The 72,089-nt window shown below is 43.1% G+C and overlaps 1 long non-coding RNA gene across 1 annotated transcript; it reads left to right on the top strand.

Annotated features, from left to right (window-relative positions):
• The first annotated feature begins 13,623 nt into the window (after window positions 1-13,623).
• Window positions 13,624-66,532, top strand: LOC129008210 (uncharacterized). Its single transcript, XR_010127733.1, has 3 exons — window positions 13,624-13,886; window positions 48,328-48,422; window positions 66,460-66,532. It is a non-coding gene; the product is annotated as an uncharacterized LOC129008210 (long non-coding RNA).
• The last annotated feature ends 5,557 nt before the right edge of the window (window positions 66,533-72,089 follow it).

Genomic DNA, 72,089 nt, shown 5'->3' with positions numbered 1-72,089 from the left:
CTTCTCCAGCAGTCCTTAACTAATGAGTAATGAGGATTGATGTAAAAGTAGCGCAGGCGGTTGGCCTCTCAGGTGGGATAACTCTGCAGCAGGTGTTCTACACAGGCTCCCAGAGTTCCCCAGCAGGAATAATGTCAGTTATCTACAGTGGTTATCTACTTGGTAACACATTTTATTAGCCTCTTCCTTTCCTTGTCTTACTTCCTCAGTCTTTTATTAGTGTTTCCTGGGATTACTTCCCAAATAAACTACTTGTTCTAAATTTTTGTCCCAAAATATGATGCAGATGAAATAGCCACTCTAAATCAGTGGATAGAAGAACCTTTAAATTAGAGAGGAGTGGGGAGGGGCCAAAGCATCTTGTTGGAAAAAGGAAGGACCAGGAGGAAGCCCATGTTAAAAATGTCTCACAATGTCTGATATTCTAAAGAAGGCTGGGATGAGTAGAGAATTTACTAGCTTTATACACTGAGGAATATTGTGCATTTTGAATAAATATTTGATTACTGCAAAATATTGTGCATTTTGATTACAAATCTTTCTAATATAATTCTGTTGCAGGAGTTCTTGCAAGATATGTGCTGGGCAAAAATCACCACTTGGTTTAGTGTAATGTATGTTTCCAGGTAAAAACTGTATCCTCCACAAAGCAGTATAATTCACAACTTCTTCATCTAAGCTCCTTGGAGACCAGCAACAGATGACACAGACAGGACAGGTAGATGGTGTTCTTGTGATTTTAACAATGTTTAAAACTAGGATGAGCTCAACCAATAAATAAAGTTGGAGGTCTCCTGAAAGATCCAAGCCTTGCTGCCCTTGCAGTAGTAAAAATGCTGTGGACCCTGGGCAAATCCTCACAAATGGCAGAAACATACAGAGAAAACCAAGATGGACCCAGAATTCTGGAGCCAAAGGGGCAGCAAGCGGGTAAGCAGAATTAGTGGCTGTGGCTGGTCAGATGCCCCTCCTGTCTCACTGGTCTGTGACCCTGTCTTCCCTGTGTAAACGCTGAGTCCTGAAGGCCAGGCCGAGGTGCCATCCTTGCAATCAGCGAGCTCATTACCTTGGGAAATGGTTTCTTCTCCTTTCAGCTCCTTTACAGATTTCATTTGCATTTCCCCAGACCTGTTTTCATTTCCATCAGCCTGGGCTGGCAGTCAGTGTGGGCTGGGGCTGGAGCTGCCTCAAAGTCAAGTTCCCCCCGCTTGATGTTGCCTCTGGTTGGGCCTGTTTGGGCTTGCTTTGGCAGCACAATCCCGAGTGTCATTCAGGCAATTAAATAAGGTATTTTATTTTATTCAAGGGGGCTGTATCATGCCTATTTCAGGAGCTATTTGATGGGAACTGGGGCAAAAAAATGTCCCTTGAAAATGGCATCCCATCTGCAGCCCGATGCGAAAGGATCACAGAATTAGCTTTTCTTTAACACTATTATATTCTTTCAATAGAGTGTAAAGTTTTAGGAGATGAACTTTCATGCTCCATGTCACGAGAGCAGATTGGTTTTGCATGTGTGACAGAGCAGGCCCTGAGACTCCAGCCGTGGGGGGACGATGCAGAAACACAGAATTCTTAAGTGAGTCAAATGTGTTTCCAAGGCCTGTGTCTGCTTAAAAACTTTTCGTGTCTTCCCTGTATTTGTTTTCCCTAACTTGTTCACTTTCTTTTCATACCAACCTGTGGAGTAACATTGAGCAACTGTTTCCTGTTCTTGTCTAGAAATTCACTTCTTCATTAAAATCCAGGTAGGACTGTAAGTCTGTGTATGTTGTGTGCCAACTCCACGTGTGGGTCATTCTAAGTCATTTTGTCTTGCCTTGAGTTTCCTTGGAAATGATTCTTGTGTTGGCTTAGGCCCATTTACTGGGAGACTGAGGTCCCAGGACTCCCTGTGCTTAATTTCACAGTGACCAGTCTGTGAGTTCATGGTCCCAGCAACTACGAAGTCATGGTTAGAACACAAGAGGCATTTATATTTCTTCCTGGCTCCCCTTTGCCTTTCATCTTTCCTGAGATACTAAATTACTTTTTAAACTACAACTGAAGGAGTTTTGATAGAGACAGTAGTTGGAACATGGAAAAAGCCAGAGTACAATATCTGGAATGGTTATTTGTTCAACCTTCTGAAAAGTGGAACATCAAACAATAATTTATTCATAAAACAAAAACCATAAAATTTTCTTTCAAAACCAAATATCAGACTTTTAAAAAGCCAATCAAACAAAAAATTTCATCAGTATACAGGGTGAACAATATTAAACCATCATCTTAGGTATCAAGAGTGACAAAGAGAAAATATTCTAACCAATCTTGAAAACAGAAATTCTGGTACTATTTGAAATCACTTAGTTATCACGCATAAAAAAGTAGAAAGGGCTTGTTTTCTTTCTTTTCCAAAAAATTACATAGCATATCCTGTTATGGCTAACATTTTGTTGGCCTTTAAGTTCTAATAGATTCATATTTGTATGAAGCAAACCTCTCAAACAAGCAATTCGTGGTGAAACACAGTCTAGGTATGAATGTAGCCCTACTATTCAGCAAGCCTTTACTCTAGAAAGGAGCATTGTTGGAGAACCTCTGGGCACCCAGAATTCAGCAGGATAAACGGGGAAGTGAAAAGACCTCAGACAAGATCTAAAAAGATTTTTAAACATAGGAAAAGGCCAGAAAATGGTAAACTAAGACAATAATTTCTTTTTCCTTTATGCTTTTCTCTAGTTTTTCTTAGTGTAGCAAGAATGTAATTCAATTATTGGACATTTCAATGTGTGCATCCAATTAACTCCACTACTTCACTGTCTCTAGTGGGTTAGATGCTCTGGGGACTGGTTTGTGTGTTCTAGGCACCTGAGAGTCCTTCCCATCCCCTGATGCCTTGGATACACCACCAAAACTGACCTAACTGATCACACTTAGGAAGTGTCAATCCATCAATAAGAAATATTGTTGAGATTTCATTCAAGGAAAAGCGTTGCTAGAGATAGACAATGTTACTGTGTTCTAAGGGATCGTAATCAACTTGAGGAGATAAGACATCACCATTTGGAAAGTTAAATATGAAAAAAATAATCATAATGAGTTACACCATAAAGTACCAGAGAGGGGTGGATAGAACATTCCCCCTCTCCTCATCAGCCAAAGTGACTAACCATAGGAATCAACATTGCAATGTCAAAGGTGTGAAAGCCAGATGGCCCACATCCTTCAGAAGGCCCATCTTCAAGTCCAAATTTTCTGCTGCCCCATCACTTACTGGCAGCTAGCTAATTGTCTCTTCTGGGGTAGGTTTATTAATATTTTTGAGCTTGTGTCTCTTTAGGTACAAAATGAATTTATTTTACTCATCACCTAGAAATATTGAAAATTACTAAAATAATATATGTAAAATCCCTGGTATTAAGTATGACATATAATACATATTCAAGCAGTGTCATTCACCTTCTTACATCTGCGCATATGTTGTCTTCCAAGCTTCAGGACCACAGAGACTTTATGTAGAATTAAAAGTCCTAAGAAACAACAGGCCAGAATCCAGCTACCAGAAATTTTGTAATTCCTCCTAGTCCTGAGATGGAAAATTCTGACTTTTAAAAAAATCCACATTCCATCCAAGTAAAACTAACCTTCACCGACTCCTACCTTACACTTATTATTTTCACACCTTTAGCTGAGTTCAGGCCAAGAAGAAGTACATGTGACCTGACAGCTGAAGTAGGGACACAGGCACTATCCTGGGTATCTACCCCTAACAGACCATAGGATAGAGCAGCTCTGGGAAATGTGCTGCTCCCAGTAAGAGGACGGCAATCCGCTCTTAGTTCTTGCCAGAGAAGTAGGCTCACTATAACACTTCCCTGGCCTGTCTCAGCCTCCAGTATTGGATTTGCCTCCTGGACAATTCTAGCTTGACCTTTGCAAACTAGTACTGCCCACAGACCTATTCATGACCTTCTTCTATAGCCACCCTCTTCCCTGCATTCCAGTCGGCAGTCTTCCTTAGTTTTGACTCTCCTGTCTGACTACATTCCTCTCTGAAGGTTTTCCGAGCTCCAACTGAACCCCAGCTAATGGACCACAGTCACCACTGACCGATGTGTCATGGTGACAGCATTGTAATTGTATAGGTTGGAATGAGTCACCAGCCCTCCTTGATGATACCTCTATTTACTCCTGTCCATATATGAAAACAAGCCACTGTCATAGGTTGAGTGCAGGGCATTGGAAATGTTGGTACCCTACAGGATGAATAGGGAAAGCAAGTCAGTAGGTAGCTGGTGAATCAGATGCACCACTTTTCTGTGTGGAAACTCCCCCAAACATTTCCCATGGCACTTGAGAGAAAAACCAAATTTCTTCCCATGGCCTGCATGACCTGCCTTAGCTGACCCCTCCAAACTGATCTAACACACTTTTTTCTGCACTTCATTGGCTTCAGCCATGCTGCCCTTCTTTCTGTCCCTCTAACTGCTTTTGTCTCACTTGCAGATCAGGGCTTTCACTTCTTGTTGCTTTCCCTGAAATTCGCTTCTCCTAGGCCCTCTCATAGTTGAGTTGTTCTTGTCACTCAAGTTTTGGCTCAAATGTCATGCCTCTTCAAATGGCCAGAGAACTTTTCTGATCATTTTATTAAATGTTACCTACCTACTCCATCACTTTCTAAACCCTTAACCAGTTCCGTTTTCATCATAGCACTTATCCCTCTGATGTGATCTTATTTACAGTGATATACTTATTTCATATTTGTGTCCTCCACTAGAATGTCATCACACTGAAGGCTGGAACTTGTATGTATTATTTACTTTTGTGGTGCCAGGGACTGGACAAGTGAATGGCACACAGAGGGTCACCAAAACAGTATCTGGATAGACAACTCACAGTTTGAGAAGCACAGCTGGCCGCTTTAGGTACTGGCTGACACAAAAGGGTGAATCGAACAACTAAAATAGCAGCAAAGATTTCAAATGAAGTGATGGAGAGTTAGACAGGCAAAGGTTATCCAAGGAATTTTATCCTTTGGCAACAAGATTTCAGCGCCTTGGATTAGTCTTGGGGTCTTGAATGGACCGTGCGGGGCAACAAGACTCTCACTCTGAAATAAGGATGACAGTGGTCTCAGCCCACAGGAGGACTGGTATTTAGCAAGGGAGTCAATCAGAACAAAGATGAAAGAACCAAGGTTGAATCATAGAATAAACAGGGCCATCTAAAAGAGGAAAAGAAAGATTTGTCTTAGGCAAGACAACTAACCAACAACTGATGTGAAAGTACAGGTTTCCAGATTTGGTGGCAAGTGGCAATGGTATGAGGGTGAGCAATGTGGAATCTCATCAGTCTTAACTCTGAAAAGAGAGTGACTTAATTCTCAACCTTATCCAAAGGGGTTCCAGGTTAAAGTTGGGTATGAGGGATCAGGAAACCTCATGCTAGTGAGAAGCTAGGGAGAACAGATCCACACAGAGATAGGAGCTGACAGTTTCTCCCAGCAGCCAGCCTTTGCAAGAGTTAATTAGCTCCCTCACAGCTCTCAGAGGCAGCCGAAGATGAATAGTGTGCGCTGTGATTACTCTGCCTTTTAAACCATCCTGTGTCTCCACGTTACAGGCAACACTTTCTGGAGTAAGTAAATCATGCCCAGCATTCATCTCACACATACAGACAAATATGAAATCAACATTTCTCCATGGTAAACAAGATCCCGCTCTTCATCTGCTGCTGGTGGGCATCCAGAATGTCACTACTTTTCTCTAAGAGAATGAATGTCTCAGAAGAAGAACCTGTTTTCTGGGGACTCAGTTTAGAAATGGTTAGGGGCAACCATCTAAAACAGAAACAGACCATTGTGAAATTGGATCAGCTATGCCAATTTTGCATAGTTTTAACTAGTTCAGGTGCAATTCTCTCCATAACAGTACCTGCAGTGAATCTTTATTCAAGCTTTACAGGAACAGTTTTAACCTAATAGGCTTAAAATGATGAAAAATATTGAAATAGTAACCAGTGTTGGCTAGGGCATGAGTAAACAGGCATTCTCATGTACTTTGGTACCAAATTCAACCTGGTACAACAAACTTTCTAGAAAGTAGTTTGCTAGAATAATCCTCATAACAAAATGTCATCTCATTGATGTTTTAATTATGTTTCCTTGATAGCTAGTGAGGTTTAGCATGTTTTAACTGCTAAAACCTTATATATAGTAGTCTACGAATTGCCTGATCTATCCTTGGATCATTTCCTATTGGAATATCCTTTTTATCTTACTGGTTTGTGTGAGCCCTTAAAAGATTAAGGAAACTAAACCTTTGTTTGTAATATTTCTTACAAAAAATTTTTATAGTTTGCCTTTTAATGTTGTTTATGGTATTCAGACGGATAAGTGGATCAAGGCTTGTTTTTGCCATTCACAAATTATAGGATTTTATATAGTCAAAGGCATTATTAATTTTTTCCTTTAAGCCATTGGGTCTGTACATTTTAAGTTCTTCACCATCACAGGATTACATAAATACTTATTTATATATTCTGGCATTGTAAGAGTTTCTTTTTTTTGGTTCAAAATTTTGAGATATCCAAAATTTATTTTTGTAGCTGTTATGGGTACAAAGCTTGAATGTGTTTTTTTTTTAAAGGCCTGTACACTTGCTACCAGTCATATTTTATTGAATAATCCACTTAATAAATAGGTGATTCTTTCCCTAATATTTTAACTGCCACAATTAATGTATACCAAATTATTACACATACTTAGCTCAGTTTCTGGACTATTTTTTAGCTTTATAAATCTGACTACTTTGGTGCTACACCACAGTGATAATTTAATTTCAAATAGGAAAAGTCAATCTCGTTGCTCATTTTTCTTAGTCTTTTCATGACTATTCTAACACAATTATTCTTCTAAATGAACTTTGGAGTCATTTGGTCAAGTTCCAAACAAAAATCTCATCAAATTTTAATTGGGATTGTATTAAATGTATAAATTAATTTGAGGAGAAATGACATCTTTAAAATATTGAAGCCTCTAATCTAGAGACTTGTAATGCCTCCTGATTTATTAACATCGTTTATGTCCCTAAGTCAAGTTTGTGATATTTCTAAGATAGATAGATATTTCTTGTTAAGATTAGTTCTTATTATACTTTCATTGCTATTGTTAATGTGATTATATTTTCTTTATGTATTTTTTATTATTATTTTGCCTCCTCCCCCCTCTTTATATAATTCTAAGTAGCTATCTCTACTGTATAGAGAAGCTACTGATTTTTATATTAATTTGATAACTGGATACTTTAGTAAATGCCTTTATTAGTTGTATTGTTTTTCGAATGATTCTCCTGTTTTTTCTAGACAATCTTAATCCTCAATAAACAATGTTAATTTTATCTCCTTCATAATACTTGTAGGACTTATTTTACTTAAATAATTGTTTTGACACATATGTCTAATACAGGAAACCTCTAGGAGCAGGAGAATTTTTGAAAAACTCATATTAAAGTGGTTCTAATAAAATATAAAATCATTGCTTTTTTTTTTTTTTTTTTTGAGACAGAGTCTCGCTCTGTCTCCCAGGCTGGAGTGCAGTGGCGAAATCTCCGCTCACTGCAAACTCTGCCTCCTGGGTTCGCGCCATTCTGCCTCAGCCTCCCGAGTAGCTGGGACCACAGGCGCCCGCCACCACGCCCAGCTAATTTTTTGTGTTTTTAGTAGAGACAGGGTTTCACTGTGTTAGCCAGGATGGTCTCGATCTCCTGACCTCTTGATCTGCCTGCCTCAGCCTCCCAAAGTGCTAGGATTACAGGCGTGAGCCACCGCGCCCGGCCAAAATCATTGCTTTTTTAAAAGTAAATATTATTTGTAACAGATTCAGCTGCCGATTAAATTGTCCCTTTCTCCCACTCTAATTATCAGGGATTTACTTCATACTGAATTTTATTCTTAAATTATTTTAAAATTGTAACAACGAGGAGGAAAGAAAGAAATTGAGATTAAAGTGGTTCAAATCGTAGACTCTGAAGCCAAATAGCCTAGGTTCCAAGCCTGCCTTTGTTACGTATTAGTCATTATTATTTTAGGCTAATTATTTCACTTGTATGTGGTTCTCAAATATGTAAAACGGAAGTAATAATACACAAAGAGCCTCCCTAATCTGAGAATCTGAAATCTGAAATGCTCCAGAATCTGAAATTTTTTGAGTGCCAACATGATGCTACCAGTGGAAAATTCCACATCTTATCCTATATGATGAGTGTGCAAAAATATTGAAAATATTGTATAAAATTACCTTCATGATATGTGAATAAGATATACATAAAATGGAAATGAATTTCGTGTTTAGACTTGGGTCCCATCCTCAAGATGTCTTATTATATATATGCAAATATTAAAAAATCTGAAATCTAAAACACTCCTGAGGTCCAGCACTTTGGTTTTTTTATGTTTGTTTTTTGAGAGGGAGTCTTGCTCCTCTGTCACCTAGCCTGGGGTGCAGTGGCGTGATCTCAGCTCACTGCAACCTCCGCCTCCTGGGTTCGAGCAATTCTCCTGCCTCAGCCTCCCGAGTAGCTGAGATTACAGGCACCTGCCAAATTTTTGTATTTTAGTAGAGACAGGGTTTCACCATGTTGGCCAGGCTGATCTCAAACTCCTGACCTCAAGTGATCTGCCTGCTTTGGCCTCCCAAAGTGCTGGGATTACAGGCATGAGTCACCACACCCCACCAGTACTTCGGCTAAGGAATACTCAATTTATAGTACCTACTGGTCTTCATCTGCTAAGTCTGCTATAACAAAATACCATAGACCAGGTGGCTTAAAGGACAGACATTTATTTCTCACAGGTGTGGAGGCCAGGAAGTTTGAGATCAGAGTGCCAGCATGGTAGGTTTCTGGGGAGGGCTCTCCTCTTAGCTTGCAGAAGGCTGACTTCTCCCTGTGTGATCTCTCGCTTTCTCTTTGTCTTCTTATAAAGGCACAGATTCCATCATGAGAGTCCCACTCTAGCAACCTAATTTAAACCTAATTACTTCCCCAAAACCTAATCCTCAAATACTATCACACTGGGGGTTAGGGCTTCAGCATACAAATTTTGGGGGAACACAAACATTCAACCCATAATATTACCTAACACAGTTGTTGTAAGGGATTACTTTTTTTTAATGGATGATTTTCCTCTCTCTGCAACCTCACAGAGCAGAAGAGATGAGGGATCTCTTCGGGATTCTTTTATATGAGCACTAATCTCACTCATGAGGGCCCCACCCTCATGACCTAATTACCTCTCAGAGGCCCTGTATCCAAACACCCTCACATTGGGGATTAGGTTTCAACATCTGAATTTGGTTGGGGAGCACACAAATAGTCTATAGCACCGTATTTTATTATTTTTTAATGCCAATGCATTCATTTTGTTAGTGTGCTGTAGGATTTCTCATCTGTAGCCATAAATATAATTGTACTCCAGAGTTCTGTTGTTTTATATTTGTGTTACACGTACTGTTTTTGTTCAATTTTATTGTCAAGTTTATGTTAGCTTCATAAAATGAATTGAGAGGTTTTCTGTCTTTTTCAGTGCTTTGGAGAAAAGTAATACATTTCCAATCATCTATGCTCAGTGTGAAAATATATTTAGAACACATAAATATTTGATTCTTTTACGTTTGATAGACCCCACCTGAGAAATTATTGGCTCCTGGAGTCTCGGTTTCTACTATAGTAATTTAATCTACTCTATTTATTTTAATAAACCATTTTTTTTAATGAAGTTTTGCTCTATCACCCAGACTGGAGTGCAACGGGGCAATCTCAGCTCACTACAACCTCCGCCTCCTGGGTTCAAGTGATTCTCCTACCTCAGCCTCCCAAGTAGCTGGGATTACAGGCATGAGCCACCACAGCCAGCTAATTTTGTATTTTTCGTAGAGACAGGGTTTCACTATGTTGATCAGTCTGGTCTCAAACTCGTAACCTCAGGTGATCCACCAGCCTCGGCCTCCCAAAGTTCTGGGATTACAGGCATGAAGCCACTGCACCCGGCCCAATAAACTTATTTTAAGAACATTTTTACATTTACAGAAAAATTGCTAAGATAGTACAGAGAGTTCCCATACACCCCACACCCAGTTTCCACTACTATTAACCCCTTATATTTGTATGGTACACTTGTTACTATTAATTAACTAATATTTTACATTATTATAAACTCCATTTTTAAGTCCATATTCATTCACATTTCCCTGATTTTTACCTGGTATTGTCTCAATGTCTCCCAAAACCTATGTGTTGTAACTTAATTGCCAATGTGATCCTGTTAAGAGGTGGGTCTTTTAGGAAATGATTAGACCATGAGGGCTCCATCTTCATGGATGGAATTTGTATCCTTATAAAAGAGCAAGAGAGAGTGAGTTTGGGCCCTGTTTTCCCTTCTGCCTTCAGCCATGTGAGGCCACACTGCTCATCCCCTCCCAATGATACAGTAACAAGATGCCATATTAGAAGAGACAGGGTCTTCACCAGACACTGGGCCTGCCAGCACGTTGATCTTAGACTTCTCAGCCACCAGAACCGTGAGAAATAAATTTCTGTTCTCTATAAATTCCTCTGTCTGTGGTATTTTGTTACAGTGGCACAAGTGAACTAATGTCTTTTTTCTCTTCCAGAATATTTTCCAGGATATCACATTAAATTTGCTCACTATATCTCCTTAGGCTCCTCTTGGCTGTGACAGTATCTCAGATTTTCCTTACTTTTGATGACCTTGACAGTTGTGAGCTCTCATCAGGCATTTTGTAGAATGTCCCTCTATGGAGATTTGTCAGAGGTTTTTCTGATGATTAGACTTGGGTCATGGGTTTTAGGAGGAAGACCCTAGAGGTAAAAGCACAATTTTGATCACATCATATCAAGGGTATATACAATATCAACATGCTTTATAATTGCTGTTATTAACTGTGATCATATGGCTGAGGAAATAATCTTATCAGGAGAGTACAATGCTATGTACAGTTTATTTTGCCCTCGGTCTTATAGACTCCACTTATTTCCAAAACTAGTTAGATCAGCACTTTTTTTTTTCCTATCTCCTTCAATGCAGTTGTTTCATATATTTGTAAAACAGATTTTTTTCATAACATTCTGTGTTCTGTCCTGGGTTTTCAGACCTCCTAAGTAATTTTTTTAAATGTGCATACATTAAGATTTACTCTTTGTGCTATCAAATTCTAGGGTTTTGGCAAATGCGTAGTTTCTGACATCCACAATTGCAGTATCATATAGAATAGTTTCACAGTCCTAAAACATCTCCTCTGCTTCTTCTATTTAACCTTACCCTTTTATCCTTCCCTATGGCAAACTGAACTTTTGACAGATGCTATAGTTTTTCCTTTTCTAGACTGTCACATAATTGGAGTAATACAATACATAGCCTTTTCAGACTGGCTTCTTTTCACTTAGCTATATATATTTAGCATTCAGGTCTTCTCATGGCTTGATAGTTCATTTCATTTTATTGTTGAATAATAATCTATCGTATGTACCAGTTTGTTTATTCATTCACCAATTGAAGGACATTCTGGTTACTTCCAGCTTTTGTTGATCATGAATAAAGCTGTTATAAACATTTGCGTTTAGATTTTGTGAGGACATAAGTTTTTAAATTAAGTAAATACCTAGCAGTGAGGTTATTGGATAGTGTTATAAAGCTATATTTTGATTTATAAGTACAGCCAAACTGTCTTTCAAATTGAGTGTATCATTTCGCATTCTCACAAGCAATGAATAAGAGTTCCTGTTGTTCCATATCCTAGCTAGCAATTGGTATTGTCAGTACTTTGGGATTTTAGCCATTCTAATACAATTGTAGTAGTATCTCATTGTTGTTTTAATTTGCAATTTCCTCATGACAAATGATGTTGAACATCTTTTCACATGTTTGTTTGCCATCTGTATATCTTCTTTTGTGAGGCTTCTGCTGGCGGTGAATTTGCTCAGTTTTTCTTTGCCTGACACAGTTTTATTTCCCTTTTGACAGTTAGTTTTACTAACTACAGAATTCTATACTGATGGTTTTCCTTTCAACATTTTAAATATTTTACTCCATTCTCTTCTCGATTCCATGGTTTTTTTTTTTTTTTTTCTTTTCTGTTTTTGTTTTTGTATTGAGACAGTCTTGCTTATATTGCCCAGGCTGGAGTGCAGTGGCATGATCTCAGCTCACTGCAACCACTGCCTTCTGGGTTCAAGTGATTCTCCCACCTCAGCCCCCTGAGCAGCTGGGATTACAGGCGTGCGCCACCATGCCTGGCTAATTTTTGTATTTTTAGTAGAGATAAGGTTTTACCGTGTTGGCCAGGCTGGTCTCAAACTCCTGACCTTATGTGATCTGCTCGCCTTGGTCTCCCAAACTGCTGGGATTACAGGCGTGAACCACCGTGTCCGGCCTTGATTGCATGGTTTCTGACAAGAACTTTATGATCATTCTTACCTTGTTCTTCCATAGGTAAGGTAGGTTTTTTTCCCTCTGGTTTCTTATAAATATTTTTTTTCTTGCCTTTGTTTTTGTGTAGGTTGAATATACTATGTCCTGGTGTCAATTTTGGGGGATTTAGCCTGTTTGGTGTTCCCTGAGCTTTTTGTATTTTTGGTTTGGTTTATTGATTAATTTTTGAAGCTACCAAGTCATTACTTTAAATATATCTTCTTTGATTTCTCTTTTTTTTTCTGGTATTCCAATTATGTGTATGTTATCCTTTTTGAAATTGTCTCACAGTTCTTGGATATTCTCTTCTTTTTCATTCTTTTTTCTCTTTATACTTCAGTTTGGGAAGTTTCTATTGACATATCTTCAAGATCACTGGTTCTTTCAACAATGTCCAGTCTACTGATGAAGTATGACAATGTAATGATGATCAAAGGCAGCATTCATTTCCATTAAAGTGTTTTTTATTTCTAGAAATTTTTAAAATTCTTCCTTAGAATTTTCACTTCTCTGCTTACATTACCCATCTGTTTTGTATGTTGCTGCTTTTTCCATTATGGTCCTAATGCATTTATCATAGTTATTTTACATTTCCTGTCTGATAATTCCAACATCTGTGTTATATCTGAATCTGGTTGATGATGCTTGCTTTATCTCTTAGACTGTGATTTTTCTTGCTTTTTGGCTCGTTTTGTAATTTTTTACTGAAAGTCAGGCATATTATATGTTAGAAGCTGAGGTAAATCGGCCTCAGTTTAAGCATTTGCGCTAATCTGGCTGGGAATTAGGCTGTGTTTAATGTAGTTACTAGAGGCTTCAAATTTCTTTTATGTCCTTGTTTATGTCTCTCCCATTGTCTTTGGGTTTCCCTGTGAACACTTCCTCAATTGAGTCAGTTGTGTACAACCCTTTTAGCTATAATCCATTGTTATTACACTGGAGCCTTGTTGGAGTGGTCATACAGTTTAGGGGGAAGGGGAAGGTTTCTATTATCAAATCTCAGTATGTTGGTGGACCTGTGTTCCTAGCAGTGGCCTTCATAAGTGTTTCTTAGATTTTTCTCCCCACTTATGTGAGACAGGAAGCCTAGAAGTGGGAGAAATGCCTTTCCCCAGGTTTGATAAAAGGCAAATTCCTTCCCCCTGGAGAGGAGGCCTTTGTTAAGGAGAATTCACTGTGTGTTTCACAGTGGTTACTCTTCCCTCCCTGTGCCAGAGCCAGGAGATCTTTTTGGTTCATCCTGAGAATCTTGTGGAGTTGCTGGAAGTAAGACTCAGAAGCACATCGGACCCCTAAGACTGTGACCCCCAGGAGTTTCTCATTCTCTTATTAGTTCACATTCACCTCCAGAAATTCATCAAAATTATCATTTTCCTGTTTTTCCCAGTTGTTGAATCCAGCAGCTTCTGCTTCAGGTAAGCTGATCTCAGCTTTGATTCTCTGGATTTACCTGTCTCACCAAATTTTGAGGCAGTAGTGTCCCCTGCAACTTTATTCCCTGATTTATCTGAGAAAAGCTGTTGATTTTCAGTTTGTTCAACTTTTTTCTCATAAGGGTGGAGGGTAGCATCTTCCAAGCTCTTTACACATTAGAGCTAAAACCAAAGTCTCTATTCTGTTTTTTTAACTTCCTCTTGGTTCAATCTTGTATCTAAATGTTTTTCCATGGAGATGTACAGGGTATTATTAGTTCTTTAAAACTCTTTTGTATATTTAGTTTTACCCCCTCTTCTCATGCCTACTGTTGCACATTTTTATTTTCTATCTTTTTTCCTCCTGATTTGCATTGCCAGAAGGATGTCAATATTACTGAATGAAAAAAAATCTGTTAAATTTGTCAACTCTGTTTTATTTCCTATTTATTTAATTTCTTATTTTCTATACCTTCAGCTTTTCTTAGGTTTTATTTGCTACTTATATGTTTTTTCTACTTAAGTTGGATGCGTATCTTGTTTTATTTCTTCCACCATTATTTAACAATATACTAATAATACTCCTCTCTCTATTACTGCTCTTCCTATTTTCATACTTTTGCGGTAATTTTATTGTTTTTTAAATAGTTTGTAATTTCAGTTTTAATTAACTCTTTGACATAGAAGTTACATTGGAGAAGAGATTTTTGTTTTCCATTTTCAAGTGAATTTAAGTTTTTCCTCTTTGCCTTTTATGTTAATGTCTACTTTTATTGCACTGCATTGTTAGAATGTAGAATGTACGGTTTCAAATGTGAAGAATTTTTTCACTATTTTTTATGGCCTAGGATATAAATATTTTTGTGAAAATGTCATGAACTTTGGAAAGTAATGTGTTTTCTGTTTGTAGTGTATGCAATTCTCCATTTGATCATTTAAGGCAAATTTTCAACTGATTTTTCACTTTTTTCACTTGCTATTTGTGTCGTGAAAAATAAGATGTGTCTTTAAATCTGTCAATACAATTGTACTTTCATCAATTTCTCTAACAGCTTTTTAAAGTATTTTAATGCTTTGTTATTTAATAGATTAGCATTAGTAATTATAATTTTATTTTAGGTAATCTTGTCTAATCAATATTAAGTAACATTCCACTTCCTTTGTGTGCTGTTCCACGAATTTTAATTTGAGTTCTGATAGTACTATAGGCATTTCTGCCTCTCTTTTTTTTGGCATTTCCCTAATAAATCTGTATTCCTGTGAACCTTTCTAGATCAACTTAGTTTTAAAACATTTGCTATAAACAGTATGTAGATAACTTTTTGTTTTGCATATTATATGCTTTTTAAAAATATTATATTAATTAGAAAAATATCTACTCTCTTTTATACTGATGATTACATGGTTTGTTCTTAAAACATATTAAACTTTAATTTCTCTGTTACAGTGAAACATATAAGCATTATCTATCCAGTCCCCTACCCGGTCATCCTCACCCAAAAACCCTAGTAACCATGAGGAGAGGGATCGACACATAAGTAAATAACTATTTGCTTAACCATTGAAACATACATGTTTTTTCTTGCTATTTCTCCTTTATACCACACGTTTGTGACAGATTATGGGTTTTTTAATTTAAATGCTAAAATTGTAATCCATAATACATTATATTTCTACTCCTTTAAGAATTTTTTTAATTAGCATTAGGCTTTATATTTACCTTTTACAAATATTAAGATGCTAACATTTATATTTGAAACACTACCATCGTTATCATTCATTTCCTTCTTATTACATTTTTCCTATAAATAAGAGCTTCATTTTTCTTAATTTCTCAGACAGGCAGAGAATTGCTTGAGGTTTAGTTCTTTTAGTTTTTTTTTTTTTTTTTCTTAATAAAGACATGCAGTAGTTTTACTTTCTAAGTCATTTTTCCAGCCTTTTTGTATTGACAGTTTTTCCAGGTTCAGAAATTTTTGATCACAATAATTTCCTTTGAAAATTCTATAGACATTGCTCCATTGTCTTCTGGCATTTAGAATTGTAGAACAAGAGACCGCTGCCAACTTATTTTTATTTTTACATAAAAATTTTATTTTCCCCTCCTTAATTATTTAAATAACTTTTCAATTAGGTATTTTTTTTCACCTTATGCATAATGATAATTTGAAAAGCCAAATAGTTCTAGAAGACTTGTAACTTAATATAAACCCTCTCCCATTTACTGCTCCACAAAGGCAACTACTTTCAAATTTTTTAGCTGATTTTGAAAAATGTACTTCTGTAACTCTAAATAGCAGGCTTATACTGCTATTTGAATTCTCAACACAATTTAACCAGTCCTTACTTTAGCTTCTTAACACCATCCACCCAGCCCCCATACGTGTGGGAGCTACTGATTCCTGAGAGTTTGAGTTCTGTGAGGGGAATGTGTTCTTCTTGGCTTTTCCTGCCGGCAGCTTAGAATCCTGCTTTTGTCAGTCAGCTGTGTCAGTTACACTTCATCTACTGCTCAGCTTCCCAATTTTTTTTTTGGCTACTGACGTTCTATTTTTCTTTGCCATTTTCAATTATTGTCTTCAAACATTTTTTTTTACTATCATTTTAGTGAGATTTTAAGGGAAAGTGAAACTAAAGACATGTGTTCAATTACCCATTTTTAGCCAGAAATTCTCAGATGTTTTTGATCCTTGAAATTCAAATATGTTACTAGATATATCTAGGAGCATATTTTCTTTTATCAGCTTTACCTCGCTGCTCAATCAGGGATTTGGTTCTACAAATCTTAATTTTTCCTTTGTACAAGGAAGTCTGTTTATATTTTGTATTATTCTTCCACATGCTTCATTTCACTTTCTGAAATTCTACTATAAATGAATTATATCTTCTGGATCTATTCTTCACTTTTATCATATTTTTGTTCATCATTTTCATCTACACAAATTTCCTCTGAATTCTGGCATAATTTATCTAAATCAACTATTCACTACTTCGTTATGTTTTCTGTAAATATTTCATAACCATATTTTTTATCTAGAATTTTTTTCTGATCTCAGAAGTTCTTTTATTATTATTATTATTTTATTTTTTGAGACAGTCATGCTCTGTCACCTAGGCTCGAATGCAGTGGTGCAATCATATAGCTCACTGCGGCCTTGAAATCCTGAGCATAAACAATCCTTCTGCCTCAGCCCCCTGAGTAGCTGGAACTACACAGGCATTCACCATCAGGCCTGAGTAATTAAAACAAAAATTTTTTTAGTAATGTATCTCACCTTATTGCCCAGGCTGGTCTCAATTTCCTGGGGTCAAGTGATCCTCCTGCCTTGGCCTTTCAAAGTGCTGGGATTACAGGTGTGAGCCACCCCACCAGTCCAGATGTGCCTTTTTGATAGATGCATTGTCCTTTTAAACCTTAATAAGAGCATGGATTATAACATTTTCAAATTCCTTCTTTGTTAACAAAAATGTATCTATTTAATAGGGAAATATTATTCTAATTCTTAGGAACAATCTCCTTATATTTGGACCGGTAAATTTTTATATGCATTGATATTTCTTTAATTTATTAATTTTTGAAGAATTGAGGTGTATTTGGGAAGAGTACACTATTTGGAAGTCACTTGGAATGAGTAAAATGCAGAGAATCTTGGGGCACTACATTATAGCTGAGAGCAAAGCCATGATGGGGGAACAGGATGGAAGAATAAAAGTGGCCAAAATTATACCACACCTTTCAGCAGAAAACCACTCTAGCCTAGCCCTGGACCTGGCTGCTCTTGAACATGGCTGATCATTATGGTCTACTTATTTGAACCCCTTCCCTCCCTCATGGCTTAGCTCTAGGTCCTGTCCTTTGACATGTTCTCTAAAAGTTTGACTCTTTCCAGGATTAATGCAAATTCTCAGTTTTCTGTTAGTTTTTACAAGACAACTGCTATGGTTTGAATGTGTCTCAAAATTCTGATGTTGACAATGTGATGGGATTAAGAGATGGGGCATTTAACAGGTCATTAGACCATGAAGGCTTCTCCCTTCTGAATGGGATTTAGGCCCTTATAGAAGAGGTTTTACAAAGCCAGTGTTAGGCTATTGCCCTTCCACCTTCCACCATGTGAGAACAAAATGTTTCTCCCCTCCAAAGAAGTCATCATCAGAGTGCCATTTTGGAAGTTGAGAGGTTCCCTCACCAAACGCTGAACCTGCCCACCCTTTTATCTTGGACTTCCCAGCCTCCTCAACTGTGAGAAATACGTTTCTATTCTTTATAAATTATCTTGTCTCAGGTATTTTTTTATACCAGCGTGAATAGACTATGACCACAACTCAAGGCAACAACTGTCTCCAATGTCATTACTGACACTTGCATTGCTATTAGTTCTAACAAATACTATAGCATTTTAATTAGCATATGGGTAGGCCAGTTCAATCTTCCAGTTTAATTCTAGAGAGAGAATATCTCATCATCTGAAACAGGCGGTTACTGACCTTCCTAAAAACAAAAATGTTAAATGTAAAAAAGGCATATTAGTCTAAAGATTCTTTAATGAAAGTAATATTGAGACTTGTTGTTTACTGTTGTTCAGAAACTCACCAACTTTGTGTCTCTCTCTGAAGATCACATAGCCCAAATCCACAAACTCTTTTCTTAAACACTTGGGACTAGATGTATTCAGAATTACACTTTAAAAAAAATTATCTAAGAACATTGATAATGGACATGTAGTATGTGTTACATGATCAAATGCATAAAAATGTATGAATGCTGACTAAATGGAATAAAGATGATCAGCCTCTCCCAGGTCATGTAATTGCTCAATATGTTTACCTTGCCCACTGCCTAGACAGAGCCAATTTATCGAGACAGGAGAATTGCAATAGAGAAAGAGTAATTCACACAGAGCTGGCTGTGCAGGAGCCTGAGATTTCATTATTACTCAAATCAGTCTCTGTGAGCATTATGTGATAGGAGTTTTTAAGAATAATTTGGTGGGTGTGGGGCAGCCAGTGAGTCAGGAGTGCTGATTGGTCAGGTTGGAGATGAAATCATAAGGAGTTGAAGTTGTCTTGTGCTGAGTCAGTTCCTGGGTGAAGGCCACAAGATCAGATGAGCCAGTTTATCAATCTCGGTGGTGCCAGTTGATCCATCAAGTGCAGGGTCTGCAAAATATCTCAAGCAGTGATCTTAGACTTTACAATAGTGATGTTATTTCCCAGAGCAATTTGGGAAGGGTCAGAATCTTGTAGCCTCCAAGTGCATGACTCTTAAATCATAATTTCTGATCTTTTCGATAATCTGTTAGTCCTACAAAGGCAGTCTAGTCCCTAGACAAGAAGTGGATTTGCTTGGGAAAGGCCTTTGTTTTAAACTATAAACTAAGTTCCTCCCAAAGTTAGTTCAGCCTACACCCAGGAATAAACAAGGACAGCTTAGAGGTTAGAAGCAAGGTGGAGTTGGTTAGGTCAGGTCTCTTTCACTGTTTCAGTTACAATTTTACAACGGTGGTTTCAGTCAGGTCAGGTTTTGCATCAAAGGAGCTATGAAAAAACTTGGTCAAGAGAATATGGGCCTTCCCTTACTTTGTTCAGTTTTTTTCCATTAGTTAAAATATGGTAACAAAATCTGACACAGGTTGTAGAAATTTCAGAAAGGAGATAGCAGAGTCTCTTAACAAAAAGTTGAGGTTAAAATTATATTTCCTAAAAGATAATATAGGAGAAAATAGAGATGATATTGGGCTTAGTGATGACTTTTTACATACAATACCAAAGACAGGATCAATGAAAATAACCCATAAGCTGAACTTTATAAAAGTAAAAACTTCTGGTTTGTAAAAGATACCGTCGAGAGAATGAGAAGACAAGCCACAAACTGGAAGAAAATATTTGCAAAAAACATATCTGATAAAGGAGTGCTATCCAAAATATGCAGAAGAACTCTTAAAACTCAACAATAAAAAAAATCAACAACCTGATTAAAACTGGGCCAAAGACCTCAATAGATCCCTCACCAACAAAGATGTCCAGATGGCAAATAAGCATGTGAAAACATGCTCCATATCATATGTTATTAGGGAAATGAAATTAGAACAACAATGAAATACTGCTACATACCGAGGAGAATGGCCATAATCCAGAACACTGACAACATCAAATGCTGGCAAGAATGTGGAGCAACAGGAACTCTAATTTGCTGTTGCTGGGACTGCATAACTGTACAGCCACTTTGAAAAATAATTAGGCAGTTTCTTATAAAACAAAACATATTTTGACCATATGATCCAGCAATTGCTGTCCTTGGTAGTTAGCCAAAAAGGGAAAAATTTATATTCTACACAAAACCCATACATGCATGTTTAGAGTAGCTTTATTCATAATTGCCAAAACTTGGAAGTAACCAACCTGTCCTTCAGTAGGTGAATGGATGAACTGTGGTATACCTAGATGATGGACTATTATTCAGTATTAAAAAGAAATAAGCTATAAAACTATGCAAAGACATGGAGGAAACTGAAATGCGTATTAGTAAGTGAAAGAAGTCAATCTGAAAAGACTATATATTGTGTGAATCCAACTATAGGACATTCTGAAAAAGGCACAACTATAGAGACAGTAAAAAGATCAGTGGTTGCCAAGAGTTAGGAGGAAGGAAAAGATTAAGTAGGTGGATCACAGACCTTTTAGGGAAGTGAAACTATTTTGTATGATACTATAATGGTGGATACATATCATTATACACTTGCCAAAACCCACGGAATGTCCAACAACAAAAGTGAACCTTAATGTCAACTGTGAACTCTGGATGACAGTGACGTGTCAATGTAGGTTCATCAATTGTAACAAATCTACCATTCTGGTGGGAGATGTTGGTAGTGGGGAGGATATGCATATGTGACAGCAGGAGGTATACAGGAACTACAAACTTTCTGCTCAATTTTGCTGTGAACTTAGAATTGCCCTAACAAAAATTAATCAAAAAACTCATATCTATAGATTAAGAAACATATATGTATGTTTTTATATATATTATGTTTCCTAATATGTATCTATTAGAAAATATTGTCCTATTTGTTTGAATTGACTGTTTAGTTCCAGAAACAGTTTGGAATGATATTGTCCATTATATACCAAGGATATGGGACATCCTGATTGTTATTGGAAGGGCTTTGATCTTCTTGGATTAACAAATGTGTTACTAAGTAAGATGGGGCATGGAGGAGGCTACGCTTTGAGTCTGCAGAGACTTTTTTACTGCTTTACCTTGTCTCTTCTTCAACACTTCCAAAATAATCCTCATTGTTAACAGTTCTAGCTATTAGGCCTGCATGAAAGCTTGGTTCAATTTGCATTATAATTCATTGCCATCCCTGGGGAATGTTTTCCAACAATCCTCATTAAAGCTGTTATTTACAGGTCAGATGGTGGAGAAATGATTACACGTATTTAAGAACCCCAAATGCAGATTGTCAAATTATCCGTGTAGCTGGAAGAGGCGGAAAGTTGGGAACAAAGGAAGAAAGGAAAGAGAGAGAGAGAGAGAGAAAGAAAGAAAGAGAAAGAAAGAAAGAGAAAGAAAGAGAGACAAAGAAAGAAAGAGACAAAGAAAGAAGAAAGAGAGAGAGGGAGAGAAAGAGAGAAAGAAAGAAAAGAAAGAAAGAAAAAGAAGAAAGAAAGAGGAAGGAAGGAAGGAAAGAGAAGGAAGAAAGGGAGGGAGGGAGAGAAGAAGAGAGGGAGAATTCACAATCTCATTTATTCCTTTCTACAAACAAGTAAACAGAGTCCTGGAAAGTTGAAGTTTAAGTTCTGTGGTTTGGGTTGTGAGCTCAGGGACCAAGTCTTGAGCCTATAGCTTGCTCTCTATCTCTACTCTTCCTTTACAGATATTTCCTTATTTTCTTTTGAGAGGTTAGCAGAGGTAGGGCAATGGAAGGACTTTCTCTTGAGATGTCTCACTGACTCCTGTTCAAATAAAGTTTCAGGAAACAGAGGAGTGGCTTGGGGCTTCAGCTTGCATAAATGAGTTGTTTGAATCTCAGCTCTAACATTTCAATCATGTCACCTGACTGCAGGGATCCTCAATAGTTCCTACCATGTCCAATACTAACACCTCAGAATTAGGAGTCCTCAGGAACCATTACTGCAGGAAGAGACAAGAAGGAAGACCTTGGTATTCATCTATGTCCTCTTGCAGTCCATCTTGGTCCAAGGGACAGCAAAAAAACTCTGGCTGTAGGGATGGGCTGGGCATGTCCCGTGGCTGTGTGGCTGTGTGCAACAACCAGTCTTTGCTCAGCTTTCTTATTCCTGTCCTGTGCTTGCTCCTGTCTCAAGTTCAAATCCCAGCCCCTGGACCTCTGGACACAGACTCTGCACACAGACCCTGGTTTGTGGTGTTTGGTCTCAGCTCTTCCCTGTAGGCTCTGCCTTAGAACATTGAACTCCTCCCTCTCAGGAAGTCCTTTGCACCCCATTCCTGCCTATGGGAGCCAGAGGCAGAGCTGGCAAGGAGCAGAAAAGACAAGTGCTTCCTGGAGCACATTCTCCAAAGGCAGAATCTCAGAAGACCTCATGGTTGAGGAAAAGTGTTAACGGGCCTTCCCCTCCCCTCACTGCACCCACCAGGATGGAAAGCCTGATGGTGCTTCCCACCCGGAGCCTGGTGCTCCTGTGACCTGCCTCTGCCAGTGACAGGGAAATCCAGACCTTTTCCTCCAAGTAGCACCTGCTGTCAGAAGCGGGAGGGGAGGGCAGAGGACAGGACGCTCTTCCTTCTATGGCTACAAAACAAAGTCGGATGGCTTCCCCCTTCCCCGAGAGAGAGCACAACTGTAAGTGGCACCCTTACACCTGCCTGTATTTTAATGAATATTATCCCACCGTCTATCAACAGCAAGTCAACATGCTTCACACCAGGGGAGAAAAACAATCCTTGCCTTGTCAGCCCTGCCTCTCCCGGAGCAGCTGAGGGTCTCAACGCCCCCTGACTCTCTGCCACCTCTTTTTCCCTGGGGGCTGTTGACAGGGTGCAGTGCAGCATGGAAATGGCTTTGGCCTCAGAAAGTGGCAGAATGAGAACGTGGCAGAATGGCTTGGGATTGACCATGGGCAGGCACAGGCACTCTGTCCCAACTGTCTCAGGACTTTCCAGTCCTCAGAGCAATGCTCTGTGATGGGTATTTCTATCCCCATCTTAACAGAAGGGCCACCGGGGGTTGGAGACATGCAGGGACTCCCTGAGGCCACACTGCTAACATGGGGCAAGGTTAGGCATATGAATGCAGATCTGACCCATGGATCCCTCAGGGTCTTTCTGCCTTGCTTTCCCACAGCCTCTTCGTGAGGATGCTGGTCAGCCCACTGGACTTTAGATGTTGAGAGGTGGCAGCTTGCTGGCAGCCCTCGCAGCCCTCACTCGCTCTCAGTGCCTCCTCGGCCTGGGCGCCCATTCTGGCCGCACTTGAGGAGCCCTTCAGCCCGCCACTGCGCTGTGGGGGCCCCTCTCTGGGCTGGTTGAGGCCGGAGCCGGCTCCCTCAGCTTGCCGGGAGGTGTGGAGGGAGAGGCGCGGGCAGGAACCCAGGCTGCATGTGGCACTTGCGGGCCAGCTAGAGTTCCAGATGGGCCTGGGCTTGGTGGCCCCGCACTTGGAGTGGAGCGGCCCCGGGCAGTGAGGGGCTTAGCACCCGGGCCAGCAGCTGCGGAGGGTGCGCAGGGTCCTCCAGCAGTGCTGGCCCACCTGCGCTGTGCTCGATTTCTCGCCAGGCCTTAGCTGCCTCCCCGCGGGGCAGGGCTGGGGACCTGCAACCCGCCATGCCTGAGCCTCCCTCCACCACCCCACTCCCCACCCCCCCGGCTGGGCTCCTGCGAGGCCTGAGCCTCCCCGACTACCACTGCCCCCTGTTCCACGGTGCCTGGTTCCATCGACCGCCCAGGGGCTGAGGAGTGTGGGTGCACGGCATGGGACTGGCAGACAGCTCTACCTGCGGCCCTGGTGTCGATCCACTGGGTGAAGCCAGCTAGGCTCCTGAGTCTAGTGGGGACTTGGAGAACCTTTATTTCTAGCTAAAGGATTGTAAACACACCAATCAGCACCCTGTGTCTAGCTCCCCGTTTGTGGACGCACCAACCAGATTCTGTATCTAGCTAATTTGGTGGGGACTTGGAGAATCTTTAAAATGTCTAGCTAAGGGATTGTGAATGCACCAATCAGCACTCTGTATCTAGCTCAAGGTTCGTAAATGCACCAATCAGCACTCTGTCTAGCTCAGGGTTTGTAAATACACCAATCAGCACTCTGTATCTAGCTAATCTAGTGGGGACGGTGAGAACTTTTGTGTCTAGCTCAGGGATTGCGAACGCACCAATCAGCACCCTGTCAAAACGGACCAATCAGCTCTCTGTAAAACAGACCAGTTGGCTCTCTGTAAAATGGACCAATCAGCAGGATGTGGGTGGGGCCAGATAAGAGAATAAAAGCAGGCTGCCGGAGCCAGTAGTGGCAACCGGCTTGGTTCTGCTTCCACACTGTGGAAGCTTTGTTGTTTCTCTCTTTGCAGTAAATCTTACTGCTGCTCACTCTTTGGGTCCACAAGGCCTTTATGAGCTGTAACGCTCACCGGTAAGGTCTGCAGTTTCACTCCTTAAGCCAACGAGACCATGAACCCACCGGGAGGAAGGAACAACTCCAGACGCGCTGCCTTAAGAGCTGTAACACTCACCGCGAAGGTCTGCAGCTTCACTCCTGAAGCCAGCGAGACCACGAACCCACCAGAATGAAGAAACTCCGAACACATCCGAACATCAGAAGGAACAAACTCCGGACACGCTGCCTTTAAGAACTGTAACGCTCTCTGCGAGGGTCCGCGGCTTCATTCTTGAAGTCAGTGAGACCGAGAACCCACCAGTTCCGGACACAATGTTACCCCAGATAATCAGCGCCACTTTCTGAAGCTTGAGATGCAGGAGAAGAGGAGTGCTATCCATTAAATGGAGACAGGAAGTAGAAAAAGGTAAGACCTCTGAGAAGTATCCCTCGTGTGGGAGCATGTTCGTACCTATAAGGCTGTGTGTGCTCACACACCCATGGCATCTGTGGGAGTCGGAGCTCTATGTGACTGCAACCGAGAGCGTGTTGATTGGCGTTTGTCTGTGCATGATGGAACGGTGTGCCTTGTGAGCATACATGGGCATGCTTCATTCCAGCCTGCAGATAAGTGCTACAGAGAGATGGCAGAGATGCTCCCAGGCTCCCCTAGTGTCTTGTGAGCACTCATGGGCATGCTCCATTCTAGCCTGTAGACAGGTGCTATAGAGAGGTGGCAGATATGCTTCCAAGCTCCCCTAGGCCTAAATGTGTCAACCTCTCTGAGCCACTTTCCTCATCTGTTAAAGGGGAATGAGGTGATTCAGTGATACGGTGTGTGAAAAATCCAGTATGGTGCTTGGCAAATGGTAAGCACACAATCAATTGTAGATACAAACCAACTCCAAATTCACTTAATTACCTTGTCACCTATCTTTTCCACGAGAATAAAGACTTTGTCAAATGCTTGAAGTCCAGATTTGCTTGCTTTCCAGTGTTTCCACAGTCTCCCAGCCTGGAAAGCAGTGAAAGAAGTGTTTGGTCCTTTGTAGCTAATTCTTGGCAAACCCTCGCCAGGTCTTAGGGATCACTTTCTCCCTCCCAGGTGCTCACAAAGACTGTGCCTTTAAAAGGAGAGCAGGAAATAAATACTGACACATGTGAAATGCTTCCTATTCCTGTAAGAAAGAACCCCACTCCTTCTGGCTCCTCACAAGGATGTTAAAAGATGCCCTTTCCTGGGCCTACTTTTCTCCCCTGCTTCTCTTCATGAGCCCCTAGGTTCTGGAAAATCTCCATCTGCCTTTAAAGCTGGTTTCTATCATCTCTATTAAAGAAAACCCCACTCAGCTGGGTCCTCAGCTACTTAGTAACAATTGTCCAATTTCCAGCCTCACTTCCTTTTATCATAGAATTGCCAGAGCAGGTGGTCCTCCTCGGCTCCTCTCCTCCTCGCAGGATAATGCTTTCCTTTGTGCTCTGCCTGGCAGGAGAGGCCCTTGTGGGGTGCTGCTGCCTGAGGACTCCAGGGATTGAGTCTTTGCCAGCCCTCGGATTTCTCTCCTGGGTGATTCCAGTGGAGGTGCTGGGCTCCTCCCAAAGGACATAAGCCAGGGAAGTGGATCTAAATGCAGCCCCAGATGAGACAGAAGCCGGAGAATGGCAACAGGGAGGGTAGGGGGAGAACCAGATGATAAGCCAAGACATCAAGAGTCAGGGAAAGGGGGATTCAGCTGTGTCCTGGAGAATATCCCTAGGTTTCTTGATCTAGGTAACAATGGGCATCTCCCTGTTCAGACTTCTTGAACTGTCCTCTTCAAAGAATTAGATCGTAACTCTTACTGCCCATTACCTTTGTAGACAGAATTCTGGTTTCCTAAATTTTACAATACTCTCTGTCTCTTTTTTTTTTTCTTTCCTGTATTCCTATTGATCTAGCTTCCTTGGAAATAGGGAATAAAAATTCAAGTTCAAGGGAATAAAAATTCTTCCTTGAGTAGGGAGATTATCACAATGCCCCTTGGCAGTGCTAAGACAGCTCTGTGCTAGAGCCCAGGATCTGAAAGGACAGAGGCTGTCTAAATGGTGTAGGAAAATGGAATAGAACAGGGGCAGAAATTTCATTACAGATAATGGAAACAAGAACGGGCTTCTCTGATATGGATCGTGGTGGTGTGAATGATGGTGGGAGTGGGGCTGGAACAGTGGCTGTCGGGGATACTGACAATGGTGGAGACAATGAAGGTGGTGTCAATGGTGGTACTGGGGAGAGAAGTGGTGGCAATAGTGATAAATAATACTGAGGTTACTGAGGATGGTGAGGGCGCTGTAGAGCTATCGTCTGGAATATTCTTCACACTTCATTTCTAGGCAAGTCCTACCCATCTCACTGCATCATGGAAAGAAGCGGGATTTGGAAGCCAGAATTCCTACTGCTCTTGCAACCTTGTAAATCTTACCTTTTTTGGTCTTCAATTTTCTTATCTATAAAATGTGGGGATTGGAGAAGGTGAATTCAAATAGTCCTGCCACTTCTTAAATTATAGCATTTCAGGATTTCAGGCTTAGCTCTAGCCCTACTTTCTCCCAGACACTCTAGGCCACAAATTTCCTGTTTCTCTGTGTTTGGAGGATGCTTGATGTCTAAACCATCCTCTTGGTCATTAGCATTGACTATTATGCTTATTGTAGTGTCTTGGACTTGGGATTGGGTTCCCATATGAACTATTTTTGGTTCAGCAGCTGGAACAATATCACACATTATAGACATTCAGTACATGGTTGATGATTCCTAGGAATGAAGAATTACTCAACTAACAATTGCTGAACATTTCTGCATTCAGAGCTCTGAGCCAGGTCCTGATATAAAGGCACATTTTCTGACTGTGAGGCCTTGCTAGTGGAAGCAGTTTACCTCCCAGTGTGAACCATTAAGTAAAGGACAATATGACAAGTTTTCATAATCTACATATGAACAAAGTGAAGTTGCTGAGGAGGGGACCTGTGTAAAGTATAAGATAGGATGCAGTGTTTTAAAGGGAATCTTGAAAGATGATTCTTGTCTTTCCATTGACAAGAAGAAAAAGGCATTCAGGCAAAGAGAATTGAAACACCATGTGTAAAGGATGAAAGTACATACCTAGGGAATAGTGGTTTGGCATGAAGGCTGATGCCTGACTGTGAAGAGAGATGAGCTTTATCATCTGGCCTCTATGGAAAAGTTTTAGGCAGGAGTTTCCAGCATTTTCAGAAAAGCCCTATGATGGCAGGGTAGGAAATGGACTGCAATCCAGAAAGATGCAGGCAGGAAGGTATGGCAGGAAAATCTTACAGACTTCGGCTTTATAATGAGACCTGACAGAGGTAGGACATAAGACTGATGGGGCAGAGAGCAATACTCATGGGGGCCTCAGGAGGAGGAATCTATAACTTGCAATGACTTACTGGATCTACAGGGTGAGAGGTAGGGAGAAATCTGGAGTGGTTTTAAAATTTCTTGCTAGGGTAACAGGTCCTATTAGAAAGGATGTAGGGAGGAGAGTTGATGATGATGAGTGGATGAAGATGAGACTATTGTCTTTGCGTCTTTGGTATCAGTGTGGTGCATAAGTGAAGTGGACATTTGGAAAATGAACCTCTGTCTCTCCCTGTCCCTCCCTTGCCCACATCTCAGTGGCTCATAAGATTCTACTGACCAGAGCTCTGCAGAGTCCAGGATGCAGGCTGTGAAGGAGAAAGCAAAGGGGGCCTCACAAGTCAGAGTCATTGGTTTCATTTCCCAACATCCAAATGCCTCTCTCCAATAAGACCTATAACCAATTTCCCAGAGAAGGCCCCCGAAGAGGCCTGAGCTTGATGGAGTTGGGTAGTGGGCTTTTTTTTTTTTTTTGGCTTTTTTTTTTTGGACTAAAAGCAATTTCCATTTTATGCCTTTTGTCTCTTCATCCAAGCAAATGCCGGTGGGATCTGGCAACCTGAGTTCAATAGCCAGTCCTTTTGGTCTTTCAAAGGCTATGAATGTAATAAGAGCACTCAACCCTTCTGAAGATATGCAAATCCGTGCATTTAAAAGATTTACATTCATCCTTCACAGGCCCTGAAATATAAATATGAAATACCCAGAACCTTGTCACTTCAGTAATAATTAAGCTGATGGCCTATTATGTTCGATTGCAAATCAATATAGTATCTTTTGGTGCCACTTGAGTTCTTGAGGGTTGGCGCGGGGCCAGCTCCAGTTATACAATTGAATTGCTGCAGCTGCCTGGGAAACTTCGCTGCCGTTCCCATTCACGAAGAATAGGCGGGTAACAATGGTGACCAGCCTCCCTACAGTAATTGTGTACGAGGACACATTTCCAATGGGGTTTTTGTTCAGCAGGTGCTGTTATTTTAGTTTAATTTGAATTCTGAAATATGGAGGAGAGAAGGAGACCAATCTTAACAGCATCTAACCTACAGCTGTTCGAAAGAGGCCAGCAAACAGCATATGTTGCTTAGATGGAAATCATAATTGCTCATTCTCCCTGGGATGTTGGCCCACCAACGTGGAGCCACTGAAATTAGCCGGCATTTTTCCGGCATTTTCCTCAGTGGTGAGGCCTCTGCAGAGCTCAGGAGGAACTATTCTAGAGTGGCTCGCTCCCTGGGAGGCTTTGGTGGTGGTGGCTGCTGCGTCTCCTTTTTCTTCTCCTTCCCTCTTTCTCCTTCATAGTAGGCTGAGGTGAATTCCAAACACTACACAAAACACATCCAGGGTTGGCTTCCTCATTGAAGGCCGCCATGGGGATGCACAAGGAAACAGGCAGTGGCGAGGTCTGGTGGAGCCCCAGGGCCAGACTCTCTCTGAGAGCAGCGACCAACACCCCTGGGTCAGGGTCAGGGCAAGAGGAAAACTCAAATAGTAAGAAGAATAGCATCAACACAGACACCCTGATCTGGGTAAGAAATAACATCCACAAGGCACGCTCCCATCCACAAAACACTTTCACATGCTCTGTGTTTTTCTTTACATCCTCACAACACTCCCTGGAAGGAGGTGATAGTGTTCAGTTTCATAGAGAAGGAGGCTGAGATGCAGGGTTGTCAGAAGACATATCCAAAGCTAAAGCCTGCTGGGTTAGAATAAGTCCTCGAATGTAAAATTCCATGCCCTTCCGTATACCACTGTCTCCTTTTTTGTTCCAGTGACTTCCATCAGCTCCCAGATTGGCAGGAGGTCCTGAGAGATCTACTTCCATCAGCCTCTGAGTCTATGGTAATGAACTAAGCCCGTGACAAAGACCAAATTCTTGTGGTCTCTGTATTGGAAACCCATGTTTACATGATTTGGGGCTGGACTTAGGAAAACTCAGAGGTGTGGCATACTGAATGCCTAGCTTCCGTTCTTTTCTTCCTCCCTTTCTTTCTTTGTTTTTTCCTTCCCTTTCTCCCTCCTTCCATCCCTTTCCTTCTCTTTCTTTCCTTCCTTCCTCCCTTTCTCCCTTTCTTTCTTCCTTCCTTCCGCATTTACAGAGCCCCTACTATTAGGCAGGCATTGGACTAGAAGCTGTGGGGCATGCAAATATGAATAAGGTAAGTTACTGGCCTTCAACAAGCCTAGTCCAGAAGAGATACGCCCTCAAAAATAGAAGAAACAACATGATTGTTGCCGTATGATTGGGATTTACAAAGTGCTTGGGTCCTGGCATAGACAATGGCTTCACGGGGAGGTGCATATGGAGGTAGATCATGAAGGATGTGTAAAATGCTTGTAGGCGGAGAAAAGGGGACAAGGATCCAGACCTGGCTTAAGTCACTGGTGTCACCCTGTCATAGGCCCTTTTTTTTTGAGACGGAGTTTCGCACTGTCACCCAGGCTGGAGTGCAGTGGCGCGATCTCGGCTCACTGCAAGCTCCACCTCCCAGGTTCATGCCATTCTCCTGCCTCAGACTCCCGAGTAGCTGGGGCCACAGGCGCCCACCACCACGCCCGGCTAATTTTTTTGTATTTTTAGTAGAGGCAGGGTTTCACCATGTTAGTCAGGATGGTCTCGATCTCCTGACCTCGTGATCCACCCGCCTCAGCTTTACAAAGTGCTGAGATTACAGGCGTGAGCCACCGTTGCCTGGCCTGTCATGGGCCCATTGTTAATAGGAAATGGGGGTTACAGGATTGAGGAGAGGACTGTTGTAGCTTGGCGCCCTCAGTAGCATTATGTTAAGGAGTAGCAGTGCTGGAATGGACATTTGATGTGAGACATGGCATTAAGAAGATGAAGGGGGTATGTGGCAGGAGTCTGGCCTGAATGTCTGTTGTTAGTCCCTCCTGGCCTGAGATGCCAAGAACTTGCTGGCTTCTCCTGATGTGGCTAGAGCAGTGCCTTAGCTCAGATGCTGCTGCCATTAGAACTCTGGGCACCTCCCAGAACTCAGTGATCTGAGGTTCATAGTGGGCCTCTGCTCTCTATCAGAAATTTTGCCCTGCCTTTTTTGTCAGAGGCTGTTACTTCCTCAACCTAACCTTTGTGTTCCCTATTGGGGAGTGTTCCTGCTGAGAGGTATAGAGTAAGGATGTCCAATCTTTTGGCTTCCTTGAACCACATTGAAAGAAGAAAAATTGTCTTGGGCCACACATAAAATACACTAACACTAACGATAGCTGATGAGCTAAAAAAAAAAATCACCAAAAAATCTCATAATGCATTAAGAAAGTTTACCAATTTGTGTTGGGCTGCATTCAAAGCTGTCCTGGGCCCACAGGCTGCAGGTTGGACAAACTTGGTGTAGAGCCATCCTTGAAGCCTTGAAGCTATACAAGGGTAAGAGTCAGCTCGCAACACCTGCATGTCTCATAAACCTGCGTCACTGGATTTCAGAGTGTTTACCAATCCCATGATTAGGAGCTGGCTTTGGAATCACACACATGTGGGTGCTAGAAATGGATCTAGAGGGGAAGTATAAGATGGTGGTTATGGTCATGGACTTGGAAGTCAGACTGCCTGGGGCTGGAGCCTAATTTTGTCACTTCTAGATGTTTAACTGTCACTTTATTGTCTCATCTGTAAATGGGAGACAATAATCTCTAATTGAAAGGGTTAGTGTGATGTTTAAATCAATTAATGGATTTAAAATATTAGTAGAGGGCTTGACACTTACAGCCCACTAAGTTTTAGCTGCTCATAGAGGTAGCAGTAGTAGCAGTAGTAATATGACAGTAGTAATGATGATGTAGTAATCACAGTGGCAATGGTAGTGTAGTAATAATAGTGATACTGGTAATATAGCGTAGGGTGTGATGGTGGTAGTGATAGTATTAGCAGTGGTAATGGTAGTAATGGAAGTAACATTGAAATGCTCCACCACTTATATATCTTGGGAAAGTTTCTATACCTCATCTTACCCAAAAACTGAGGCAAATGGTATTTCTTTCACAGCAGTGATGATGTTAACAAACAATCAAATTCCACAGATATTTGCTGAGCACTTGAAACACACGACAAATTACCTATAACTGAGTCTGTCACATGGAATTTCACCAAAAGTTAGATAAGTTGAAATTTGAAACCCTCATGGGTTAAGTAACCAAGGGTTTTTCTTCATGGTTCTTTCTTTGCAGACAAAGCAATGACCTTGTAGAGGAAGAAAGCGAGACTATAGTGTTAACTGTACAGGGTAAACCAATGGCCAGGACCACATGATTTCTTTTGCCATTGGCTCCCTGTGGCCTAGCACCATGCCCGGCATAACAAGTGCTTAAGTAAGTAATATGTTTACTTATTGAATATTTGTTGAATGCAGAATAAAGGAGTGATGTAAGTAAAAACCATGGGAATCCTAGAAGGCTGTCCCCCACAAAAGAAGGTGATGACACTTTGGCTTTTAGTCAAAAATGTCCTTTTGGTTAGGACAGGAAGGAAAGAAACTCCACACTGGAAGGGGCCTGAGGGTTGCTTTGGATGGAATTGCTTTGCGGCTTCCTTTGTGAATGTGGGAGAATCTGCTATGTAACAGCTCCTCTGTCTCCATGCTTTTACTCTAAGCAAGCCAGACAAACTCAGGATATCCGTGGGTGGGAATTTATTTTGGCAGCTCAAGTGGTGTAGGAAAGCCAAGAGCCTGGGGCTATTCAGTTGAACAACACATGTTAATCTCACTCTATTTTGCATAATCTCAGCAAACATTTTGATGTCAGGAAAGTGTAATCCAAGAACAAGCAGCTTCTATGAGAGGCTTGTTCTTGGCATGGATCAGTAGTACAGGAGGATAGAAGTGAGGTCTGCAGACAAAACCATTTGTCCAGTATAGGCATGATCACATGCAGAAGCCCATTCTATCCACCAAATTATGATGTTATGGTGTGGAGGATGGGACCCCCAACCTACTAGTGACTGGGGTACAGAGTGACTGCTTTGCCTCTGTAGATTTGAGAGCATGGTTGCTATAGTCGGAATATGTCTTCCAAAACTCATGTGTTGGATGTTTAATCCCAAATGCAACTGTTTTGGGAGGTAGGGCCTTTTGGGAGGTATTTAGGTCACAAGGGCACAGCCCTTCATGAACAGATTAATGCCACTATAAAAAAGGCTTATGGAAGTGGGTTTGCTCTCTTCTGCTCTACTGCCATGTGAGGATGCAGCAAGCAGGTCAACACCAGATGCTGGCACCCTGACCTTGAACTTCCCAGCCTCCAGGGTGAGAAATAAATTTCTGGTCTTTATAAATTATCCAGTCTCAGGTATTCTGTTATAGCAGCACAAAATGGATAGTGGGCATTGGAATTCGTTGCAAAAAGAAAAAAAGGAAAAAGCTGATGTGACTGGTAAGAAAATGGTGAAGATGTCATGGAGGAATACATTCCCTGCTACGCCCTGATGGGGTGGGGTCATAAAGATGTGGTTTCTGAGAGCAAACTGTCTACAGTGGGAACAAACAGCCAACTCAAGTCCCTGGCCATAGCTCAAAAACCTCAAGGTGACAAAGGTGGATCTTAGGAGGTATTGGCCCTCTGCTGATTGCTGTCTCTTGTGCATTCCCATCCTCTACACCATCATCTCCTCTTCACAGGTAACAAATCATGAAAGAATCTGTAATTCTGGCCGAGGTGGGTTTACTGGCCAGTAGACATATATGTGTATATATCTCCCAGTTATGGCATTTTCACATTAAAATGATTTTAAGTGTCACCTAACAACTCCCTTTATTCTAGTCCCCACCCCCACACACAAATTCCATTGCCCCCACCAGATACTGATTCCATTTGATAGGTGGGAAAACCCAGTTGCATGGAGGGGGAAGTGCTTTTTCCAATGGATTCACAGCAACTTAGCGTTAGACAGTGCTGGGCTATGACTTACATCTGTCCGCTCCAGATTCTCTGCTCTTTATGCTCTACACGCTGCCTCCCACACTCAGACTCTCTTATTTCTTGATATTTAGGAAGCATGGCACTTCCAAATCATCTGTATTTTCTCCTGGATGATTTTTACTTGTATCTAGTGGGCTGAGAGTAATGTTAGTCTAGGAGAGAAATCATCACAGGCCCAAGATAAAGGGGATGTTGTTACCATGGACTCCAAGGAAATTAGGCAATAGGATTAAAATGTGTGTGTGTGTGTTTGTGTGTGTGTGTGTGTGTGTGTGTGTGTAGATATACATATAAGGAATAAGTATATATAAATAAATATGTAAAAGTACATATAAATATATAAAATGTATGTAAGAAATTAAAGATATAGATATGATATATAATGTCTTAATATATGTAATACATTAACTTCTTGTTTATTTGGTATGGGTTTATGAGTGTAGCATGAAAAGCTTGCAATTAAATCCTGATTCTACCACTCATACGGTTAATGACTTTTGTATAGTCAGTTTCTCCCAACTTTAATTTCCTCATGTTTAAATGAAGGATATATATAATACCTATTTACCAGGGTTGTGGTAAGGGTCATATAGAATCATGTACTGTTTCAGGAATGCTTTTGACTTTAGTGACAGAAATATTCACCCATACATACATACATACACACATACAGATTTAATGTTCTCACACACAAAGATATCTGGAGGCAAGTAACTGCTAGTGTTAACTTAGCAGTTCAATTCAATGTGGGTTGATGCCTTTGTAATTCTCTTCTCCTCTCCTTTATGGTTGTATTATGGCTGCTGCAGCTCTTTCCATCACATCTGTAATCCAGCAGGAAGTGGCAAGGGGAAGCAAAAATGTCTCTGCCAGAAAATCAAAAGCTTTCTCAGCAGACTTCCAATTATCCTTTCCAGAGCTGTGTCATATGGACACCTTTGGCTGGAAGTTGGCAAAGAAAAAGAAGTTGGGAAATGGTCCATCTATTACGTCTGCCAGCAAAAAGCCTTTCCATAGGGCACAATTGTATTCGTATGGAATGAATGCTCTCATTTCTCTTCTTTCAAGAGATTCATGTAAGTGTGCCAGGAACTCTAGAATAAAGGAAAGATGATGGGGCTGGTGAAATGACAAAAAGCAGGCTGAGTTTCTGGTCATTTCCTGGAAAATGATTATTTGTTGCCAGGCTTGCTTATGCAGGTGACCTCAGTGGTCTGGAAGTCAGCACTACCTGGTGAGTAAGGGGAGAGAGGACTATTGAGGACTAGACAGGAGAAAGACATCCCACCCCACCCTACCCCCACCCACCCTGGCTGGGCTGCTGGACACTTCCATCTGGATATCAGCCCTCAGTCTGGTCGCACTCAACATGTCCACAAGCAAATTGGCATTTGGGGGACATTAAACCATCTTTACCATTGGATTTTACTGTCCATCAGGGGCTGCAACAGCTTCTTTCTTGTTGAGGCTCTAAGGTTCAGAGCCCTCTTTTGACTGTGAGGACTGGATCTTAGCAGGCAACTGGCTGTATCACCCAGAAACAAGGCAGTGCTGGTGACAGGGACAGTCAGACAAGATGGAGGGCAGCAAACTGGAGGGGAGCCCTGTCACTTTAGAGGAGGCAGAGTAGAACACAGAACCTCTGTCATGGGGGTATCATCTGGATAAAAGCAAAATGGGCTCTCATCTCTGTTGCCTCCCCTCTCTACTCCATTTCTGGTCAGGCCAAAGATCTATTGCTTGATCTTCTCCAGTCTCTTTCTTTTTCTCAGCCCTTGCCCCTCTTACATGGATTACAGGGTGATATGGTTTGGATTTGTGTCCCTGCCCACATCTCGTGTTGAACTGTAATCCCCAATGTTGGAGGAGGGCCCTGGTGGGAGGTGATTGGATCATGGGGGCAGATTTCTCCCTTGCTGTTCTGGTGATGGTGAGTTTTCATGACATCTGGTTGTTTAAAAGTGTATAGCACCTCCTGCTTTATGCTCTTCTTCCTGCTCTGGCCATGTAAGATGTGCCTCCCTCCTCTTTGCCTTCTGCCATGAGTGTAAGTTTCCTGAGGCCTCCCCAGCCATGCTTCCTGTACAGCCTACAGAACCGTGAGCCAATTAAACCTCTTTTCTTTATAAATTACCCAGTCTCAGGTAGTTCTTTATAGCAGTGCAAGAATGGACTAATACACAGGCATAGCCAGGCTGGGGATCCTTGACCACAGTCTATCCTCTTCCAACCAGGTGATATCCTGATGGTGTGGAAGGAGCACTCACCTTGTTGTAGTCAGGATAGCTGAGTTCTAAGCCTGACTCCTCTCCACTTTCCAGCCATGTGACTGTACTGCTTTCATTCTCACTTAACACATTGGTAAATAATATCATCATTAGAGAGTTGCTGCCAGGGCTGAGCTAGGCAATGTTTGTGAAAAGGGCCTCATGGGCTTCAAGGACTAATTTGATGGGAATTTGACTAAGGAAGGGACAAAAGGAATAGGTGGGCTTTGGTTGTCTCACCTAAGCTTCGACAAGAACAGCTCTTCTCTTTTTTACATGTTGGGCTTCTGGATAAATATCATGTGGAAAAAAAGTTTTTCTGAATAAATAATAAGGAAACCACCAATTTATGTTAAGTGCATAGCATATATTAGGCTCTTAATAAATACTGCTCACTTCCTTTCCCCAACCTCTTCTTCGAAAAATGGCAACTGCCATTTCCAATGGCTTTTGCTCCATGCACTTTTAAAAGTTAAAAAAAAAAATACACTAAATGCTTGCCACTTGCATCTAATTATGAGAATGACTGGTCCAGTGATTCTGTGTATTGAGATCACAACTCCTGTGCTTATCTCTTAATCCATCAGTTCCAGATCACCATCCAGGGACTCATTTTTCTTTGGCGTGACTTCTTTCTGCAGCCAAAATTTCCTGGACCTGCCTGAACTCCCATCTCCACGCAGCTCCCCTTTCACTTAGCTGACCTGATAAATGGCCAACAAGGTCTGGTTTCAGCAATGGGCACGTTTCACTAGAAAACAATTAAAGTGTCCGAAACCTGCTGAGATCTAATAAATATTCACTCATCCGCCTGAAGAGATGCCAGTTACAGCAGAAGAAAAATTCAGTGTCTGGAGTCAGGGAATTCGCTGTGGTCTGGAGCTCCTAGCACAGGTGTCAAAAGAAATATGATGAAATGAAGATAATCTTGCTATAGAAAGGGCATCAGGGAACAGAGAAAGATGGGGTGCAGGAAGGTAGGTGTCTATGTGAAAGTGATACCCAGAGATCCCACGAGGATTTGTCTCCTTTTAGCAGAGATTGTGACTTGAATATGGCTTCTTAGTAAGATTTGTATAGTAAATCTTTGGGTCCCTTTGTAATCCTCAGAAGAGGGCCTTAAGATTCAGGGATACTTATAGAGCAAGGCTTAGAGTGCTTAGGCTATAGGAGATATGGGAATGCATGACTCACACTTCTGTGATTAGAGACTTTAGCTCCCGTAGGAGGAATGGCAAACTCTAGGTGAAGTTCAGGAAGATCTACATGGGCTAGTGGGTCTAAAGATTCTGTAATTTCAAAGGGGAAATCACCTCTGCCTGGGGGGGAATAAGGAGGCTTCATGGACAAAGTGGCATTTAAGATGCATTCTGGAATATGGAGGTGGGGTAAGGCCATTTGAGGAAGAGTAGATTCTGTGAGCAAAGGCTCGGGGAGAGAAGGAGTGGATTGTGCTCAGGGTCAGCCTGAGGTCCTGTAAAATCCTGTGGTTTGGAGACAGAAGACCAGGTTCTGGTCCAAGCCTCCATCTGTTCATAAGGAAACTCAACTTCTGAGAAAAGAGTTATGTGTCCAAATTCACACGGCCAATTAAAGGCTTCTTATGAAGTTCCAGAGTGACAGCTTACCAACAAATGAAGCATCAGTGGACAATACAAGAAGTGCTTTGGTTAATTACTAACTGTGAAAGAAGTTTTTGAGCTCAGAGGAGATAGAGTGCTGTAGGTGACAGAAGACGCCTTCCTGGAGAAGGCACAGAGAAAGTTTCTCAGAGAACAGGGTAGAAGAGCAGAATGAGGGACAAGGAACTTCTAACTGTGGAACCCAGGCACTGGGTCAGGCACAATATACATCCAATTGATAAAAAGGCTAATTGCAGTTACGATTTTTGGTGACCAATTATGTATTAGACATTTTATTTACATCATCTCTAAAATGTAAAATGATCCTGTCAGGTATGAAAAATTATTCCATTTTGCAAATTAGAAAACAGAAGGTCAAAAGAATTACCGAATCCACCCTGCTGTGAGGAATCACGGCCGAGAAATAAAAAGTGATCTGCTCCCTATACCACATTGATGCCAAGGTTGTTTCTGTCCATTTATTTTTTTACCTAACAATTACAAAATAATCACTATCCCACTTTACATATGAGAAAACAGGTTCAGAGTGGCTAAGTAATTTACCCAAGGCCACACAGCAAGGATGTGGCAGGTTCTAAGGGCAGAGCTGATGCTTTTTGCTGGATAACACATTCTTTACCATTGTGGTTTTGGATGGGTCCAAAGGGAATGGACAAAGTGAGAGTACAAAGGTGTGGAGGCTGGAACAAGCACATGAACCTGTAGAATGTTGAGGCCACCTGCCTCCTGTCCATCTGGATCTGTGTGAATCTGAAGGGCACAACATCTTGATCTTGGCTCCACCTTCTGTTCTCAGTTCAAAGACTTCTCAAGCCAGAGTATTCTTTACTATAGTACATTGTGCTTTGGGTAATGAAAGGTTGAAATTTTGAAATTCTCTGGTTTTACTCTCTGCTCACTATATAGACAAACCTGGCTCCCTAATTTCTGGGCAAGTTATTTCTTCTGTTTGAGCCTCAGTTTCCTTCTCTGTTAAATGGGAGCATCAATCTTCACTTCAAGGATTGTGTGAGTAATAAATTACACAATGTTGATTAAGAGTTTATAACAGGCTGGGCGTGGTGGCTCATGCCTGTAATCCCAGCACTTTGGGAAGCCGAGGAGGGCAGATACTTGAGTTCAGGAGATCAAGACCAGCCTGGCTAGCATGGTGAAACCCCGTCTCTACTAAAAATACAAAAATTAGCTGGGTGTGGTGGCACACACCTCTAATCCCAGCTATTCAGGAGGCTGAAGCGAGAAAATTGCTTGAACCCAGGAGGCAGAGGTTACAGTCGCTGAGATTGCGCTACTGCACTCCAGCCTAGGTGACAGCGAAACTCTGTCTCAAAAAAAAAAAAGTTTAGAACAATGTCTGGCACACATTTGGCATTTCATACAGAGCTGTGGTAACAGTACTATTATCAGTAGACGGTGTATTGTTAATATGACCATTTTCATCTGCCCCAGCCACTCAGTCCTCAGCCCCCAGGATCCATCAGACCTGAACCAGCCAGCCAGTATCCCTGCTGTTCTCTCCCAGCTGATACGGGCTTTCAGCAAGACTCCTTTTTGCTATATGGCAGGAAGGACTGAGCTAGAAGAATAGGGGTGGTGTGGGGTATAACTGGGCAGGGCAGCCAGGAGATTTTAAAAATAACTCATGGAAGTGATGGGGAGTCCCAGGGTAGGGGACAGCACATAAAGCAGGCATTGCCCCATGGCTAACCAAGACTCCCTAGGGGAACCAATTTCTGAGAAGAAAATGAAGTCTCTCCTCTCCAGTCTCTCCTCATTCCTACCTCACCTTCCTTTGCCAACTCTGGGCTCCAGCTGGTCTGGGAGGCAGCTCACCTCTGCCTGGTCATTAAGAGTTCATTTGCTTAAATACCCATCATCATTACTGCCAATGGCTCCTCAGGGCACCATTGCATCTCAGGAACGGCAGCAGACATTCTCCTCTGACTGATGGCCCCACGCTCAGCCCTGCTACCTGCTAATGACTCCTGGGCTGACAGCCCAGTTTGGGGGCAGCAGGATGTGGAACACTGAAGGAGGTCTGTGCTTCTCCTGTGAGTTCCTCTGACCCTCATAGTCCTGGAAAAGACTTGGCCCTGAGAATGACAATGCCCCAAATCCTCAAGGAAGAGGATACAGGAGGCATCCTCAGTGACCACCGTCTAAAATTTTACTTCCTGGGAGCTCGTCTCTGCTCATGTCACAGGGTATCTCTGTCTTCCTTTTGCTTGGAGGGTGTTTCTCCTGAGTATGTCAGGACATGAAATCCAAGAGTAAGGAGACTCCCCTGACTTGACTACCACATCATGCCAGCCTATTTAGAAAGATTCTCATCTCTGCATTTCCAGGCAGGTGGGATTGTGCCCACTTTACAGATGAGGAATCTGAGGCTCATGGAATTTGAGTGAGCTTCCCAAGATCACACAGCCAGGGTGTGGCAGTGTCATTTTCTAAATTCAGTTTGGTCCGAACCCAAAGGCCAGACTTCTTCCTCTGCCCCAGATGTTCAATGTGAGGCAAGCACGAGGATTCTGCAAAATTGATAAGCCAATAGGCATGGATAAATTGAGCAGCTGCCTACCTTACAGAAGCATTTTTTGTTAAACATGTTACTTAGTTATGAAGACATTTTGTGGTTTTGTTTGAGGGGAACACCACTAATTTTCCCCTTCCCTGACTCACTGACTCCTCCCCTTTTCTGCCTTATCTCATAGGATGCTGTTTCTGTTTATTCCGGGCACAGGAGACTGCTCTTAGTAACAACACTGTCTAACTTTTCAATATGCCAAGGGCTTTTTAAAGCTTGACATGTGTTAAGTCATTGAATCTTTACAATAAACCCATGTGGTGGGTCTTGTTCCTATAAGCATTCACAGATGAGGGAAATGAGAACAGAGAGGCTAAAAAACCTTGTTCAAGATCATCATAGCTAAGTTAGAATCCTTAAAGGGCGTGGTGAGAGGCATATCTCTTTAAGGGCATCATTCCTGTGCTCCTGTGCTCCTATCGTTGTCTGACCCTCTTTTTTTTTTTTTTTTTTTTTTGAGGCAGAGTTTCACTCTGTCACCAGGCTGGAATGCAGTGGCACGATCTCAGCTCACTGCAACCTCTGCCTACACGGGTTCAAGTGATTCTCCTGCCTCAGCCTCCCGAGTAGCTGGGACTACAGGCGCCCACATCCAGCTAATTTTTGTTATTGTTTTTTTTGTGTGTGTGTATTTTAGTAGAGACGGGATTTCACCATGTTGGCCAGGATGGTCTCAATCTCCTGACCTCGTGATCTGTCCACCTAGGCCTCCCAAAGTGCTGGGATTACAGGCGTGAGCCACCGTGCCCAACCATGGTCAGATCTTCTTAAATCACCTACAGTTTAAGCTATGATATCAGGAGTTGAGGAACAAATTGTTGTGGAGTGAAGCAAGTTTAGAAGGGCCTGAAGCCTGGACATGCTTTGTGGTGGAGTTGGGCATGGGGGCTGACCTGGTGCTGGCAGGAAGAGTACATCTTGCTTAACAGGAGAGAACAATGTCCAAGCCCCTTGTCAACAGCAGGAGATATCAGGGCAGGGACCAGGTTCTATAATAGGTCTGGAAGCTGCTAGAAAGCTCAGCCAGGAGCTGGAGGGTAGGCTTGAGGGAGGCATTGATTGTGGGACCAGAATCAGGAATGTATTCAGAAGAAGGGCCTTGGGCCCTAAGGATGAATTTCTGGTGTGGCTCTCAAACCAGGCAGAATGAATCACCCCCTCCTCTGGCTCCCTAGCATTCGACCACATCCCTGTTGTCACACTTACTTCTTTGTCTAAGTTGCAAAGCTAACCATGTAATTCCTCAGCTTAAAAAATTTTTAATGGCTCTGTAAGGCTACAGGATAAATCCCAAATACCTAAAAATAATTTCCAAGGACACCACCACAATGCAGTCCTGGATGACATCTTTGGCATCATCCATCACCTCCCCTTGTGAGCTTTGTTTCATCAGAACAACACAACTGTCAGTCCACATCACAACAGGTTTCCTCTCATCCTCTTCTATCATGTACCTGTGATTCTCTTTGCTGGGAAACTATCTCTACCTTCCTGGCCACAGCTACACCACATACATTTACACCTATGCCCTGTTGCCTGGAGAATTATTCATTTTTTGGCTTAGATATCGGTGCTGCAGGGAGCCCTTCTTAGCCAACCCCACCCCAATCCTAATGGCCAGGCCACGTTTCAATGCCCTTGCTGTATTTCCTCTTAGCAACCTGTATTTTCCTCCATCATGCACTTGCCCTCTGGACTGTGACGGCTTTTTGGTCTGTGATGGACCTTCGCTCTCACCCCTTGAGGGCAGGCACTCTGTAATTTTCATCATTGTATACCAGTGTCTGACACACAGTATGTGGTTAATCCACATTGCTGAATGATTGAGTGGCCTCCATGTTTTTGCCCTGAGACTGGTTCTTTTCCAGAGTGACTCGGACACTATATCTGGGTTATCAGTAGGACTCAACAGCCTCTCTCAAGATGGACGCAGAGCAGATGGAAGTAGAATCTGACTTGACTGAAAACAACCTAGAAAATCGTGCAGTGGGACCGGCACCTGTTCCCAGACTTCAGTGAAATAGTCAGTCAGGCCCGGGTCATAAGAATGGGAACCAGTGAGTGCTGGACCCTGAGGTTAGTGTCAGGTTGCAGCCAGGATGGCCTTGCCAAGTCACTCTGTGTCCCCAATAATAGATACCTAAAGTACCACAAGCTGGTGACAGGACTGGTCCCTGAGGCTTGTTTGAAGCTGACCTCTAATTAGTGTCATGTGGAAAAGCTGGGACTATGGGAGCGGAGAAAAGGCAGTGTGTGCAATGAGTCCCTGTGCATGAGCAAGAGAGGGCAGTTGGAGAAAGGAGAGACTGAAATGTCCCCTCGCAGGCTGAGTTAGTGGGAGACTAAGAGCCCCTCTTCCTCTTGGCTTTCTAAGGCTGAGGCTGGACTGGAGGGACCCTCAGCAGGAGAGGTCCCCCGGAGAGGCCCAGTCCTAGGAGAGGTTCACATTACAGTGTGGCCCCAAAATGGGCAGGGACCTTGACTGAGGCAAATCCAAGGAGCTGACTCAGCTGAACAAAGGTCCAAGGTCAAGTTCTGGCTCACTTAGTTGGCCTGTGTGAACCTGATAAGTCACTTCCCATCTATGAACTTCAATTTCCTTCTCAACACAATGCAGAAGTTGAGCCTAAGGTCTGCAATTACCTAACCCACTTAGTCTAGCATCTAAAACCTAGCTGTGTATGTGCCTGCTTTATCCAGTTTAATCCACTCAACCTCAGTAAATGCTTATCTGCATAACATAACAGCATAGTCCCTGGAGTCAGATTAGTGGGGTCTGAACTCTGATCTTGCAACTTGCTAGATGCGGGACCTTGGAAAATATTCTTGACTTCTCCATGACTAGCTTTTTTCATCTCTAAAAAGGGAATAGCATTTGTATCCAATGGGAATAGCATTTGTCATCAGACTCTTAGGAGGATTACATGAGACAGTGCAGGTAAAGCAGAGGCTGGCTCGTGATACAAGCTTGATAAACATTGGCTAATATTGTCAGTCAGGATCCTCCAGTTTTTGTCAACACACCCAATTGATTTTCACTCACTTTCATTTGCCCTTTTCTCCCCAATTCCTCTCTACTTCTATCCAAACCTAACCTATCCTTCAAAGGTGGTATATTAGTCAGACTTCTCCAGAGAAACAGAACCAATAGGATTAATTAATTAATTAATTCCTTATAAGAAGGTGACTCACATGTTTACAGGGCTGGCAAGTCCCAAGATCTGCAGGGTAAGTTAGGCAGGCTGAACACCCAGGAGAGTCAATGGTTTGGTTCTAGTCCAAAGGCCAGCAAACTTGAGACCCAGGAAGAGCTGATGTTTCACTTCAAGTCCTAATGCAGGAAAACGTCAGCATCCCAGTTTGAGGGCAGTCAGGAGGGAGGAATTCTGTTACACCCAGAGGGTCGGCCTCTATGTTCTATTCAAGCCTTTGACTAACTGGATGGTGCCCAACCACATTAGGGAGGGCAATCAGCTTTCCTCAGTCAAATGCGATTCTCACCCAAAAACACCTTCACAGAAACATCCAGAATAATGTTTGACTAAACGTCTGGGCATGCTGTGGCCCAGTCAAGTTGACACATACAATTAACCATCACAGGTGGCTCAAGGACCCCTCCTCCTCCTGATAGACCCACTCACGTCTTCCATTGCCTGAGATCTTGAACTCTTCCTTTTCTGAACTACTAGAGGATTATTTCTGGTTGTCCTATTTTTTTTCTTTTTCTTTTTTTTCTTTCTTTTTTTTTTTTTTTGCCAATCACTTGCATTATGATCTTCATTATAAAAGAAGAACAATTAAGGCTGGGCATGGTGGCTCATGCCTGTAATCCCAGCACTTTTGGAGGCTGAGGCGGTGGGGGAGCACCTGAGGTCAGAAGTTTGAGACCAGCCTGGCCAACATGGCAAAACCCTGTCTCAACTAAAAATACAAAACTTAGCCAGGCATGGTGGCACGCACCTATAGTCCTAGCTACTTGGGAGGCTGAGGCAGGAGAATCACTTGAACCCAGGAGCAATGAGCCAAGATTGCACCACTGCACTCCAGCCTGGGTGACAGAGTAAGATTCTATCTCAAAAAAAAAAAACAAAAAAAAACAAAAAAAACCCAATTTATTCAACACCTACTGTGTGCCAGCTACAGGGTGGTAGCAATTACTATTCCCATTTTTAAAGATGAGGAAACTGAGGCTTTGAGGGTTTAAGAAACTTACCTAAGGGACATTTTGTAACTGAGGGAACCAGGGTCCAAATCTAGATCTTCTTGACCCCAAACTCATGCTTTTTCCAATACACCAAGCTATCTCTCTCACTATTATTTAAGTAATCCACCAACAGGTGTTTTCCCTTTCTCATTGGATTGTAAGCTGCTAAAAGGAAGTAATTTATGCTTCTCTGGATCTTTCACTGAGTTTAACATGGTAACTAATGCTTGATAAAATGGAGACGTATCTGGTTGTGATTTTTTTAAAACAAAAGTATGGCTGTGGCAAAGGAACAAGGGTCATTTGAGCTTGAGGTAGGGAATTTTGAGGGAGTCTCAAGGTGTATTACTTTCATTTCTCAGTTACCATGCACCATGTCCTTGCATTTCATCTGGAGTGGGTGGGCCAGTCATCAGCCCTGCAATCCCCACCCTGCAGTCATTCTTTCACTTCTCCAGTTTCTATCTTCTCCAGCTTCTTAGTCCCCTGGATATTTTCTTTCAGGCTCATTCTTGTCCTCTATATGTGTCTCCATCTTTACCCCTTCCAGTGTCATCCTAGTTGGGGCAAGAAAGACTTAACCTGCACTTTCTCTGTACATCCCCAATCCAAATGCCTAGCTGCTCTGGTCTAGATTTGTCTCATCTCCTGGGTTCAGTTCATCATAGGTTTGGAAGCACTTTGTGTCTTCATAGTCCATTAAATGGCTTTGCCTTCTTATTTTAAGATCTTCTTTTTCTGCTAGTTCCTAGTTTGAGTGAGATTCTGTTACTGCAACTAAGAGATCCCTATCTGAAACATCTCAGTGACTCAAAAAGTATTCTAAATTCTACTTCAGTTCTAAGGTAACTTTCCAAAATAATGATGAGTAAGAATAAAGTTTCTTTATTTTCTTTATTAAAAGCAACACAAATGCTTTAAAGATTTTTTTTTCAAATAAAATGGCCTCATTGTGTCCAAAGACATTGCAAATCACATTGCAAATAGGTCAGTGGGACTGGATGGATAAGCAAGGTGAACTCATTGATGATTCAGGGAGAGGGACAACAAGGTAACTGTGGAAGGGGGTGGCTTGCAGAAGGGAGAGATTACGTAGGGCTTTGTAATTAGTAAGTTTTACCTTTGTTTTTTATTGTGGGTTTTTAAAAAGATACCTATTTATTGTTTATTTTGAATAAGATAGAAAGTCATTAGGGCAGTCTGAGCAGCAGAGTGACGTGATCTGAGTATACTTTTAACAAAACCTGTCTGGCTTCTGTATGGGGAATTGACGGTGGGGGGGCAAGGCAGGAGCAGGGAATACTGCAGTAATCCAGGTGAGGGGTGGTGGCAGCCCGAGTGGTAGACATGGATGTAGGGAAAGTGAATGGACTTGGCAACGATGATAGCATCTAATGGATTAAACCATATCTGCTTTGTGAAGGCAGAAGAGTAAACTGTGATATCCTAAAGGCCTGTCCCAAACAAAAACCACTACAACTTTATAAATCCGGCAGCTCATAACAGGGGGTTTCACTGGAGGTTGAACTTAAGTATGTGTGTGTGAAAAGGGTTGACAGTTTTCATGAGGACTCTAACCATCTTCTTGGGAAGAAAGGATTCAGAGCTAAGCCTCTGGATGTGGGAGATCATGGAAAGAGTACAGTGGATACATAAACATGAGGGTGGCCACTGCACCCAGAACCAGCCTGGCTATCTATCTTGTGGCAGGCTTGTGCCCTAGAGAAGTGGCTGAGTGAGTCAATGTAAAGAGGGGAGCCCAGGCTAGGGGAATGGGCTGAGCAGATCTTAGCGATTAGAAGGTCATCTTCCCTGGCCCCTTGAAGAACCTCTGTGGCTTGGACAGGGCCTGCTCTGGTATCCATGGCAGACCTTGGAGTGGGCTGCTAGGCCTCAAGACTTCCTGCTCACCAGGCAGTGAGAATGCAGCTCAGCCAGGAAGGAATGGTCAGCAGCAGAGAGCGGTGTCTGTTTGGATTGCTCACATGTCTGCCTGGACAACAGATCTCCAGGTTTACACTTCCCTTAATGTCGAAAGGCTAATGCAGATCATGAAACAAATCTCACTCTCTATCCTCCTGAGCACAGCATAATGGCAGAGCTGTCAGAGAAGACACTTGGCAGAATGTATCCTTCTACTTGGCATGATATAATTTGCACCACCTCTACAAACTTTTCCTAACTCTTTCCTAAAAATAGTGCTTCAATTAGAAAGTGACACAACTGCTGTTGGGGAAAGTGTGAACAGCCACAAAATGCTCCATAAAGGAAGGAACAGGTGAGACCCCAGTAGATCATCAAATGCCAAATGATATACTATAATGTATGGTAATTGGTTATTATTAAAATAGTCTATTGCTTATCACACAGTAGCTAAGTGGCCTTTCAGTTGCTCTATAATTACCCAGTGATGGGTGATCTGTTTTCTTCTTTGGGAGCTGGGTACCAAGGATATCAGAGCAGCATCTGTCACAACACAGGAAGAGAGCACAGAGAGGGGAGGGTTTCTGCCAAGCTGTGGTTGCGCCAGGTTCTTTCAGAAATCCCCCATGGGGCCAAATGCTCTTAGGAGTTTTCACAGGGCCAGGGAGAAGAGAATGAGGCTCCGTCTCCGCAGGCCTTCCTCTGCCTTGTATCACTTCTTCCTGTCCTGGAAGCTACCTCTTTAGAAGTTTTCTAAAAGTTTTTGCTGCTGGTGGAGAAAAGACACATTTGTGTAGAGTGAGGCAGGGCTGGGAGATCCCATTCCCTGATTCTGCTCCTTCAGTGAAGCCATAGGGAAGCCTGGGCCTCACAGGACATTGCTAATGCTGAGGATCTGAGGCTAAGACATGAGATTCAGTGATCTCAGGGAGACCTAGATCAGATCCCTAGGGAGGTGGAGAGAGTAGCAGTATCTGAGATGAAGACTCAGCCCAGGAAAACATGAGGGAGAAGAAGGCAGGGCCAAAGGGATCCAAGAACTGGAAGGCACATAGCAATCCGTTGGGGGCTGACCTTCCATTCCTTAGATGGGGAAGAAGGACTTAGAGAGGGAGCGGCCCCTCCAGAGCCACATGCTGTGATGACAACCAGAGCTTGGGTGAGAGGTCTGGTCTTCCGAATTCATCCAGCAGGCCCCGAACTGGGTGCACTGCTGAGGCCATTTGTGCTGAGACTAGGAAAACAGGAAGACAGGGAAACGCAGGGCCCCAATTCCTCTTCTCCATCCCCTCACTGTGCTTCAACAGGCCTCACTCTGGCCCTGGGGCAAGATGAGAGGAGGGGGCAGTTTTATAGAAGGACGAGGTACTCCAAAGTCCAGCTGGTTACAGGATACAAAAGGAATACCTGTGACTTCTGGGCTGGTTTGTTTGCTCCTGAGTCGGTAACAGGAGCTACGGTTGGAGTGGAATCTGACCTTAGCAAAAGAGAAATACATGAATCAGGAGGGAATGTCTCAGGAAAAGCCTCTGTCACCTCTTACTTATGGTTCTTTTTTCATTTTTTTTTTTTTTTTAAGAGAAAGGGTCTCGCTACTGCCCAGGCCAGAGTATAGTGACACAAAGATTGCTCACTACAGCCTCGAATTCCTGGGCTCAAATGATCCTCTCACCTCAGCCTCCCAAAGTGCTAGGATTACCAGCATGAGCTACCATACCCAATGACTGTCTTTTATGTCAATGGTATTAACAGTTATTTTTTTCAACCCAACTAAACCCAAAGCTTCGTACACTCTAGGATAGTTAATGAGTGTTTGCTGAATGAATTTATGAATGAATGGAAAGATATATGAATACTTAACATTGCAAACGATCCATTTCTATTTCCATTTTTTTAGAGCTTAAAGTTTTGGCTTGTGTTACTTCCTTGGGGAGATCTTGCTGGACCACATCAGGAAGAGGAGGGGTGTGTCCCCACAGCACTGTGTACACGGTACGTTGCCATAGTGTGTTGTAAGTATCTATTGGGGGGTCTCTCTACCCCACTACACAGTTTTTTTAACCATTGTATCCCCACTAGTTAGCACAGGCCTGTCATAGAGATGTTCAGAAATGTTCATGGAATGATTGAGTATTCAAACACACACACACACACACTCACACATCTGTTCTAAATTATGGAAACAGAGATAGAGGATTTTTTTTTGTCTGCAAAGCTTTTATTTTCCGTTTCAACCAGATCTCAATTTTTTTGGAGAAATTAATTTTCCCCTGTTATTTGCAATCTTGGTTGAATGGTAAATCCAGATACCTGCTCTCCCACCGCAGAAGTCAAAGGGGTCACTGAGGGCTTATCTGCCAGAACCAGGGGCCAGCTGGTGCTCTCTCTCAGGAGTCTGATTTCTGAGCAAATAATACAAAGATGAATAATACAAAGAGGTGGTCAGAGTTCATTTATTCCCACAGCTCCATGATCTGACTACTCCTGCTATAAAAATATACCTGTAGCTCCTCATTCTGCATTATTTGGTTCCAGCCCACTTCCAAGCCTGGTTCTCCCACTTTTCCAATGATTCATTAAGCTCCTGTTATCCTTCCAATAAATTCCCTTATACTTACATCAGCCAGAGTTAATTTTGCTGCTCACAATGAAAAACTTCTTACTGACACAGTCACAAATTAATTTCTGAGCATGAATACACGCTCGGCTGAAGGCCTGGCCCTTCTGTGGAATAAATGAATTATGTCTAGTAGATCCTCACTTATGGCTGCCCCTCAGAAATGTTCACTGAAAATACTTATTTTTCACAAATATCATACGGGCTCAAGGGTTTGAAAGCAAATCCAGATTTCTCTCTTGGCATCTCCCAGATTAGGAGGAATGAAATATAAGTTCTGCAACTTGCCAGAGACATTTGAGTGGACATTTCAACTCTGGGGTGCCTAGGCCCTGCCAACTTAGATGGCCTCTTCTGCCTTTGCTAAGGGAAGGATGCCAGGCTGCTCAAACAGACCTGCCTGTGATCAGCACCTCTTCCCCAGCATGGGCCTTGGTGACAGGGAAAGTAGTGAGTGAGGAGGTGCTCACACCCAGGAAAAGAAAAGGAACCTGAGCATAGAAATTTTCCTTAAGCCAGACCCACTTAATTTTCCAGCCAAGCACTAACAATAAAGGAGCTTAGAAACATATCTCTTCCAAGAGAGAATCTGTCCTGGCCTCCACTGTGGGTGTGGTATGGTGGCTGTTATCAGCACTAATGGAATATCTAGGGAAACACATTTCTTTGTTTGTTTTTTAAAATATTAAATATGTTAGACAGAAGCATCCCATCCTTTCTGTGAAAAAGACGAGACCCAAATCAGATGAGTGTAGAGACAACATTGCTGAAGGGGCCAGCATGGTCTTTGTATGACACGCTGTAACCCACAGGGCTGATGCTTAGATTTGGGTTTCAAGTGCTGGATGATCACCAGGGCTCTGGGTGGAGGTTGGCTCTCAGTGCCCCCTCAAAGGCATTACTGGAAGCCAATTGTTCAGGGAAAAGCAAGTTAGCTTGGAACAGTGGAAGGAAATTATCTCATCTGCTATACCACAACCCTATGGAGTAATAACAATGGTTATCCCACTCTGTGCCATAAAATCTCTATGTCAGCTCATTAAATATAACAGTCTGCAAGACATGTATTCTTATACTCATTCAACAGAAGTAGAAGCCAAGGTCCAGAGAGCTTAAGTGATTTGCCCAAAGTCATAACTGGTTAGTAGGGTAGCTTAAATTTGAGGATTTCTTCTCTGAGTCCAAATCCTGTGCTCTTTAAGACCTGCTGATTCCCTGTGCTTTTGTAATTTTGGGGAAATTGTTTTTGTTTCTGGACCTCCATGGCCTCCTCAGTACAATGGAGAGATTGGTTCAATCATCTCTGATATCCCTCTCCACTAAAGTTACATCTATTTGGGACCGAAGATCCAGGACCACTGTACCCATGAAATACAAAGCAATCACCTCTGATTTGACTCAGGCACCACAGGAAAAGCCAGCCTTTGACTTACAAATGGACAAAAGGGGGTCTGTCTGTACTCCTCCAAGAAGTAGAAAGGCACACAGATACTAGTCCAAAAGGCCCAGCAGTCTCTGATAGGTATTGCCACAAGGGATTTATGGGAGAAAGAAGATTAATTCTGGGAAGGTTGCATGAGGGATAGAAATGAAATGTAGAATTTTAGCTGGCTCTTAAATGATGGGCAGAAATTAGAAAAGGAAATCAAATTTAGCATTTTAGGCATTGATAATAATAACTAAAATTGAACAAACAATCATCTAAGACTTTTCAATATGTTAATAACATTTAATTATCACAGCAGTCCTCTAAAAGACATAATACTATTGGCCGGGCGCAGTGGCTCACGCCTGTAATCCCAGCACTTTGGGAGGCTGAGGCAGGCAGATCACGAGGTCAGGAGATCAAGACCATCCTGGCTAACATGGTGAAACTCCGTCTCTACTAAAAATAAAAAAAATTAGCCGGGCATGGTGGCACGCGCCTGTAGTCCCAGCTATCAGGAGGCTGAGGCAGGAGAATCGCTTGAACACAGGAGGTGGAGGTTGCAATGAGCTGACATGGCACCACTGCACTCCAGCCTGGGTGACAGAGTGAGACTCCATCTCAAAAAAAAAAAAAAAAAAAGATATAATACTATTATTTCCATTTTACAGATGGAGAAACTAAGTCTTTGAAATCTTGAGAAACTTGCTCACAGTATATATAGATGTTAAGTGGCAAGTTTGGTGAATGAATCCACAATGATGTTCCAAGCTTATGCTCAATATTTGAATGATACAGGGGACAAGTGAAGAGGAGGGAGGCAGGTCATATACCCCAAGCTGTAAAGGAGGGGAGTGGAATCAAGGAAGATGCAGCAGAAAAGAAGACTTTGAAGGCACTTAAAAGAAGACTTTGAAGGATCTTAGGGAGCTTGGATGGTGGAACCATGAGAAGAGCACAGAGAAGTTGATGAGGATAATTCCGCCCCTTCTCCGTATTCTAGAGCTGACAACTCCAGCTTGTGTCAGGGTAATCAAAAGAAGAGACAATTTATTGCAGCTCCTACCATGTGCCAAGCAGGCACCTACCTAATACCCTAGGGGCATTAACTCTTTTAACCCTTGCAACAGCCCTGTGAAGTAGCTACAGTTACAAGCCCCAGTTTAGAGGAAGAAACTGAGGAACATAAAGGGTAAGTAGTTTACCCAAGGTCTTCAAGCCAATTGAGCATGTATCCAGCTCCAGGGTTAGTGGCATGAGCACGCTATAAACTTCCTGGGCAGGCTGAGGAAGTGAAAGGGACATGATCTTGGGTCCAAATTCAAGCTTCATTACTTCCTCCATGGGGGTCCTCTTTGAGTCTCAATTTCCTTATCTGCAAAGCAGGGATGATACCATCTGTCAAGGGTTTATGTGAGGATTACGTGAGATGACTAAAGGAAACCCCAATCACGGCAGATTTGAGGTAAAAGGCCTCCCAGCCTTCAATTCCTTCCTCTTACTCCCCAGATGGTCTCCTCCCTGCGGAATCTTTGGATTTCAAGTCTCCTTTCCTGGAAAGGAAACACCTTTCTTTCTGGGACTGTTGATACAGAGCTATGTGAGGCATTCCAACCTAAATTTCTCTTTCCCAAACAGGCCTGATTGACATTTTCTTTCCCCACTCAGCTCAAAGACACTCAGAGCATTGAGCAAACATCTGGGATTTTTGCATGTTGCCATGTCTTTTAAAGAACATCCCTAAAATGTACTGGAGACTCCAAGGCTTAAAATAGGTCCCTGCAAATTCACCCATGCCTATAATTGAATAGCAGTTGGAGAGAAAAATAGCTTCAATAATGTTGCATTTTAAAATTATGGTACATATTAATTGCGCCTGAGTCTCCATTTTCATTTAAGAAAGTGGTCTCCTCATAAGTACAGTGTGAAAGATACAAAAAAGAAAACCAAAAATAAGTCAGTTTTTTTTTTTCCCCAAACCACTAAAGTGCAAGGCACAGTCTGTTTCCAGGCAGAGTGTCTGAGGGAGGGACACTTTCCCCCCTTTTGCCTAGGGAGACCAAGAGCTGTTACTGCAATTATTTTTATTTTGTGTAGAACTGAGACACAGAGAAAAAAAAAAAGACCCTTCCAAGACCATAAATATAGCCAATTGTGCAATGAGACTCTCCAGCCCACTGATTTTAATTGTTCCAGTTCAGGTATCTCCTATTTTACAGATGAGGAAATTGAGGCTGAGGAAAGGAGTCACCCAGGATCCTCCTAACCATATAAACTTGAGTTTGAGTTTGGGGGAATTAAGGTGCCATGGGCTTGAAACTCTGCCTGTTGACCAAGGTCACTCTGGAAAATGGCCACAGGCTATCCTGAAGGCCACCTGTAGTCACCATCTGTTGCTAGTACTTAGGACTTCCCATTTCTCCTGCTTGTCTACAGTATGTTCACAGATATCTGGCTGACTGTCAAGTCCATGGTTAGACATATGGGTAGCAGATGTGCACAGCATTGCACCCAGCTGTGCTTTTGCCAGCTGCAAGATACTGTATGCCAATTTCTTACCCATCAGACATCTGGAGAACAGGGCCCACATGAGAAGAAGCTCCTAGACATGGTGTCCCTCTGGGTGAGAGTCATAATGCCTTCAACACTCATCATGAATCTAAGAAAAAGCTTGAGACAGAATTCTGGCCAACACATTCGGGAAATAATTATTGAGTGCTAACTCTGTGAGAGGCACCATCCTAGATGCTAGAGAACTGGTGGAAACAAGACAGAAGAAAGGACTTCGCTATGGAGGAAGGGGGAAACTGTGATTCCCAAAGCAGTCAGGATGATCCTTTAGGAAACTCAATAGAGTCATGGAATTGCTCACTCAAAAGCCACAGTCCCTACCATGGCTTTACATGAACTGCCTTCCTCTTCCTTTTTAACCTCAACTGCTAACACTTTTCCTCTTGCCCTACCCACTCCAGCCACACTGGCCATTTTGCATTCCTAGAACACACTAAGCATGTTTCTACCTCAGGGCCTTTGCACTTACTATTTTTCTTTACTGTTGGGCATACTACAGGGATTCATAGTTCTTGGTTCCCTTTCTTTTCCTATTGTTCCCTTCCCCTCCTATCCCCACCAAATATTTTAAAAATTCAGAAGCTAGTCATCACAGGCGGTTAAAGAAGAAACCAAGTTCTTCTACAGATTGTCCTGGAATGCCCCACCAGCATCAATGACTAGGTCCTCTTCCCTGGCCCTGAAGGAGTGGGCCACTTTCCAGACACATCCCAGGCAGCAGGCCTGCTCCGTGACACTGTCAAGAAGTGAGGAACCTCAGGAAAAGTCACAGACATAAACAAGATAAAGCCTGTGACCTTCTAGGACACTTTGGCCTGTGGACTACAGAACTGTCAATGGCCCAGCCCTTGCTCTGATAAGGGAGGGCAGAAACATTCCAGGAGATGCATTTGTCTCAAACCCTCAAAGGCTGAGCATCCCTGAGAATCTGGCAGAGAGAGAGAGGACGGGGGAGGCTGGTGGGAGGATCTCTCCAGGGCGTGGAGCCAGCCCCACTGCCTTTGCTATCCCTTCAGCCCAGATATGGGGCAAGAAATTCAGGCCAACTCAGCAAACATGTAACTGGCAGCTCCTTCCTGCCTGGCACTGCTAGGGGCAGAGTGCTGGAGGAGATGGGAGGGCAAGTATCCCAGGTTGCAGGGGCTCAGAAAGGTGCAGGGAGATGTGGATATCAATTGCCTGCATGGAAAATGAGAGGGGACAAAGGACAGGCTTTAGTGCTCTGAGGAAGGAGGCAGTCATTCTGTCTGAGGTTGTGGGAGTCTAGGAATATTTATTTCCTAGAGAATGAGGCCCCTAAGTAGGCCGTAAAGTTAGCCATGACTGTGACAGGTGGAGGGATCAGAGGAGAGCATTCCTGGCACAGATTGGTGTGTTCAAAAGCATAGAAGAAGACAATTGCAGATGTGTTTAGTTCATGCAAGGCCCCTGGAAGGTTGCAATGGAAGATGAAGCTAGAAAGATCAGGGCTGCAGTAGGAGGGGCCTTGACTCCCTGGGAAAGGGTGTGAAACTATCCCATAGGAATAGGAGCCAGGGCTGCCTCTCCAGTAGGGCAGAAACAGTACCAGCTGGGCTTCACATGGAGGAAGGAGGGGTGGAAGGGGAGCAGACAGGGCCAGTGGAGGGGATGTAATATTCCAAGTAAGAAGTGGTGAGGCCTGAATTCCAGTAGCAGCCATGGGATTTCTGGAAAAAGTTGCAGATTGTTTTCTTGCTCCTCTTTTAAGACAGTTATTAGCAGCTGCGGGGCCACCTGAGTGTGTACTGAGCACTTGGGAAACAGGTCCTGATCCAGAAAGGGTGTCCAGGTACAAGTCTACATCCCATACCTTGTCAGGCAGAAGTTAGTAGGAGACCCTGCAGCCCAGCCAGATAAAGGCCTGGCTTCCAGAATGCCCTGGAACTGCCTGGGTGATCCTTTTAAAACATGAATATAAACATGTCCTCATCCTCCTTAAAACCCTTCGCTGTTTCCACGTCACTCTCAGAATGAAGTCCAAGCTCTTTGGCTTGGTGTTTAAAGCTTCGTCAAGCCTGTGCTTATACCTCTGTTATCCCATCTCTATAGTGTAGGGCAGGGGTCCAAAAACTTGTCTGCACGTTCAAATTCACCTGGAGATCTTTTAGAATGTCTAAAGCACAGCCCAGCACCCAGACCAATTAAACCACCATTTCTGGGATGGAACCTAGTTGCTCAGGTGACCCCAGAGAAGCTAGAAACCCAGGTATAGGGCCTACATCCTAAGCTCCAGTCATACCAGATGTATTAGCTAGCTGTTTCCATCACAGACCACTTCAAATTCTTGGTGGCTTACAAAAAATATAGATTATCATGCTCACAGAAATGCAGATCAACTGTGATTTGGCAGGTAAATGCTGGTGGCAGCTCTGCTTCACGCTTCAGGCTCAGCTGGGTTTGACTCTAGGCTGACTCTAGACATTGCATTCTAGACATTGCATTGAGGGAATTCTACAGATCTCTCATATTTCTGGGAGCTACATCTTTCCCCGCAGCAAATTTTCAAGGTATTGATAGAAGTGCAAGTGCCCCTTAAGATCTTAGATTTTAGCTGGCAACCCGTCACTTAACTCACATCCCATTGGTCAAAACGAGTCCCATGGTCAAGGCCAACAATGATGGGGCAGGAAAACAGACTCTGCTCACTCTCCTGTTCTGCAAGTCACATGGCAGGAAGGAGTGAGGAACTAGAATAATCCACTCCGTCTCACAAGTAATCTTGTGACCTTGAATGGGTCGCGTCTATGAACCCCAGTTTCGTTACCTGGAGAATGAGATCGTTGCCCTGGATGCCCACATACATGACCTCCCCTCCCAGCTCTTCTCATCCACAAAGACCTTTGCACATGAATGCACAGCCACCCACTTGTGCCCATACTACACATTTAAATCATGACTATTATTTTGAAATACTTGTTGATTTTCAAAATGCTTCACATACTCACATAGGCCATATACTCATCTGCAGATACACATCCTTGCATTCTCAGTCCTACACATACATATATACTTACTTTTCAAACACACGCTTTTACGTGCACATGTTCCCACATTTATACAAATGCACACAGAGGTACCTATGTGCCTCTGTGCACTAGCTCAGCCATACTCACACATGCCACATGGATTCTCAGACATGTTTAGTTACAAACAGTCTCCCCCACCCTGCTCACCCTCACACACTGGCTCACTCACACATATATTCTATACCTCTCCACACAGCTGTTTAATCAGAATCAGGGCCTGCTGATGAGGCTGTTGTCTGGCGCTCAGGGAGCTGCTTTAACTCTTTGCTGCCCCCATAAAGGCTGGCTGTACTGTGTGCCCTCCATCTGCAGACCCCGGGGAACAAAAGGGCCACAGAGGAGTCAGGCAGAGATGCTTAATCTGCAGGACTGGAGCTTATCTGGTGCCACAGGGCCAGGGAGAGGGTGCAGAAGACACAGGCACAGCACTCTGGACCCTCTGAATTCACTCTGTGCTTTCTCCTCCTGGCTGCATCTCCCTCCTCATGTCCCAGGTATCTTCAGTAGGATAACCAAAAAAAAAAGAGTCATCCAAACCAAGACAGTGTTGAGAGCAAAAGGGACACTAACAACAATTACACTGAATTACCTGAGATCGTCACAGGCAAGCAGCAATGCCTAGTCCCTACTCATGAGAGAACAGATATTGTGGACTTGCCTTGAGCTCCTGTTTCAGCCCAACTCAAGGACAGTCCCGGTTGAAAGGAACTTTCAGGTTGAATCGCCTCATTTTGCAGTTGAAGGCCCAGAGAGAAGCTGGGACTTGCCTGAGGTCACACAACAAGTTAGTAACAAAACAGTGTACAGAACAAAGTTTTTCAGTCTTCCAGGCCAGAGTTCTCCCTGGTCTTAGGTGCAGCTCCTGGGAAGCTGGCCGAGACTGTGGGATTAGCATGCAAGGGTTCACTGAGGAGTACTTGAGGAAAGAAAGCAGGACAGAGCAGAGGGACAGAGGCCTCAGCAGAGGTCATGGGGAGCTCTGGAGCTGAGAGAGTTCTTCAAGGTTGTCCCAAATGAATCTATGGGCCGAGGCTTTGTGCCTCCAGCGAGAGGATGTGATGTGGGGTGGGGCAGTACCCTGCAGCTGAGAGCAACCCCCAGGGAGGGATGCAACAGCCTGTCAACTAAGGGAGACAGTGCCTTGGTCCTCCAGGGGAGGTGGGCAGCACACCATGGCATCCACCACATCCTGCTGTTAGCTTGTGTTAAACAAGCTACCTGCAGCCCCAGCCCCCCGGAGGCCTGCGTGTACCTGGGCAGCAGTTGTATTGGCATTCATTTCACTGGCTCCACAGGGGGTCGTGGAAAGAAATCGCTGGGGAGGAGGCCACCTGGCTGAGGCTGCTCCTGAGACTGACCAGTGTGTTCCTTGTGGAGCCCCAGCTTCCTGCCAGCCCCAGCATGACCATCTCTGCAGCTTTGCAGCTGCATTCTTCACACCCATCAGAAGTCACTGTTACTTACTTTATTTTTCCACTTCTTCGATCCTTCTACATGTGGTCCAAGGGAGTTTCCTGTCTAACTCAGCCAGGGAACAGGGGCAGCTAGCAGAGAGCCAAAAGGGGGCACCTGGGCATGAGTTAAGAGGGCATCTGTGGCAAGCCCATTACACAGCTAAAGAGAACAATCTCAATGAGAAGTCTCAGGCTTCTCTATGAAGAAGGGACACATTTCCTATGGGCTGTGGAGTCCAGCAATCCTGACTTCCATTCTTAGCTCTGCTGCCTACCTACAGAGGCACTTTACACACACTTCCAGGCATGAAAAAAAAATTTCAGCAAATTAAATTTAACAAAGTTTAGTTGAGCCAAGAACTATTCGCAAATCGAGCCCCCTCAGAACCAGGAAACGGAAGTGAGGCACAGCAACAGCTTCACTGGTTACAGCTCAGCGTTGGCCGTATTTGGATGTGGTGTGATGAGTTGACTGCCCGTGATTGGCTGAACCTCAGCGTCTGTTATTGGCTGAGACACAGCTACTTGTCACAAAAAATACATACTCCTAAATTAGGCTTTCATTCTGTTTACATACTAAGTTAGGTGCAGTTTGTTATGTAAATACTCAAGGTACGGAGGCATCTTCAGGCCAAGTTTAGTTAAATTTAACACAAGCTACTTAGAACTTAGGGATGGCTCTCTATATACAATAGAGCATTGTGAGAATGTAATGAGGTAACCTGGGAATAGGAAAGGGATCTGCAAAGTGCCAGCACTCTGCTAAGCACACAGCACCCACAGCCTCCCTTATCCCTATCACAAGCCTGTAAAGTGAGTACCCAGGATCCCATTTTACAGATAAACAAGCTTGCCCCAGGGCCCAGATCCAAGCTCAACCTGACATTGTATGATTGGTTACCAGCATTCTCTGCAGATTAGTCTTGACAAGGGCCAGTTTCTTACTCCAGTAAAGCAGGAATTAAAAAGAAAATAAAAAAAGAAAACACTGGAGCAGTGCTTGACATTTCACTATGTTTCCATCATATTGGGTGCAGGCATCAAGAAGAGCAAAAATCCTCCTCCTTAAAAAGCCAAGAATTTCAGTGCCAAAAAAATGACTGTGGAGTTTTTCCATAAACACACACACACACACACACCGTGTTAGAGTTTTTTCCTGAGGATCCTGCAGAATTGCTTTTCACAAAAGAGGGCTAACAGCACAGGGCTCTTCTGGAGAGCAGATTAAATGAATTGTCCAGTTTTGGGTGGAGGGCTGTCCAACTTTCCCAATCATCAGTGGAATGCTGGCTGGGTTGATGTAGGGGTTATTTGGGGGTTATTGACAACTCATCAAATGAGTCTAGCAAACTCGTTTGTGCCAGGCTCCAACTAGGGAGCTCACAGTCTCCTGGGGAAAATGGACATAAAAACAGGAAATTACAATATGTAAGTAATATTATAACAAGAAGTAATAGAATCAAATACAAAGTCCTCAGGTAACTTGGAGGTGGTGTCAGCTCTGCCGTGGAGGCTCAAGGAAGATTTGCTGAAAAAAGTATCACAAATCCAGGTTTTGAAGGATGAACAGGAGTTTTTAGGAGCTACCACCTACTTTTAATGATTTCTTTTTCTATTTAGAGAGTGGAGAAAAGAAAGAAGAGGAAGGGTGCTTATATGTACTACATGCTATTTGCCAGACTGCATTCGACATTTTGCACGTTTGCACATTTAATTATCACGATAACCCTGTCAGATGGGGTTTTCATAGGGAAGAAACTTAGGATCAAAAAGGGTAAGGTGAGCAATTTACTCAAGGTCACACAGCTACCAAGTGCTGGGGCCAGAAATCCATCCCAGTTCTTCTGGCTCCAACTGCCTGGCTCTTTCCCTGCTGCTGGCTTCTGTAGCCCATAGGAGCTGTACATTCATGGAGTTTATTTGTGGCATACTGTGCAGTTTTTGAGTTGGTTAAAATAATGTAAAATCATTAGGAACTGATTTAGCAATTGGTCTTATCTACAGTCAACCCTACAAAATTCCCTCATCTGTTTACAGAAACTACAAGTCTTCAAAGTACTGTCCCATCTACCCATTCCTCAGCCCAACCCTGCAACTTGAGCAGGAAGGTCCGTTGCCTGGTAAGTCAAGGGCAGAGCCAGGGGGACTAGAATCTTCAATTTCTTGGTTCCCACTGCAGGGCTCTATGAGTGACACTATGTTATACATATCTTGTCCCTTTCATATCTCTGGTGCTGTAAGGAAATACCTTGAGGTACTCCAGATCCTGGGTACCTTCTGTATCCTCCTTAACATAAAATGTCACTTAACATAGGACTGAGATAGAGTGTGTTTCTTTCCATAAAGAGGTGTGGCTTGAATTCCTGTGCTGACCACTCCTGACTTGTGCGACCTTGAGCCAAGTTACCTAACCCTTTAGACTTTAAATCATCTGAGAAATAGGGGCATAAGTTTGGAGAAGACCTATCTTTGTACAAAATAATTGGGGCGATGTTTTGGCACTTACTAGGTACACAAAATACCTGGTACTTACTAGGTGCTCAGTAGATGTGAGTTTACTTTCCTTTATCCTTTGAAGAGCTGTACCTGTGTCCAGGTTTACCTCACTCTATCAGGACCTAGACATCCCTACAAAATTAGGGATTTTACTTCCCTTTGTGGTAATTAACTATATATTGTACATTCTATATCCAAAGTCACAGAGCAGATCCACAGTTTTCAAACTGGGTTCGAAGAAGCCCTGAGGTCCTGCGAGGCGGTTCAAGGGTGATGGATGTCAGTGGTCAGGCCTTCAGACCACCCCCTCCTAATTCAACAAAAGCAGAATCTCTTTTATATCTTTTATATGTTAGGCTCTCAAGTAGAATTTCATTTTAAGAATGAAATTGAGTGTTGAAAATAGAAATTTGCAAACCTCTGTTGGAGAGTAATAGAAAGTTTAATGTGTGATCTTTGCATTGCAAACCAGGTTGCTTTCTCCCTTATGTCTCTTCCCTCCTGGTCTTTTTTTTTTTTTTTTTTTGAGAAGGAGCCTTGCTCTGTCCAGCAGTGGTGCCATCTTGGCTCACTGCAACCTCCACCTCCCGGGTTCAAGCAATTCTCCTGCCTCAGCCTCCTGAGTAGCTGAGATTACAGGCACATGCCACCACCCTCGACTAATTCTTGTATTTTTAGTAGAGATAGGGTTTCACCATGCTGGTCAGTCTGATCTCGAACTCCTGACCTTGTGATCTGCCTGCCTCAGCCTCCCAAAGTGCTGGGATTACAGGCGTGAGCCACCACGCCCAGCCCCTCCTGGTCTCCTTAATGACAAAAGCCCAGCTTCTACCCTGCTCACTGCCCCACCCCCAACATGCAGACCAGTCACAAGAAGGAAAACCAGTTAACAAGGACCTGGAGAAGCTACAACATACTTGGACTTTCAGTCTTTAAATGGACCATTTTTGTCTCAACCTGGCTATGAAGTCTTGGCTGATGTGGGCTAGAGACAGGAAAACAAGGTGATTTAGGGCCTAAACTGACAAAATGAGGGCAGAGAAAAGTGTTGAAAATGAATGACTGCAGAAAGGAAAGAAATCTTCTGAGATGCTCCTCTTCCTATCTGACACCCAGTGAGATGGAGAACACGTAGACTTTGGAGCCAAGAAAGCTGAGTTCAAATTCTGAGCCTGCCCAATGTGTAACTATGTGATCTTGAACAAGCCATTAACTCCTTCCAGTCTTGTTTCCTCATCTACAGAATGGGAATAGTATTGCTGTCACAGGACTAATATGAGTGCATATCACATGTATGTAAAAAGCATATGTGAGATATTGAATGAAAAACAATTGGTGCCTGCTAGCTGTCACTCAATAAACATCAGTCTCCCTTCTCCATCCAGCTACCATATTTTCCAGCCCATACATTGAGACACTGAGTTATGGTAAAGATTGAATTAAATGATGTAAATCAAATTCCTAATGCAACTCTTGGCACACAGTAGGTGTTTAATAAGTGCTATCTTCTCCACAAGCTTCCCTCCTTCTGCACAGCGTATTTGCAGCAACTGCCATCCTGATCACCTCATGCTTGGGCTACTAACTCAGCCCCCCTAGTGGGGTCCCCTGTCCCAGAGCCCTGTTCCTGTCTCCCCGGCATGTGCAGTCACCCTAGTCTTCCCCTAAACAAATGAACAAAGCGAGACAAATGGCAAAGCTCCACTAACAACAAGCTATTCAGTTCCAGTATTATCTGATTTAATTCTCCATTTTCCTTTCAGACCAATCTGTAAGGTCAGTGTTAATAGCGCTCCCTCCCCCTTGTAATGATAATCTCAGGCTCAAAGAAATAAGCAATTTCAGCTCCTCACCTTGGTGGGGGCATAGCTAAGGTGTGAGATCCCATCAGATCTGTCTGCAACCAAAGACTCTTCTGCAACATTAACTGTTCTCTGAAGTGGTCTGGCTGGGCACTGAGAGTGGAGAGACCTGGATTCTAGCGCTGGCTTACCATTGGTTCATGGCGCATGAGCCCATTTCCTCCTCTGAAAATGAGGAGAGTCCCTTCCTTTCTTACCCCATATGTCTGCACTCAGGTTTCAGGGCCAATTTCAGATGGGCCATATGCTCTCTGTCCTCTGTACCTTTGCCCAAGCTGTCGCCTCCTCCTCAGTCACCTCCCTCATTGCCCTGTGTCTACCTGGTTAAGAATTAAGCTCTAGGATTCTACTCTATCATCCCTCACCTCCTTCAGAAAGCCTTCCTAGACCACCCCAGGCAGAATCAGGTGCTCCCTCCTCTAGGCTTTCATAGCCCTGCATCTAAACCACAACTATGACCTTTTTTTCCTGGTATATACATTTGATTATAGGACTGTCTCCTAGTAGATAGACTGGGAGCTCTCGTGTAGCTCATTTATCTTTATACCCATGTCTGTCACAGAATAATTGCTCAGATAATACTTATGGAATGAATGCATTAATGAATGAATGAAGAGAGAGAGCAAGGGAGATCGAAAGAGCATCATTGAATGAGTTCAGGGTTTTGTTCGGTCCCAGCTTCAGAGTCCATGACTTAAGAATAATTAATTCTTGCAGTTCTTCCACTGCTGACTTTATGCCTCCATGGGGGTCAATGGCCCTATGCCCTAGCATCTTATCCCTATACCATGTAATCTGGGTCTGATGCTGGAATTTGGGCTTAGAGCTTGGCTCCAAGTCTCTGTGACAGGGCTCTGCCCTGCCTCCAGCCCCCATCCAGGACATGGGCCCTCTCTTACCCTGGCCAGCCTGTTCCAGGTCAAGGAACTCCATTCCTCTCCCCAGCTCCTGTTCTCTCCCTCTCACCTGCTTCCCTGGCTGGTGATAGGGCCTGCCTCCTGCCCATCAGGGCTTCTTAGATTACAACTATCAGCCTAATTTCCCCACTTCTGTGTCCCACCCACTTACTAGGTCAGCCTTCCCACTATAGCTGGGAGATGGTGACATCCTCATGTGTCAGGCTTTTCCTGATATCGGGAGCCCCTCATATCAGCTCCTATCCCTGGGTCAGATGCCCTGACATATGCCCAGCCTTTCAGACAGCTCCAGGTCAGTGTCCAATCCCTTTCTGCCTGCCAGGGAGCATCTGGACATGCCTAGCCAAATCCTGAGATGGGCCGGGAGAAGGCAGTCAGCCTTGGAGATCATTTCCAGTGAAGGCCCAGCCTGCAGGTGGGCACACGTGGTGGGTGTTCAGGTTTGACGAGGCCTTGGAAAATGAAAGATCACACGTGGTGCAAACCTCAGGCTATGTGCCTTTGGACAACTCATTTTATCCCTCTGTGCCAAAGAGTTTTCATTTGCAAATTGGAGATAAGAACACATAATAGCTACCTCAGAGGACTGTTGTGAAGAATAAATAGGATAATGCATATCAACCTCAAGGCCTGGTACATAATGAGCCCTCAGTAAACGTGAGCCCTTTTCCATGTCACTATAGCTGTTGTCATTATTGCTCTTGTTGCTGTTATTGTCATTAAGAAGAGTGGGCTGCATCCTCAGGTACATCTCCTGTGCTGTTTCTTTTCCTCAAACCACTCATTAATATTCTGAAGACTAAGTCAGGGAGGCAGTAGCAACACACCAGGCTTAAAATTAATCAAGTTCCCTTCAGTCCAAATGAACTTTTCTCACCGATTCTCAGATCTTCGGCATCTTGCTACTGGGTGCATTTTTTCTACATAATGAAGTTTGGGCAGTGCTGGCTCCTGCCTAGTCCCTGACTGTGACCTCTATGCAGTCACAGCTGTTCTCAGGCGCTGCGCTTCAAGTCCCCCACCCCACATCGTCTGGCTACCTTCTCATCTGGGGTGATGCGACCCCAGCAGATTAACATGATGTCCTTGTAATTCTGCATCCAAGACACATGTCACTTTCCTTCAACACATTTGGAAGGAGGGCAAGTTCTACTTTGTAAGGACCGTCACTTATTTTGAACTGGAAGAAAATAATTTATTTGGTCAAAAGTTGTTGTGCTTTTCCATTAAGGGCACATATTACCCTTTTGTAATGGGAAATGGGGCCTTTTAGATCCCACATAGTCTGATCTCCAAAGTCACTGCAGCACAGGGCTTTCTTCCTCATTTGATTTCAATCAATCAATGAATCCAGCAACTAAGGAAATGCATTCAAAAATTAACCATACCAAGTGAAAGCAGAGGAAGGTATGTTAGCAGGAGTCTCCCATCTCAGGTGTTTCTGTAAGAACCATTAAAATACCCCTTATCTGAGTGGAAATTCATTTCTTTCTACTATGGGAAGACTCCAAGACACTCACTCTAAGACTTGGGCCTGGATCTATATGCAGAAACCCTGCTGAACTTTGCAGTGTCACCTGCCACCCAACTAAGAGGGTCTCCCAGGACTGTTTTCTAGTTCCCAGCCTGGGCTGTCTGACATGGCACCCCAACCTGGGTACACATCTTAGAGGCTCAGCTTTTTGTCAATGGCAAACTGAAAATTTCACCACTTAAATGGAACCACGAAATCTTAGGCCTTGAGAGAGTATGTCTGTAGGGCCATCTTGGTGTGCACCTCTCACTAACCATCTTCAACAGATGCCAAGTTCTTGGATCTGGGAATGTGGCCCTAGTCCCCTTCTTCAGGCTGTGTAAATGGTGAGCTTGAAGGCCAAAGAAAACTGCTTCAGACTTTGATACCTTATCAGTATGACTCAAAGAGAAGAGAGAGGTTAAGTAACTTGCTCAGAATCACACAGGCAGTAACTAGCAAAATTGGATTTTGACTCCAGGTTTGCATGACTTTATATTATGCCTTTCTGCAATGCTGCTGCCTGGAAGGCAGGCTTAGTGCTGCTGAGATCCTGGTAGATATCTGCTTTCCCCAAAGTGGTGAACTTTGCAGGCTACTGCCAGATCTATGGCATCTGCTCACTTCCGAGGGGCTTCTTCAAATCCCACCAGGTGACCTTAATGTCCCAAAATATTCTTGCCACTGAAGCACTCACTTGCAAAGAAAGCTGGACCCCAACCCCTGTATTGGTCAGACCCTACAGGAAGTTTCCTGAATAGCCTAAGGAGCAGAGACAGAAAATGAAAAATCACTAAGGTAGTGGTAGGCTTACATCCCAGGGAGGGAGTGCCATGGCGCACACCTCCTGCATGGGCTGGGGTTTGCATTTGTGTTTAATAACAACTTTGATCTCTCTGCCAGCAGCAGCGGTCATTGAGAAATCCTGACATAAAGAAGGTATCTGGGAGATAAAGTTCTGCAAGCGATGATTACTAGCACTTAAGTTCTCTTTTTGTTGAAAGGAAGAATCCCAGATTGAACAGTGCATTGAATGATATGACAAGCAACTACTTGATCCCTGTCCAGCTGGAGGGGGGATTGTACCCATCAGCAGCTTTTTAGCTAAGGACGTCTTTATATTTCCCTTCTTTGTCTGGGCCTCTCTAGTTCCTCCTTTTACTTCATGTCAGCACTATATAGTAGGTATGCCAAGTGGTTTTGAAATTTAAATTACAGTCTCTTTTTCAGATGTTATTGGAAAGAACATGTAATTTATAACCACGTGTTAGGAGTACAGGATGTTCATGGTCCACTGCCAATTTTTCTTTTGTAAAGTTAATAAAACTTTCATAAAACACTTATACACTTGTATATTTCATGGTAAAGATTTTTTTTATCTCATAGGCTAATGTAAAGATTTATTAAAACCATTTTTTTGTTAAGAGGAGTGTCAATAGTTTGCAGCTGAGTGTAATTTTGAATCCGTGGAAGATGACGGTCTGATAGAAAATGACAGTAACAGCTTTGTTGATTTAGCACTAAAAATAAAGGAGCCTTTCAAATGAGAGAATGCTCTAATATCCAGAGTGGGCTAGGACGCACTCAGGCCAATGGAGGCAAGCTGGAGGAGCCGGCCACCAGCACTCCAGCCCCTGGCAAGAGCGGAGCAGGATTGGATGGAGCCCAGGTGGGAGGCTGAGCAGAGCCCCAGGGGTTAGTGGGAAGGGAGGCTCTTCTTGCAGGGGAGGGAGGGAGGGGCCAGGAGTAGTGTCTGAGTTTACTTCTTGTGGCAGAAAACTCTGGAATCTGCCTGCCCCCACAGACACTCTTAGCCTTTTCTAAGCTTTGGTGGATTCAGTTTTTCCTGAATATAACGAGCGGGTAAGATCTGTCACACCTCCCTTTCCCCACTCTCTGTCACCTTTACCAATCCACATCTACCCCAAACTGGTTCCCATTGAAGAATCCTTTCAAGGAAACTCAACTTTTTTTCTGAGTGTAAATCCCAGCTTTTTTTTTTTTTTTTTTTTTGTGGCTGGTAAATTGGTTTGCTCCCCTGTGTAGAGGTGAAGAGTAGATGGGTTATAGATTCCATGATTTGGAGGAGTAAATAGACCTTTTTGAACTTTTGTTTTCTTCTCCAGGAAATGCAGATGATAACTCCTGCCTCCAAGGCCCCTTTCTGAGATGATTCTGAGACGACGCATATAAATGGGCTTTGCAAACTGTGGGCAGTAGATGTGAGAACTCATCTTCCAGACAGGATCCAAGGTCCTTTGGAAGGGACAGTGAGCGGACTGCATCCTGCTTGCATGAAGACCCTGATTCCCTCAAATGTTGAAAGAGGTTGAATTTACAAATAAATTAAGAAATTAAGAGCAAATGAAGAGGAAGGAATGGTTATTAACCGTGTGCCATAGATCTCTGCATTAGTAAGCCTTATGGTCCTTGTTTTATAGATGATGAAACTGGGACTAAGAGAAGTGAAGTAATCAACTCAAGATCACAAAATGAACGGGACAACCAGGTTTCAAACTTAGGTTTATTCTGACACCAAAGCTTCCATATTTTTTTCCATTCTAGAATGTTAGAAGCAGTGGACACTCTGGAGTGTTCCCACATGCTAAGCACTATGCTTAGTGCTCTATAAGTATTCTCTCTCTCAATCCTCACAGCACACCTGGGCAATCATGATTACCTTCATGCAAGGTGAGAAGTGCTGAAAGTTATAATTCCCTGCAGAGGAGGGACTGAATGTGCTTCCCATGGAAGGCTGCGGTCTAGCAGTGCCTTTGGTTGGAGGGAGCAGGAAGCTTCAAGCTCTGCCTGGGGCCACTTCTCCCGCAGTTGAGAATTGAGGGTTAGCTCCTGGAATTTGATTTAGAAATGGGATTGGTAATTGTCTCATTCCTCTCTACAGGGGTCATCCCCATCTCCCTCACTCTGCCCTCTACTCCAGCCCTGCTCTTTTTGGCCCCTCTTTCAGTTCTTTCCTCTCTCCATCTGCCATTCTCTTCTACATTCCTTTTTCAACCAAGTAGTCACTCTTTATCACAGCATTTCTCCTAGTGACCCTCCCTGGTGCCACTGAGGTGAGGGCCAGCCACATGCCTGGCTTAGGGTCACTGTTTTCTTTGTAGGAATCCTCTCCAGCACCTCCCTCCACCCACTTTCTGGCTAACTCCTATTCTTCGCTGAGGTTTCTGCTTAAATGTTACTTCTTCAGACCATGCCTGACACATCTGACTAGATCAGTCCATCTGTGTGTACACTCTCTAATCATTTTGCATTTCCCCATTACTTTTCACAATTATAATTAAGTGATTGTTTATAAAACTTATTTGTTTGCTATCTATGTTGCCTGCTAGACTACAAGCTCCAGGAGGGGAGGAGCCGCATCTGCCTTACTCATTGCTGCATCTTCCATTCCCAGTAGAGCACAGGGTCAGTCCTCTCAACCTCACACCATGGCAGTGTTCCTCCCCTTCTAGGCAAAAGGCCAGACAGCCTCCTGACTTCACACCCTAGTCCCATTTGTAACTGTGCCAAGTATCACCAAGTGTCATACAAGTGTCACAGAGTCTAGTTAGGAGAGATTCTGGTGGCAGCCTTCCCCTTTGCCCTTTGGAGAGTGAAGATGCACATTCCCACATTGTGAGAGGTGAGGAAAGAGCCAACAGCCTAGCCTGCTTCTACGTCTCGACAGCTCTGAGATGTGGAGGCATAGGAAGCTCTGGGATCCTGGAAGAAAATGTAAAAGAGAAATTGGGACCCCAGGACAAGAAGTCCAAGAGAAATGGCAGAAGACTCCTACACAATCTCCATCACTGCCGTAGGGGCAAAGGCAGAGTAATTGGGACCAATGACCCCAACTAGGAACATAGCCTGGAGTGAGTGAGTATGTGAGTGTGTGTGTGTGTAAGTACATATGTCTCCTTTTCATCGGGTCTGGGAGAGGGCTGTGGTCCAACTGAGCAAGCCATTTCCAAATATGCAGGTTTGTTCATTGCTGTTGCTGTTGCATTTGTAACTATTGTTGTTGCTTTTGTAGCTACTGTTGTTTTTAGATGAAGCAACTGTGGTTCAGCAGAAGTTGCTGCCTCTAGAGTCAGAGGGTGCAGGCTTGGGTGCTGAGCACCAGGGGCTGGAGCCCAGGCTATTCACTGAGCCTCCCGAGTGGTGGACAGAGCTCAACCAGGCCGAGTCCCCTTAAGTGGGATCATCTGGCTCCTCCCAGTTTTGCCTATTCAGGAGAATGTGGGCAGGGCTTGAGGATTCACCCATTATCCAGCTATCTAGCTTGAGACAATTCTGCAGAGTGGTTAAGAGTTCAGGTTCTGCAGCCAGACCCTCAGCTTATTAACTTTGTCATCTTGGGGAAATTATTTCATATCTCTACATCTCAGTTAAAATTATAAGCAGAGCCTGTTTCATGGGCATGTGACCTGTGTGTTCCCCCAGGGCTCCATCCTCATAAAGGCCCTGCACTTGGTTTAACACTCTGTTCTTACTGTCTTGAAATTCCCAATTATTTTTTTTTTAAGTAGCTCTGTATTTTCATTTTGCACTGGACCTTGCAAATTAAGTAGCTGGTTCTTATTATCAAATACCAAATAAATATTTATTACCAGAACATATACTCAAGGAGAGGAACAGTGAGATAAGGCAGGTCTGTACTTGGCACAAATTCAAGGCCTGACATTACGGGACATTATTATTATTGCCTCTTGGGTTACCTACCAAGAACTAGACACCTCCCCAGCATTCCAGCAGCTAGTTGGTTAGAAAGGACAGTACTAGTCTTCCACGACAGTCAAAAACAAGGCCCCTTAATGCTTGAATAAGACTTAGACTGAATAAAGAATCAAGATCTTGGATGACTTCATGGCACATTTTTCCAGAAAGCCTATGGGGTGTGAAGTAGGATCTACATGTGGTAGGCTGCAGAGAGGTGACCAGGGGTGACTGGCTGCCCTACAGTCAAGTTCACCTTCTCCTCTCCTTGGTGACCCAATAGCAATGCCACTCTGCGATCCCAAAGAGTTTACCATTTCTGATGCTGGTCTGATTTGGTGAGGCCAGTTGCTCATTAGTGGTCTCCCATGTTCCAACCAGTGACTAGTTATGCTTCCAAGCTAGGCACATGCAAGGTAACAGACACAGGCAACAGAAAAGTTGGCTGCACTCTGATTCACCTGATGAATACACTAGATTGGCTCTATCTCTGTCCAGACCTCTTCGATCACCTCTGGCCCTTCTAACACATATAGCCATGGCCAGTGCTGACACCTTCCTTTGCTCTCCCCATCTCTCTCCTCAACTCATTCCTTCACCTCTGTCTTCATCCAAGTGCTGGAATACCTTTGTCCATCTGGTTATAAAAATATTATCACCATCCCATTCCTTTGATGTGTCTTCTAGAGAACAAAACCCCCTTGCTAAAAGGAAGCATTTTCTATTATATTTGACCAAAATCTATTTTTGAACCTTTATTTGCAATAGCTGGCAGCATAGTGCAGCCCCTAAAGCTTCTCATAACTCCAGATATTATGTAATGGGGGGATGGGCCAGGAGAAGCAGGAGGTCTCCTTAACCCTGGGGTATCTGAGGAGCCAGGGAGGCATAGCAGGTATTCGCAAAGTGAAGCTTTGAAATAGTGTCTCTGAAATTCAGCCCAGTGCTCTTTCTTCCTGCTGTGTGATGTTGTCTCTATTGAAAGATTCTCTTTCCCCAAACATAGAGTACAATAATCCCATTGAATGCATTGCCAATGATAAACTATGTATGGACAAATAACAACAGTGATAAAACCGCGTACAGAGACAAGGCAGTCTGTGTTGGGGAAGAAAGAAAAAAAATAAATGAAATTAACAGTGGGAGACAAAAACAGAGGAAAACCCAGCAATTAGATTAATCATAGACTTCCAGGAAATTGGCCCAAATTTCTTTAAAATCTTGTTGATTGTTATTCAGATTGAAGGGTTCCCTGCAAGATTAGCCAGAGCCCACTAAGCTTGCATACCAATCTGCTACATCCCGCATGCGAGCTGCTCAGATCCCAGGGCTGTGCTCCCGCTACAGTGGATCACCTGTGTAGCGGTGAGGTCCAGTAGACAGAACCCAGGACTGGGGGTCAGGGAGTGGCATTTCTAGTCCAGCCTCTCAGCCAACTCACTTTGGGACTTTGAACAAATCATGTAACTTTCTGGACCTCAGTTTCCTCATCTGTTAAATAGGCAATTCTGCCAGCCTTTCTTAAGGCAGTGGGTTTTGAGAGGTTGAAGAGAAAATATAGATGTGGAAATCCTTGGACAGGCTGAAAACACGATGCAAGCATAACATAACTTTTTGAGTATTTTCAGGGTCAGAAACGAAGTAGGCTATTGCTCAAGGTTCACATATCCACCCTCCGAACACCGGAGTAGAGAAAATGCAGTGGAGCCCTAGTCATTGCTTACAAAAATGTTCCAAAACCTTCAGATTCAGAAAAAAGTTCAGTACATCTTTACCCAGATATTCCTCCCTCTTTTATGATCTGCATTTAAAAGAAAATTGAATGACCTATCTCTGGATTTATTAATGCTTAAATCATTAGTATCTTGGCTTCAGAATGCTCCTGGGTTGCCAGCAGGATGTCAGAGCTTTCAAATGCCTGGAAGTTGCCCCTCACCCAGGGTAAAATAATCCAAGCATAAAATGGTTTGGGTTTGGTTTGAAGGATTGAATGCCTGCGTTCCTCTTAGAACTGAACTTTTCAAATATGACCATTTTTGGCTCAAGGTTAAACAAAGTTACTGGCTGACTACTAGGTGCTAGGCTCTATGCTAAGAGCTTTACATGCATTATTTAACTTAATCCCTACAACAACCTAGTGTGGGAAGTTCTATTAACGCTCCTATTTTAGGGATATAAAAAGCAGGACCCCCCCTTCAAATATTATGGAAAAGATTTTGACCAATTTTTCTCTTGGCTTCTGTCTTTGAATCTGTGAATCATATGAAAAGAATAAATCATCTGAGAGCTGAAGTAAGCCACAACAACCATCTAGCATTATATTTCCCAAAATATGTCTCTGCTAGATTTGCTAGGTGTTAGCATTTGGGCATCAACTAAGCTTGAGGACAAGAATCAAGGAGGCTTCTTTGCTGCAAGACTTCTCAGGGCCTTTAAAATGGATGCTCATTGTGACTCTCAAAGGAGAGGATGATGCAGGCAGCATTTTCCAAATTACTTGGTGACAGATCTTTTTCTATAGGATCCTAATATTCTTCAGAAAATTATTTTAAAAGATGAGATAGATTGTCATATTATATTATAAAGGAAGACACCAAGGCCCAGTCAGGGGCAGTGGCTTGCTCCCAAGTCCCAGGATGTTAATAGCAGAGACAACAACCCAGTTGTGCTGAGTTCAGACCTAGGCCAGGTTCCATGTTTCACTACAACAAAGGAAGATGTGGTAAGAGGGCCAGTGTGGGCTTTCCACAGATTCATGCCACAGGGACCACACCTGGGATCACAGATCACAAATCACACATTTGCAGAATCAAATGGTCATGGGTGCTTTAAGCAAGAAGAGTGGGTTTTATTTTAGTCAACTCTTTTATGCTTGAAGGAGCTGTATTAGTCAGGATTCTCCAAAGAAACAGAGCCAGTAGGATGTGAAAGGAGATAGAGAAAGTGATTTAAGGAATTGGCTTATGAGATTGTGGGGGCTGGCAAGTCCGAAATGTTCAGGGTAGACCAGCAGGCTGGAAACCTAGGGAAGAGTTGATAT

This window comes from Pongo pygmaeus, chromosome 9 (assembly GCF_028885625.2).
Source record: "Pongo pygmaeus isolate AG05252 chromosome 9, NHGRI_mPonPyg2-v2.0_pri, whole genome shotgun sequence".
Lineage (NCBI taxonomy): Eukaryota > Metazoa > Chordata > Mammalia > Primates > Hominidae > Pongo > Pongo pygmaeus.
This window is presented reverse-complemented; position numbering and strand designations above follow the sequence as displayed.